Below are 72089 nucleotides of genomic sequence, written 5' to 3'. Positions count from 1 at the left end.
TGAATCGGTAAATAATGGGTTTCCTTGTGATAAAGTGTTGAACACACTTCGAGTGACGTGAAGCACTTTCAGTGAATACTTGCTTAAATTGAATTGAAGTTGGGTCTGGTTAATAGTTTGGGCTCAACAACACATTTTCAGTTCAGTTCAGTTGGGTCTGGTTTAATAGAGTGGCCCAGGTTCAGTTCGAATATAGTAACCACCATGTGTACGGCATGGCGTCCGATCACAACCCGATCGGCTAGGCCGCCTCATACGAGACATCAACCACAATCACAATAACAATATTTCCTTGGCTCATTTGGCCATTCACAAGGTTCTTTATTCATGGCACGGTGGCCGTATTTCTTGTTCCACACTTTTACCTCTTTTATTTTCAAGGTTCACCATCAAACATCAACATATAGAATATTTCGGAAATCATAAACCTCAAATTTAGTAGTAATAAAAACATTAAACACAAACAGGTTTCTTCCCAAAGAACGGGGCACACTGGCCAGCAATAGAAACACACATCAAAATCATAAAGAAGCAATACATCATTTATTCTTGAAATACTCTTTCCCAAATACGGCAATATGCAATTTCAACACATGAGTATGCAATAACTCGAATCACGTTGGATATATTTATAAAGCAAAACATTAGTTGAAAAAACCACTTATGGGCATGAATTGAGGACAAAAGCTTTTAGGCGATTCTAATTTCGAAGTCATTTTAAAACAGTTGAGTCGAGGTTCATTTCATAATCTTTCTCGCATCCTCTCTATTCATTGGCACTACTAGCCACAATTTTAACTTACATCTTGGCACATTGGCCACACTCTATATCCCCAATTCACATATTTAATTTTCGAGCATCTTTGTAGATTATCAATAACAAGATATTTTCAATCAAAACTTTAGGTACACATATGAACAATTAAGAATCTTAGCATATTGATTATTTGTCACACAATTTGGCATCATAGCCTTCATTTCAAACATGACTCGAAGTCATAACACATTTAATACATATATCATTCTTGAACACATTCCATAAGGACAATATAATGTAATAGGACTAATTGGAACGCATTTCGAATATATACATCTTTCGACACTTTGCTTACTCGGGATAATAGAATTTATTGCGAACAACTCAGAAAATGGGAATAAGGAACTTGAACCAACCATACTTGAAACTTCCGGGATCATCATGGGATTCAATTCTAAGAGAGAAGATTTAGCCAACATACCTTGTTCGAGCTTTCCTTAAGTTACTACAACTCCCCAACACTTCTAGCAATAACAATCTATAGGAAGATAGCGAAAATCAGTTAATAATTAGAAGGATTCCCATGGTGTAACTCTCTTAGGAATTTTGTCAAACACATAGCATGCAAAATAGACCACAAGGCTCTACAATGGTAGTCCCTTCCTCACTCAACCAATTTCAACATGAAACTACCCAAAATGGTTCATTATTCCCACATACTACAACCTAGTGTCACATGCACGGCCTATTTTCAATCCCATAATATACTTGAACCCCTAACCTCTTGCATGAAATCTTAGGAGTAGGACCTACCAGGGTAGATGATAATCTAATGATTGGCTTCCTTGATTCTTGAACATTGGTGCAAGATTGGATGATTAGAATGTTAGGTTTCTTCCTTCTTTCTCTAAAATGTTCTTACCTCTTTCTAAAAAAAATCAGATTTTACCTTCTAAAATGACCCCCAAAGGCCTTATTTCAAAATAGGATCGGATATGAAAATTTCTAAAAATGACCCCCGAAGTCAATTATGTGGTGCAATAATGTGGTAGGAGAATCATTTTGTGGGCAGCATAATTGATTATGTGGTAGCAGAATTTTTCTTCGACCATTTTTCTATAGCAGAATCATTCTACGACCAATTTTGCGATAGCAGAATCACTTTTGCGACAGCTGAATCATTCCGCGGCCCGCAGAATGGTGTTTCAAAATTGCCAATTCTCTGATTCACTCCATGACAGATATGCGATCCGCTGAGTGATTCCGCGGTCGCACAATGGACCGCAGAAAGGCCATTTTCTACAATTTTTTACCTATAACTCTCCAATCCATTATACAACCCAAAAATTCCATACCGTGGCTCGTTTTCTACAATTTTCAAATACATTAGCCTACCTCGGCACCACTAAACCTTAAATTCCTTAGCGAAATTTTCTGGGGCCTTACACACACACCCAAAAATTCTCTTTGTTCTTTTTTTTTCATTCTTCAAAGTGCGGGTGCTAGGGTATTGAAACACCCACCATTTTGTAGAAATGACATTAGATAGCCATGTTTTTGAAGTGTAAGTTCAGGTTGAGTTCAGTTGCATTCCTGGGTCACGTTATTTCAGCAGAGGGTATTCAGGTGGATCCGAAGAAGATAGAAGCAGTCAAGAACTGGCTTCGACCCACATCAGCTACTGAAATCCGGAGTTTCTTGGGTATGGCAGGCAATTACCATCGGTTTGTGGAGGGGTTTTCTTCTATTGCAGCTCCGATGACCAGGTTGACCCAGAAGGGTGCCCTGTTCAGGTGGTCAGACGAGTGTGAGGCGAGCTTTCAGAAGCTCAAGACAGCTTTGACTACGGCGCCAGTGTTGGTTTTGCCCACAGGTTCAGGGCCATATACAGTTTATTGTTATGCATTTCGTATTGGACTTGGTGCGGTGTTGATGCAGGATGGCAAGGTCATTGCTTATGCTTCACGTCAGTTGAAGATTCATGAGAAGAACTATCCAGTCCATGATTTGGAGTTAGCAGCCATTGTTCACGCGCTGAAGACTTGGAGGCACTATTTATATAGTGTGTCATGTGAGGTGTTCACGGATCACAAGAGTTTGCAATACTTGTTCAAGCAGAAGGAGCTAAACATGAGGCAAAGAAGGTGGTTGGAGCTACTGAAAGACTATGATATCACCATCTTGTATCATCCGGGGAAGGCCAATGTGGTGGCCGATGCTTTGAGTAGAAAGTCAGCCAGTATGGGTAGTCTTGCATATATTTTGGTTAGTGAGAGGCCGCTTGCTTTGGATGTTCAGGCTTTGGCCAATCAGTTCGTGAGGTTGGATGTCTCTGAGCCCAGCTGCGTGTTAGCTTGCACAGTCGCTCGTTCTTCATTATTGGAGCGTATTCGAGATCGGCAGTATGATGATCCCCATTTGTGTGTTCTTAGGGACACAGTGCGGCACGGAGGTGCCAAGCAGGTTACTGTTGGAGATGATGGAGTTTTGAGGCTGTAGGGTCGAGTTTGTGTGCCTAATGTGGATGGACTTCGAGAGTTGATTTTAGAGGAGGCCCATAGTTCCCGGTACTCTATTCATCCGGGCGCCGCCAAGATGTATTAGGATTTGCGGCAGCATTATAGGTGGAGGAGGATGAAGAAGGATATCGTTGCATATGTGGCTCGGTGTTTGAATTGTCAGAAGGTAAAGTACGAGCATCAGAGACCTGGTGGTTTGTTCCAGAAGATTGAGATTCCTGAGCGGAAGTGGGAGCGTATCACTATGGACTTTGTTGTTGGACTCCCACGGACTCAGAGGAAGTTTGACGCAGTATGGGTTATTGTTGATAGGCTGACCAAGTCAGCGCATTTCATTCCTGTGGCAGTCTCCTATTCTTCTAAGAGGTTAGCTGAGATCTATATTCGGGAGATTGTTCGTCTTTATGGTGAGCCCGTGTCTATCATTTCTGATCGAGGTACGCAGTTTACCTCGCATTTCGAGCGGGCGGTTCAGCGTGAGTTGGGCATATAGGTCGAGTTGAGCACAACATTTCATCCTCAGACGGACGGGCAGTCCGAGCGTACTATTTAGATTTTGGAGGATATGCTCCGAGCTTGTGTTATTGACTTTGGAGGCTCGTGGGACCAGTTTTTGCCTTTAGCGGAGTTTGCCTACAACAACAGCTACCAGTCGAGCATTCAGATGGCTCCTTATGAGGCTTTATATGGTAGGCAGTGTCGGTCGCTGGTTGGGTGGTTTGAGCCAGGAGAGGCTCGGTTGTTGGGTACAGATCTAGTGTAGGATGCCTTGGACAAGGTCAGGATCATTAAGGATAGGCTTCGTACAGCTCAGTCCAGGCAAAAGTGTTATGCCGACCGTAAGGTTTGTGATGTGGCATTCATGGTCGGCGAGCGAGTGTTGCTTCGGGTGTCGCTTATGAAGTACGTGATGAGATTCGGAAAGAAGGGCAAGCATAGCCCCAGGTTCATGGGCCCGTTTGAGATTCTTGATCGAGTGGGAGAGGTGGCTTACAGACTTGCGTTGCCGCCGAGTTTATCAGCCGTGCATCCAGTGTTTCATGTGTCCATGCTTCGGAAGTATCACGGCGATCCATCCCACGTGTTAGATTTCAGTACTGTCCAGTTGGACAAGGATTTGTCTTATGAGGAGGAGCCGGTAGCTATTCTAGACCGGCATGTTCGTAAGTTGAGATCGAAGAGTTTCCCTTCTGTTCGTGTTCAGTGGAGAGGTCAGCCTGCTAAGGCATCGACCTGGGAGTCCAAGTCCGATATGCGGAGCCGATATCCCCATCTTTTCCCCGACTCAGGTACTTCTTTTCTACATCCGTTCGAGGACGAACGGTTGTTTTAGAGGTGGAGGTTGTGATGACCCAAAAGGTCATCACTAGTTTTGAAAGTAAATTCTGCGTTCCGAGGCCTTAAAACCTCCTTTTTGTCTCAGTTCGATTTGCGTGCGCAGTGCGGACGTGTATCCGAAAAGTCATTATGTGAAAATCTATGAAAATGATGAATTTTACTTTTAAAATGAATTTAGGTTGACTTCGGTCAACATTTTGGGTAAACGGACCCGGACCCATGATTTGACGGTCCCGGAGGGTCCGTAGGAAAATATGGGACTTGGGCGTATGCCCGGAATCGAATTCTGAGGTCCCAAGCCCGAGAAATGAATTTTTAAAGAAAATTATTTTGTGCAATATATATGAGTTTTTGAAAATGAAATATGTTTGAATTTGATGGTATCGGGCCTGTATTTTTGGTTTCGGAGCCCGGTACAAGTTTGAAATAATAATTTGGTTGAATCTCTAAAATTTGGTAAAGATCGGAATTGGTTTGGTATAAAATGGACTTAAAGTTGAGAAATTGGAAATTTTGGTGTTCTTGGAAGATTTCATGGAATTGGGGTTTAATTCATAGTTGTTGATGTTATTTTGATGATGTGATAGCACGAGCAAGTCTGTATGATATTTTTGGACTTGCGCGCATGTTTGGTTTGGAGCCCCGAGGGCTCAGGTGAGTTTTGGATAGGCCACGGAGTGAAATTTGGACTTGGGAAATTGCTGGTGTGTTGCAGGTCTGCAGGCTTCGCAATTTCGAAGCCTGGCTCGCAAATGCGAAAAAAGCAGATTTCTGAAGGACCGTTTTTTGGTTCCGGAGCCCGGTACAAGTTTAAAATAACAATTTGGTTGAATCTGTAAAATTTGGTAAAGATCGGAATTGGCTTGGTATAAAACGGACTTAAAGTTGAGAAATTAGAAATTTTGGTGTTCTTGGATGATTTCATGGAATTGGGGTTTAATTCATAGTTGTTGATGTTATTTTGATGATTGATAGCACGAGTAAGTCCGTATGATGTTTTTGGACTTGCGTGCATGTTTGGTTTGGAGCCCCGAGGGCTCGGGTGAGTTTCGGATAGGCCACAGAGTGAAATTTGGACTTAGGAAATTGCTGGTGTGTTGCAGGTCTGCAGGCTTCGCAATTTCGAAGCCTGGCTCGCAAGTGCGAGCTCGGAAATGCGAAATTGTATCGCAAATGCGAAAAAGCAGACTTCTGAAGGGTTCGCAATTGCAACATCAGAGACCTGCTAAAATGAATTTCAGACGGGATTTCAACCATTTTTACAACCTTTTCAAAACCTAAACACCTTTGGGCGATTTTTCAATGACAACTACTCTTCCAAATCGATTGTAAGTCATTTCTAGCTCATTTTTTTTTAATCTTTAACATCTCTTTACATTATTTCAACTCAAAATCAAAGGTTTTCATGGGGGAAATTGGGTGTTTTGGGTAGAATTTAGGTTTTTCAAATTTTGGGGATTTGGACTTCGATTTGAGGTCCGATTTCAAAACAAATTATATATTTGGGTTCGTGGGTGAATGGGTAATCGGATTTTGGTTCGAACCTCGGATTTTGACCATGTGGGCCCGGGGTTGATTTTTGACTTTTTGGGAAAAACTTTAGAAAATCTATTTTCATGCATTAGAATTGATTCATTTAGCATTTATTGATATAGTTAAGTAACTTGTGGCATAGATACAAGCGAATTGGTGGTGGAATCAAGAGGTAAAGCGGTAGTTGAGGCTTGAATTATGTTCGTGGCATCGAGGTAAGTGTTTGGTCTAACCTTAGCTTAAGGGATTATGAGTTGTGTCTTATTTGCTATGTGTTAATTGTGGAGTACGACGTATAGGCATGGTGACGAGTATCTATACGCCGGTGTCAAGCATGCCCGTGAGTCTAGTATTGTAATTGTTGTGACTCCGTTGTGGTTTATTCATGCCTAATATGATGATTATCATTGTTGGTTCCCTTGCCGGGATGTTATTGTTTATGATATTGTCTCCTTTGCCGTGATATTGTTGTTGTACTCTTGTTCCCTTGCCGGGATGTTGTTGTTTATGATATTGTCTCCCTTGTCGGGGTATTGTTGTTGTACTCTTGTTCCCTTCCCGGGATGTTATTGTTTATGATATTGTCTCCCTTGCCGGGATATTGTTGTTGTACGTTTGTTCCCTTGCCGGGATGTTATTGTTTACGATATTGTCTCCCTTGCCAAGGTATTGTTGTTGTACTCTTGTGCCCTTGCCGGGATTCCTTGTGATTGATGTTGATATATGAAATGGGAGCGGGTTGCATGCCTGCAACGAGATATATGAAATGGGAGCAGTTTGCACGCCTGCAACGAGATATATGAAATGGGAGCGGGTTGTACGCCTGCAACGAGATATATGGAATGGGAGCAGGTTGCACGCCTGCAATGAGATATATGAAATGGGATCGGGTTGCACGCCTGCAACAAGATATTTGAAATGGATCGGGTTGCACGCGTGCAACAAGAAAGAGATGAAAGTGAATACTGTGTTTGTTTCTCTTATCCTTGTTAGAAAACTGTGTTTGTTTCTCTTATTCTTGTTAGCAATTGAATTTTGGTTTCTCTACATTCCTCTTTGGTATTCTGTTGTTATCTGGTACTCCCTGCAGCATGTTTTTCCCCCACCCACCTTTACTGTGAACACCTGCTTTTATGTACCGATGTATATGATTTAACTGCACAGATTTATTTGGTAGTCTGGTCCTAACCTCGTCACTACTTCGCCGGGGTTAAGCCAGGCACTTACCAGTACATGGGGTCAGTTGTGCTGATACTAGACTCTGCACTCTTTTGTGCAGAACCCGATACTGTAGTTTTCGGACCGTAGTAAGGTTGCTGCTTCTAGTTCACCAGGCGACCCGAGGTAGTCCTGCAGGCGTCCGCAGGCCTTGGCGTCTCCTTCTAGCCTTTCATTCTGTTTCTTTCATGTATTCCAGAGACAACGTTGTATTAATCTTTCAGACCTTTATTTGTAGTATTCTTAGACAGTCTGTGAAATTGTAACACCAGTTCTGGGTAGTTTTGTTATGGATTGGTATTAGTAGCATTATTAAAACATTGCATTTCAGTCTTCCGCTTATTAAATTATGTTGTTTATCAAATATTGGTTCTTAATAGTTAACGGATTAAAATGGAAACAAGGTAAATAATTCAATTAGTTGGCTTGCCTAGCTTTAACTAGTAGGCTCCATCACGACTCCCGAGGGTGGAAAATCCGGGTCGTGAAAAGTTGGTGTCAAATCTCTAGGTTTCTTAGGTCTCACAATTCACGGACAAACTTAGTAGAGTCTGAGGGATCGGTACGGAGACATCTGTATTTATCCCAGAGGCTACAGAGTTAGGAAAAAGTTCACATCTATTCTTTCCTATCGTGCAATTTTGTTCTCTCACTGCTAAATTGAAACCTCTACTCTTGTTCTTTCTCGAATGGCGAGGTCACGTATCGCTTCTTCAGCCGAGCAGCCGCACAGACCGGTAATGGATCAGCTACGTCATCGGAGGCTATGTGGAGGTTGGAAAGGTTCTACCAAGTTCTTCACTACTACTTATGGAGGTACATCTTCTGAGGATCCCCAGGATTATTTGGACAGCTGTCATGATGTTCTCAGGAACATGGGGATAGTGGAGACCAATGGGGTCGACTTCGCTACTTTTCGACTGTCGCCAAGACTTGGTAGAGAGATTATTGCCTAGCTAGGCCAGCTGGGTCACCAGCTCTGACTTGGGATCAGTTTTCTCAGCTATTCTTGGAGAAGTTTATTCCTATCACTCAGAGGGAGAACTATCGGAGGCAATTTGAGCGTCTTGTCACGACTCAAAATCCACTAAGGGTCGTGATAGCACCGGACACCATTATCAGGCAAGACAACAACAAATAACTAGTAACTTCTCGTTTTAAATATTTCTGAAATCACTTCTTTTATACATTTAAACAATACATAATAAATTCCACTGAATAAATAATGAAACATTTAACAATTTTAAATTTCTGAATAAACCCATAGACATCCCAGAACCCGGTGTCATAAGTGCATGAGCATTTACTAGGGAATGAAATAAAATACAGTAACTGTCCGGTATACAAAGTGGATAGAAATAAAAATACAGTATAATACTCTGAAGGAGACTCTGCTGGTTGCGGGTCGTCTCGATAAGTGCAGCTCACCTAAGTCTCCGTATCAACCATGCCGCTATGCCACTAGTCGCACATAAACCTGTGCAACAAAAATGCACAACAAGTGTAGTATGAGTACGAAACAACGTGTACTCAGTAAGTATCCCACCTAATCTCGAAGAAGTAGAGACGAGATGACAACTTTGACACTTACTAATGGTCCAATAATAATATTATTAATGCGATAAATCACGAATTTATTAAGAATGACAGCATATTTGAATGAGTCATAAACAGGTGAAGGTTCCTTTTTTTATTGAAAGTCTCCGGATTCATAATCCACTAATTAACAATTTTCTCAAGTCGGGGAGAGCAGATATCAGTATCAATAAATATCAAGGCAAGCAATACAAACATGCGCAACTCATGCCGAGGTCGTACGACCCGATCCAACATAAATGTAAAATGTGCACTGCCGAGGGTCGAACGACGCGAACCATAGATGCATCTACTACCCCGCTCGGAATCATACATGCGACGCGGTCAAATTTAACTAAACAATTACCCTGCTCGCGAATCATACATGCAACGCAGGTACACATAGAAATATATGCTCAAACAGCAAATTAAGAATTTATCAGGGAACATTTATCCAAATAAAAGCCAATTCTCTTTTAATGATTTACGAAAATGAAGTTTAATCCTCTTAGAAATTCATTTACCAATTCGATAGGATTTAAGAAATTCAATTGTCAATAAGATCACAGATATTCCAAGTATAGCATGTTTTTTGGGTCCTATACTACCCGGACTTACACATATTAGTAGCTACGCACGGACTCTCGTCACCTCGTGCGTACGTAGCCCCCACAAATAGGAGCACATAACCAATAATTTCACCTATGGGGACAATTACCTCTTACAAGGTTAGAAAGGAGACTCACCTCGCTCCGAAGGTCCATAACCGGCATTCCACGCCCTTCCGAAGACTCGAATCTATGCTAAATGCTCCAAAGCTAGCCAATTATTATGCAAATCCATTAATATATGCTCAATTATTCAATACAATCCAATTTATAACAATTCCTAACCCCGATCGAAAAGTTGACAAAAATGCCCTCGGGCCCACGTGCCCCGGATTCCGAAATTTTTTGAAGAACAAGTTTACCCATAACCCCACGAATTCAAATATATAATTTACTCTCAATTTCATACCCAAAATCGTGGTCAAATTCCAAGAATAGAAATTTCTAGGTCTTCCCACCAAAACCCCAAATTTCTACCAATTTCATGCTAAAATCCGTACATAATCAATGTATTTAACTCAAGATAGGTGGGGATAGCTTACCTTATCATTGATGATGAAAACCCCCTCTTGAACCCCTCCAAGAATCGCCCAAGCCAAGAGAAAAATGAGAGAAAATGGCCAAATCCCGATTTTTAAAACACTCGCTGCCTCCAGTCCTTTCTCACCTGCGGTCCATTGACCGCTTCTGCGGTTCCGCAGGTGCGGACCAATCGCCGCTTCTGCGGTCTCCCCCCAGGCCTTCAACTTTCGCATCTGCGCTTGTCCTTCCGCAGGTGCGATCCCGCATCTGCGGCAAAATGACCGCATCTTCGGTCCCAGCCTAGCCGTCCATTTCCGCTTCTGCGGCACGAAGGCCGCTTCTGCGGCTCCGCACCTGCGGCCCTAGTTTCGCAGGTGTGGTTACACCAGCAACTTCAGCCTTCTCCAAAATTCCATTTTCGATCCGTTAGCAACCCAGAATCCACCCGAGGCCCCCGGGACCCCAACCAATCATACCAACCAGTCCTAAAACACATTACGGACTTGCTCGAGGCCTCAAATCATATCAAACAACGCTAAAACCACAAGTCGACCTCCAATCCAAGCTTTATGAACTTTAGAATTTCAAACTTCTACTTTCGATGTTTAAACCTATCAAATCACGTCCGATTGACTTCAAATTTTGCACACAAGTCATATTCGACATTACGGACCTACTCCAACTTTCGGAATCGGATTCCGACCCCGATATCAAAAAGTCCACTTCCGGCCAAACTTCTCAAAAACCTTCAATTTTCTATCTTTAGCCAAATGACTCCAAAATGACCCACGGACATCCGAATTCACTTCCGATCGTGCTCCCAACTCCAGAATCACCATACGGAGCTACTCCCAGGCTCGGAATCCCAAACGGACGTCAATAACCCTGAAATGCACTTCAACCCAAACTTAAGAAATTTCTTTCAAAATGCTAACTTCCACAATAGGCGACAAAATGCTCCCGGGTCCTCCAAAACCCGATCCGGGCATACGCCCAAGTCCAAAACTATCATACGAACCTACTGGAACCTACAGATCCCGATTCCGAGGTCATTTACTCAAAAATCCAATCCTAGTTAATTCTTTTAACTTAAGTTTCCGAAATAAAAATTCTCTTTCCGAATCAACCCCGAACTTCCCGAAATTCAATTCCGACCATGCGTACAAGTCGTAATACCTGAAATGGAGCTGCTCATGGCCTCAAACTGCTGAATGGCGCGCTAGAGCTCAAAACGACCGGTCGGGTCGTTACATCCTTTCCCACTTAAACATATGTTCGTCCTCGAACGTGCTAAGACCGTGCTGGAGTTGTTTGAATTCACTGTTTAACACCTCGAGCACCTACCCGTGCTACCACAGCTCAGTTGAGCACAATAATTCGATAAAATCTGGAGATATTCTCTTTTATTCAAAAATTAAGCTTAGAATTCAATTCCAACATCCGGAAATTCTCCGTCAGGCCTGCTTCCAATATATGAACACTGTATCAATCACTACACGAGGTATCAGAACATGACTGCATACCTTCGCTGAATTCTCACCATGGCCTACATCATTTACAGGACCACTATAACATTCTCCGATCATAATAACCAACATTCCCCGAATCGAATGCTCGCAACGTACCTCAAGATATATATAAGTCTTGTTCCAACTCTTACAATACTGCCATGACAGAAGAGGTGTGTAGAAATTCATACCCAACTGCCGAATCAACAAATCATTGGTCTATACTCCTGACAAGAACCATCACCTCATTCTGAACCAAATAATGGTCTTAGCTCCTTAATATACTTCATATAATTAGATTGCACCGATCCTAAATCCAATGACCTCGTCTCACCCAGTACGAATTGCCCAGGAAATAAGCCACTTCGGACATGATCAAAAGTCTCATATGATGATACAACGTGCTAATGGGCTACCAATTCAAACGCGATACAAAAGGAAAACGAACTCTGAAAAGGAAATCCAATTACCCCGCTCACGAATCATACATGCGAAGCGGTCATCATATTTAAACAGACACCCCGCTCGCGAATCATACATGCGACGCGGGCACACAACTTATATAAGTTTTCCTCAGGAAAAGAAGAAACAAAACACATAGGAACAGATACGGGAAACTCTACTCAACATCACACTGTTGCGGTGCGTAACCCGGTCCAAACAACATACCCATGGCGGCGTGCCACCCGAGCCACATATAAAATTCACATCAGGAGATATACATCTAGCTAAGTTGCTCATTACAACAAAATACCGAATATCGGTCACAAGCACGCTAAGTGTATAATACTATCCCTAGGGAGACATATAGTGCCATAGGCTACAAAACTCAAGCACAACTGAGGTGTGATATTCGATCTGAATCTCGAGAGCCATCCTGCTCATATAACATCATCGCTACGGGAACTTCAACACATAAGAAATTTACCAAGCCGTTTCGCAACTCACACGGCACAATATAGCATTACATGAAGTAGCCGACAACGAATTAAAATCCAACGCCCAAATACTCCTCCATAAGGAGAGCTATGCTGAAACGAACACATTCGGCCCGATATAGAGCCCAAATTCATATTTAAATCCATCCACAGACCTCAAGCCAATTCTGATCATACCGAACTAGGCCAATAATCTTTTTTAGGTCCATAATAACCCCTTTTCCCCATAACACACAAGAACAACCATCATAACCGAAGTAATCCTCCACGGTCCACAACCTAATAAACTGAGTTCCCTCCACGCATAAATCCTCAAATTAACCATATCGCCACAATCTTTATACTTGGTTTCATTCTCCAATCAATCAAGTGACTACCTGCCACCCTTATACAATCTTCCCGTGGGACACGCTCCCACGATCTTCCGCAACAGATAACAAGCCTGCAAATCCAGGCTACTGGCTGCACTAACGCTGAAAAGCGATCAAGAAACCATAACCAGGATGCAAAGCCTCTCTCACAAAACACCGATCCCAGGTGACGCTGAAGACAATACCAACTTACTTTAAACATCGAAACTACTTCCCTGCTCATCCGAGCTCGCAACATCCTTGTTAACACCGAGTTGCAACTTTGATCCTTACTTCAAATTCCATACCGCTCACTGCACCCAATCATGCCAATATCCGATAGAACACGATTTCCATCATAACTCCGGAACCATTAATAGATTAACACTTCATCATATAAAAACCTTCCACTTAACTCATTTCAGGGGAACCATCGCCACACGCAGGTAAATTCTCATAACCGTAGAATATGAAAATCTCCAAGTAGTGGTCTAAGCAACCATAACCATTCCGGGATCCGCCTACACGTAACAGGCCATAACAGTAGAATACTCCTGAATAACCTTAACTACGGCGGCCGACAGGCCTCGCACTTACCGCCACAAATCACTTGCATAATTTGCTGAAGGAACTGATTACTACCACCAGTACGCCAATTCAACCATGGCTAGCCAGTCTATCTTCTTCCAATTTATCCTTGATTGCCTTAGAAATAATAACTCCATTCAACACAAAACACACTCCATCCACACTCATCCCGAGTGACCTTGACTCACGAGACCATGTTGTCTCAAATCCCACGAACCATTGCACCTCCTCATAAGCTGCTACAAAGCTTGATTCTTAATTGCACCTATAGGCATCGAAAACATTAGGCACCATGCTTTAGCCCTTCAAATTCAGTAGGACCGTTGTTGAGAGCCACCCGCTCTGACTTGGTTCTGAATATAATCAACCCCATGATTCTTCTAGCACATGCATACCCTCTCGACGAAGCGCCTGGCAGAATCACTTCCCTTGAACCCGCGCTTATACAAGGCATAGATCCTGAATCCTTCCCCAAGTCTGAACATGAGCCAATAAGGCCAACCATAGCACACCTTTAACGATTCCTTTGCTCAAATTATCACTTATGCTCTTTTCCCGAAGCTGAAATCACTTACCAATACGCCGATAGCCCGAAACCTCACAAGAAGATAACCATACAACCCATTCCTAGGCAGTGGGGCTCTCCCACTTAGCTTGAAGCCACTATTACACAACTCTGAAATTCGCCAGGATTCCTTATCTCTTATTGACATAATCATGCGTAATCGGCCGCAAACATTCTCGGAATCTTTCTGTAAAAACCCCTTCTTATACTCTGAATCATCAACCACATCCACACGACCGATCTCTTTGCGGTATAACCATTAGAATTCTTCGCAGAAGCTTTGCCAACCACGCGACCGCTAACCTGCTCACAGGGAATAACCCACCTGAGCCCGAGCTCACTCTCTAGCTGCGCTAGTCCATTCACCCCCCGTGGACATCCATTAAATGCGCGGCAACATCCTTCAAATTCAAAGTTAGGTTGTATCCTTCTTCATTTCCAGCAGCTCCTTTCCGTTATATCAAATCTCCTGCCGCCTAATAGCCCATACTCCAAATTAATCTGTAGGCCCAAATCACCTATCATTAAAATTCCCAAATCACTCTGAACTCTCCCACTTTGGCGAAACTCACCCCTTTAGTCGACTACTCGACCTTTGCTTCTTATACCTGGCCCTCTAGAAATTTTAACCACCGCCTGACACTCCACACATGTCCTTCCTCATCCCTTGCTGCTCAGTTGTTGCCTTAAATAAAATCTATCTTCGTGGCACTTGAACCCACAATTGCTGCTAACTTTAAACCTTTCCGAAGATCATCTTCCTCGAACCATCGACATTAGAACACTGATTCAATCCTGAACTACCGCACTCCGTGATATCTGACAGCCGCATCTTCAATGCTATTTCACAATATCTTACCCCAAAGGTGAACTGTAGAAGATCATAACACCGGCGAACTTAGTACGTTCAATTAGGACAACGACACCTAATCATAGAAGAAAACTCCACCACGCTCGCAAATACCAAGTCTCATTACTCCATCAGCCCACATCTGACCATTCTTAGTCCGATTGCCCTTCCCCTGCCGGGAATAAAATATCGAATCTCTAGATCATGCACTGAGTAAACCTCCCTTCTAGTCATTCACTGCCCCGACACATAGGCAAACATTCTATCATCATATCAATACTGCGGAACAATCGTTCATAGCATCATGGCAATGTGTGCCTAGCCTCAGAGCTCTCAGAAGTACCGCTACTGAGCTGAAACGACAGAATATCCTTCCACAAGGCAATGATAATAGCTCAAACAACTATGTAGGGAGAAACACCCTGCACTGCATCGGTGGCACCATTACAATTCTTCAATTCTCGATTTATAACAAGCGGTTCGTATCGCATAAGATTGAATAGGAAGGAATTAATCGCATAAGCCTCCAAGGATCAAATCGCACGATGAGGAATCAAGAAGGGAACTACTCCTAACAGTCCTGCAACCTCCCGAGGATAAGTACATACGTCTCCGTACCGATCCGCGAGACTCTACTAGACTTGCTCATGACTCGTGAGACCTACGAGAACTTAGTGCTCTGATACCATGTTGTCACGACCCAAAATCCACTAAGGGTCGTGATGGCGCCGGACACCATTGTCAGGAAAGCCAACAACAAATAACAAGTAACTTCTCGTTTTAAATATTTCTGAAATTACTTCTTTTATACGTTAAAACAATACATAATAGATTCCAGTGAATAAATAATGAAACATTTAACAATTTTAAATTTCTGAATAAACCCATAGACATCCCAGAACCCGGTGTCACAAGTGCATGAGCATTTACTAGGGAATGAAATAAAATATAGTAACCGTCCGGTATACAAAGTGGACAGAAATGAAAATACAGTACAATACTCTGAAGGAGACTCTGCTGGCTGCTGGTCGTCTCGATAAGTGCAGCTCACCTAAGTCTCTGTATCAACCATGCCGCTATGCCACTAAGCCACTAGTCACACATAAACCTGTGCAACAAAAATGCACAACAAGTGTAGTATGAGTACGAAACAACGTGTACTCAGTAAGTATCCCGCCTAATCTCGAAGAAGTAGAGACGAGATGGCAACTTCGACACTTACTAATGTTCCAATAATAATATTATTAATGCGATAAATCACAGATTTATTAAGAACGACAGCATATTCGAATGAGTCACAAATAGGTAAAGTTCCTTTTTTTATTGAAAGTCTCCGGATTCATAATCCACTAATTAACAATTTTCTCAAGTTAGGGAGAGCAGATATCAGTATCAATAAATATCAATGCAAGCAATACAAACATGCGCAACTCATGCCGAGGTCGTACGGCCCGATCCAACATAAATGTAAAATGTGCACTGCCGAGTGTCGAACGACGCGAACCATAGATGCATCTATTACCCCGCTCGCGAATCATAGATGCGACGCGGTCAAATTTAACTAAACAATCACCCTGCTCGCGAATCAGACATGCAACGCAGGTACACATAGAAATATATGCTCAAACAGCAAATTAAGAATTTATCGGGGAACATTTATCCAAATAAAAGCCAATTCTCTTTAATGATTTAAGAAAATCAAGTTTAATCCTCTTAGAAATTCATTTACCAATTCGATAGGGTTTAAGAAATTCAACTGTCAATAAGATCACAGATATTCCAAGTATAGCATGCTTTTTGGGTCCTATACTACCCAGACTTACACATATTAGTAGCTACGCACGGACTCTCGTCACCTCGTGCATACGTAGCCCCCACAAATAGGAGCACATAACCAATAATTTCACCTATGGGGACAATTCCCTCTTACAAGGTTAGAAAGGAGACTCACCTCGCTCCGAAGGTCCATAACCGGCATTCCACGCCCTTCCGAAGACTCGAATCTATGCTAAATGCTCCAAAGCTAGACAATTATTATGCAAATCCATTAATATATGCTCAATTATTCAATACAATCCAATTTATAACAATTCCTAACCTCGATCGAAAAGTTGACAAAAACGCCCTCGGGCCCACGTGCCCCGGATTCCGAAATTTTTTGAACAACAAGTTTACCCATAACCCCACGAATTCAAATATATAATTTACTCTCAATTTCATACCCAAAATCGTGGTCAAATTCCAAGAATAGAAATTTCTAGGTCTTCCCACCAAAACCCCAAATTTCTACCAATTTCATGCTAAAATCTGTACATAATCAATGTATTTAACTCAAGATAGGTGGGGATAGCTTACCTTATCGTTGATGATGAAAACCCCCTCTTGAACCCCTCCAAGAATCGCCCAAGCCAAGAGAAAAATGAGAGAAAATGGCCAAATTCCGATTTTTAAAACACTCGCTGCCTCCAGTCCTTTCGCACCTGCGGTCCATTGACCGCTTCTGCGGTTCCGCAGGTGCGGACCAATCCCCGCTTCTGGGTCTCCCCCCAGGCCTTCAACTTTCGCATCTGCGCTTGTCCTTCCGCAGGTGCGATCCCGCATCTGCGGCAAAATGACCGCATCTTCGGTCCCAGCCTAGCCGTCCATTTCTGCTTCTGCGGCACGAAGGCCGTTTTTGCGGCTCCACACCTGCGGCCCTAGTTTCGCTGGTGGGGTTACACCAGCAACCAGCAACTTCATCCTTCTCCAAAATTTTATTTTCGATCCGTTAACCACTCGGAATCCACCCGAGGCCCCCGGGACCCCAACCAATCATACCAACCAGTCCCAAAACACATTACGGACTTGCTCGAGGCCTCAAATCATATCAAACAACGCTAAAACCACAAATAGACCTCCAATCTAAGCTTTATGAACTTTAGAATTTCAAACTTCTACTTTCGATGTTTAAACCTATCAAATCACGTCCGATTGACTTCTAATTTTGCACACAAGTCATATTCGACAATACGGACCTATTCCAACTTTTAGAATCGGATTCCGACCCTGATATCAGAAAGTCCACTTCCGGTCAAACTTCTCAAAAACCTTCAAATTTCTATCTTTAGCCAAATGACTCCAAAATGACCCATGGACATCCGAATTCACTTCTGATCGCGCTCCCAACTCCAGAATCACCATAAGGAGCTACTCCCAGGATCGGAATCCCAAACGGATGTCAATAACACTGAAATGCACTTCAACCCAAACTTAAGAAAATTCTTCCAAAATGCTAACTTCCACAATAGGCGCCAAAACGCTCCCGGGTCATCTAAAACCCTATCCGAGAATACGCCCAAGTCCAAAACCATCATACGAACCTACTGGAACCTACATATCCCGATTTCGAGGTCGTTTACTCTAAAATCCAATCCTAGTTAATTCTTTCAACTTAAAGCTTCCGAAATAAAAATTCTATTTCCGAATCAACCCCGAACTTCCCGAAATTCAATTCCGATCACGCGTACAAGTCGTAATACCTGAAATGGAGCTGCTCATGGCCTCAAACTGCTGAACGGCAAGCTAGAGCTCAAAACGACCGGTCGGGTCGTTACACGTCTCCAACAGGGTTCTATGATGGTCACTCAGTACGAGACCAGATTTATTGATTTGGCCCGTCATGCTCTTCTTATACTTCCCACTGAGAGAGAGAGAGTGAGGAGGTTCATTGAGGGACTCATTCAGCTTATTCGACTTCAGATGGCCAAGGAGACGGGGAGCGAGATTTCCTTTCAGGATGCGGCCATTGTGGCCAGGAGAGTTGAGATGGTTCTGTCACAGGGGAGTGGTCAGGGGTCTGACAAGAGGCCTCGTCATTCAGGCAGATTCAGTGGTGCCTCGTCTGGAGGCAGAGATTCTTTTGGTAGAGGCCATCCTCCTAGGCCTTTTCAGTCAGCACTTCAGGTTTCTAACGGTGCTTCAGCTGGCCGTGGTTCTCATCAGTATTCTAATCAGCAGTCCTATAGTGCACCACCAGCTCCTATCAGTGCACCGCCGCTCCAAAGTTTTTGGGGTGGTCATTCAGGTCATCAGGGTTAGCAGTCTCAGCAGCCGAGGGCTTGTTACACTTGTGGCGACACGAGGCATATTGCTAGATTTTTCCCTCGAGCACCGAGAAGTTCTCAGCACCAAGGTTCCCGTGCCATGATTCAGGCACCGAGTGTTCCACCGCCCGCTCAGCCAGCTAGGGGCAGAGGTAGGGGTGCTAGAGGTGGAGGTAGAGGTATTAGAGGTGGAGGTCAGGCCGCTAGAGATGGAGGCCAGCCAACAGCAGGCCGTCCCATAGATGTAGTTTAGAGTGGTGGGGTCCATCCCCGATATTATGCTCTTCCAGCCAGGCCTGAGGCTGAGGCTTCCGATGCAGTTATCACAGGTACTGTTCTGGTTTGTAGTAAGGATGCTTCAGTGCTAATTGATCTAGGGTCTACATACTCCTATGTGTCATCTTATTTTGCACCGTATTTGATCTTGCCTAGTGATTCCCTGAGTGCTCCTGTTTATGTGTCTACACCGGTGGGTGATTCTATTGTGGTAGATCGTGTTCATCGTTCTTGTGTAGTTCTGATTGGGGGTCTTGAGACCCGAGTAGATTTGTTACTGTTGGATATGGTTGATAAGGGATGTTTGGCCTATTTGGCATATGTTCGTAATTCTAGTGCGGAGGTTCCTTCTATGGATTCTGTGCCTGTTGTTCATGAGTTTCCTGAGGTTTTCCCTTCAGACCTGTCGGGTATGCCCCCCGACAGGGATATTGACTTCTGCATTGATTTGGCTTCGGGCACTCAGCCTATTTCTATTCCGCTGTATCGTATGGCCCCGCCTGAGTTGAAAGGATTGAAGGGGCAGTTGCAAGACTTGCTTAGACCTAGTGTCTCACCTTGGGGTACGCCTGTGTTGTTTGTTAAGAAGAAGGACGGATCGATGAGGATGTGTATAGATTACCGGCAGTTGAACAAGGTTACAATCAAGAATAAGTACCCATTGCCGAGGATTGATGATTTGTTTGACCAGCATCAGTGTACACATGTGTTTTCTAAGATCGACTTGAGATCTGGCTACAATCAGTTGAGGATTAGGGCATCTGATGTCCCTAAGATAGCTTTCTGCACTCGGTATGGGCATTATGAGTTCTTGGTGATGTCATTCGGATTGACAAATGCCCCAGTAGCTTTCATGGATTTGACGAACCGAGTGTTTAGACATTATTTGGATTCCTTCGTGATCATCTTCATTGATGATATTTTGATTTATTTCCGCAGCCGGGAGGAGCATGAGCAGCATTTGAGAGTGGTTCTTCAGACTTGAAAGATAGTCAGTTGTATGAGTTCTGGTTAAGTTCAGTTGCATTCTTGGGTCACGTTGATGCATTTCGTATTGGACTTGGTGCGGTGTTGATGCAGGATGGCAAGGTCATTATTTATGCTTCGCGTCAGTTGAAGATTCATGAGAAGAACTATCCAGTCCATGATTTGGAGTTAGCAACCATTGTTCACGCGCCGAAGACTTAGAGGCACTATTTATATAGCATGTCATGTGAGGCTTTAACGGATCACAAGAGTTTGCAATATTGTTCAAGCAGAAGGAGCTAAACTTGAGGCAGAGAAGGTGGTTAGAGCTACTAAAAGACTATGATATTAGCATCTTGTATCATCCGGGGAAGGCCAATATGGTGGCCGATGCTTTGAGTAGAAAGTCAGCCAGTATGGGTAGTCCTGCATATATTCCGGTCGGTGAGAGGCCGCTTACTTTGGATTTTCAGGCTTTGGCCAATCAGTTCGTGAGGTTGGATGTCTTTGAGCCCATCCGCGTGTTAGCTTGCACAGTCGCTCGTTCTTCATTATTGGAGCATATTCGAGATCGGCAGTATGATGATCCCCATTTGTGTTTTCTTAGGGACACAGTGCGGCACGGAGGTGCCAAGCAGGTTACAGTTGGAGATGATGGAGTTTTGAGGTTGCATGGTCGAGTTTTTGTGCCTAATGTGGATGGACTTCGAGAGTTGATTTTAGAGGACGCCCATAGTTCCCGGTACTCTATTCATCCAGGCACCGCCAAGATGTATCAGGATTTGCGGCAGCATTATTGGTGGAGGAGGATGAAGAAGGATATCGTTGCATATGTGGCTCGGTGTTTGAATTATCAGTAGGTAAAGTACGAGCATCAGAGACTTGGTGGTTTGTTCCAGAAGATTGAGATTCCTGAGTGGAAGTGGGAGCGTATCACTATGGACTTTGTTGTTGGACTCCTACGGACTCAGAGGAAGTTCGACGCAGTATGGGTTATTGTTGATAGGCAGACCAAGTCAACGTATTTCATTCCTGTGGCAGTCTCCTATTCTTCTGAGAGGTTTGCTGAGATCTATATCCGGGAGATTGTTCATCTTCATGGTGTGCCCATGTCTATCATTTCTGATCGAGGTACGCAGTTTACCTCACATAGCTGGCGGGCGGTTCAGCGTGAGTTGGGCAGACGGGTCGAGTTGAGCACAACATTTCATCCTCAAACGGACGGGCAGTCCGAGCGTACTATTCAGATTTTGGAGGATATGCTCCGAGCTTGTGTTATTGACTTTGGAGGCTCGTAGGACCAGTTTTTGCCTTTACCGGAGTTTTCCTACAACAACAGCTACCAATCGAGCATTCAGATGGCTCCATATGAGGCTTTATATGGTAGGCGGTGTTGGTCACCGGTTGGGTGGTTTGAGCCGGGAGAGGCTCGATTGTTGGGTACGGATCTAGTACAGGATGCCTTGGACAAGGTCAGGATCATTCAGGATAGGCTTCGTACAGCTAAGTCCAGGCAAAAGAGTTATGCCGACCGTAAGGTTCGTGATGTGGCATTCATGATCGGCGAGCGAGTGTTGCTTCGGGTGTCGCCTATGAAGGGCGTGATGAGATTTGGAAAGAAGGGCAAGCTTAGCCCTAGGTTCATGGGCCCGTTTGAGATTCTTGATCGAGTGGGAGAGGTGGCTTACAGACTTGCGTTGCCGCCGAGTTTATCAGTCGTGCATCCAGTGTTTCATGTGTCCATGCTTCAGAAGTATCACGGCGATCCATCCCACGTGTTAGATTTCAGCACTGTTTAGTTGGACAAGGACTTGTCCTATGAGGAGGAGCCGGTAGCTATTCTAGACCAGCAGGCTCGTAAGTTGAGATCGAAGAGTTTCTCTTCTGTTCGTGTTCAGTGGAGAGGTCAGCCTGCTGAGGCATCGACATGGGAGTCTGAGTCCGATATGTGGAGCCGATATCCCCATCTTTTCCCCGACTCAGGTACTTCTTTTCTATGTCCGTTCGAGGACGAACGGTTGTTTTAGAGGTGGAGGATGTGATGACCCAAAAGTTCATCACTCATTTTGAAAGTGAATTCTGTGTTCCGAGGCCTTAAAGCCTCCTTTTTGTCTCACCTCGATTTGCATGCGCAGTCCGGAAAGTCATTATGTGAAAATCTGTGAAAATGATGAATTTTTCTTTTAAAATGAATTTAGGTTGACTTCGGTCAACATTTTGGGTAAACGGACTCGGACCCATGATTTGACGGTCCCGGAGGGTCCGTAGGAAAATATGGGACTTGGGCGTATGCCCGGAATCGAATTCTGAGGTCCCAAGCCCGAGAAATGAATTTTTAAAGAAAATTATTTTGTGCAATATATATGAGTTTTTGAAAATGAAATATGTTTGAATTTGATGGTATCGGGCCTGTATTTTTGGTTTCGGAGCCCGGTACAAGTTTGAAATAATAATTTGGTTGAATCTCTAAAATTTGGTAAAGATCGGAATTGGTTTGGTATAAAATGGACTTAAAGTTGAGAAATTGGAAATTTTGGTGTTCTTGGAAGATTTCATGGAATTGGGGTTTAATTCATCGTTGTTGATGTTATTTTGATGATTTGATAGCACGAGCAAGTCCGTATGATATTTTTGGACTTGCGCGCATGTTTGGTTTGGAGCCCCGAGGGCTCAGGTGAGTTTTGGATAGGCCACGGAGTGAAATCTGGACTTGGGAAATTGCTGGTGTGTTGCAGGTCTGCAGGCTTCGCAATTTCGAAGCCTGGCTCGCAAATGCGAAAAAAGCAGATTTCTGAAGGGTTCGCAATTGCGAATCCTGGTCGTAATTGCGACATCAGAGACCTGCTAAAATGAATTTTAGACGGGGTTTCAACTATTTTTACAACCTTTTCAAAACCTTAACACCTTTGGTTGATTTTCAAAGACAACTACTCTTCCAAATCGATTGTAAGTCATTTCTAACTCGTTTTCTTTAATCTTTAACATCTTTTTTTATGATCTCAACTCAAAATCAAAGGTTTTCATGGGAAAAATTGGGTGTTTTGGGTAGAATTTAGATTTTTCAAATTTTGTTGATTTGGACCTCGATTTGAGGTCCGATTTCAAAACAAGTTATATATTTGAGTCCGTGGGTGAATGGGTAATCTGGTTTTGGTTCGAACTTCGGGTTTTGACCATATGGGCCCGGAGTCGATTTTTGACTATTTGGGAAAAACTTTAGCAAATCTATTTTCATGCACTAGAATTGATTCATTTAGCATTTATTGATATAGTTAAGTAACTTGTGGCCTAGATACAAGCGAATTAGTGGTGGAATCAAGAGGTAAAGCGGTAGTTGAGGCATGAATTGTGTTCGTGGCATCGAGGTAAGTGTTTGGTCTAACCTTAGCTTGAGGGATTAGGAGTTGTGTCTTATTTGCTATGTGTTAATTGTGGAGTACGACGTATAGGCATGGTGACGAGTATCTATACGTCGGTGTCAAGCATGCCCGTGAGTCTAGTATTGTAATCGTTGTGACTCCGTTGTGGTTTATTCATGCCTAATGTGATGATTATCATTGTTGGTTCCCTTGCCGGGATGTTATTGTTTATGATATTGTCTCCCTTGCCGGGATATTGTTGTTGTACTCTTCTTCCCTTCCCGGGATGTTATTTTTTATGATATTGTCTCCCTTGCCGGGATATTATTGTTGTACTCTTGTTACCTTGCCGGGATGTTATTGTTTATGATATTGTCTCCCTTGCCGGGATATTGTTGTTGTACTCTTGTTCCCTTGCCGGGATGTTGTTGTTGTACTCTTGTTCCCTTGCCGGGATGTTATTGTTTACGATATTGTCTCCCTTGCCGGGGTATTGTTGTTGTACTCTTGTGCCCTTGCCGGGATTCCTTGTGATTGATATTGATATATGAAATGGGAGCGGGTTGTACGCCTGCAACAAGATATATGAAATGGGAGCAGGTTGCACGCCTGCAACGAGATATATGAAATGGGAGCGGGTTGAACGCCTGCAACAAGATATATGAAATGGGAGCGGGTTGCATGCCTGCAACGAGAAATATGAAATGGGATCGGGTTGCATGCCTGCAACGAGATATATGAAATGGGATCGAGTTGCACGCATGCAACAAGATATTTGAAATGGGATCGGGTTGCACGTCTGCAACAAGAAAGAGATGAAAGTGAATACTGTGTTTGTTTCTCTTATCCTTGTTAGAATACTGTGTTTGTTTCTCTTATTCTTGTTAGCAATTGAATTTTGGTTTCTCTACATTCCTCTTCGATATTCTGTTGTTATCTGATACTCCCCGCAACATGTTTTTCCCCCTCCCACCTTTACTGTGGACACCTGCTTTTATTTTCCGCTGTATATGATTTAACTTCACAGGTTTATTTGGTAGTCTGGTCCTAGCTTCATCACTACTTCGCCGGGGTTAAGCCAGGCACTTACCAGCACATGGAGTCGGTTGTGCTGATACTACACTCTGCACTCTTTTGTGCAGATCTCGATACTGTAGTTTTCGGATCGCAGTGAGGTTGCTGCTTCCAGTTCACCAGGCAACCCGAGGTAGTCCTGTAGGCGTCCGCAGGCCTTGGCGTCTCCTTCTATCCTTTCATTCTATTTCTTTCATGTATTCCAGAGACAGCATTGTATTAATCTTTCAGACCTTTATTTGTAGTATTCTTAGACAGTCTGTGAAATTGTGACACCAGTTTTGGGTAGTTTTGTTATGGATTGGTATTGGTAGCATTATTAAAACATTGCATTTCAATCTTCCGCTTATTAAATACTGTTGTTTCTTAAATGTTGGTTCTTAATTGTTAATGGATTAAAATAGAAACAAGGTAAATAATTCAATTGGTTGGCTTACCTAGCTTTCACTAATAGGCGCCATCACGACTCCCGAGGGTGAAAAATGCGGGTCGTGACAACTGCTATTTAGGAATTAGCAATACGTCCTGAATTTCCGTTTTTTAGCTTAATTTTTCAAGACATAAGTGCCTGAGTTCTCCTCAAGTTAAAATTTTTAGTTTAAAATTTCAGGACAAATAAATACTAGCCAATCTCTAAGTAACATCCTTGAGAATGACTATCCGTGCACTTGCCCCCACCATTTCGTTATGTACAAGCCCAATATGATGTGTTGAAGGGCCTCACTGTTCACCTTGATCTAACTAAAGATCGTGGGTAGAAGTGGCAAACGGGCGGATCGGGTCGGATGCGGTTCGGGTAAAAAACGGGTAAAATATTTGACCCGAATCATATTTAATACGGATAAAAAACGGGTTAACCGGCGGATAAAACGGTTAACCGTATTATCCGTTCATGGCTTCACATTAGCCTCAACTGTTCAGTGACCCAGTTGAACATCAAGCAGAACGGAGGAAGGTACAATTGACAGCCATCAACTACATGTATAAAATTCATTCCTATACCACTCTACTATTGAACCCCCGCATTAACGGAAAATACTATCTAAAAAGTACAATACATAATTAAGAGTACAATTAATTACTCTTTTTTCTTCTTAAATATTGCACTAATAATTTGGTACAATAACAACATACCCTGTATAATCTCACGAGTGAGGTCTGGGAAGGATAGTGTATGCGCATACTTTACCCTTACCCCGTGAAGATAGAAAGACTGTTTTCGAAGACCCTCGGCTCAAGGACACACTAATAATTTCGTGTAAAATAAAAATAAAAGTCGAGCAAGTTTGAAAGAGATAAAACAACACGACCTTAGACAAACCTTAGGATTATTGATAGGGGTGGAGCCATGATTCTGAACCTGCTTAATCGTAGCTTGTTTTAGTTACTGAGTTCGCAATTAAATAATTATATGTTTTAATGGATTTTCTAATACAAATACTAATTCATTCGAAATCGTAGCTAATATTGCATCTCCACCAACTACTAATGGTTGGTGATATTAATAAAAATTCATAAATTCAGTTAAAAAGATAATTATATCTTCGCGCTAAACACTCTTAACAAAAGTTATTCACTACGAGATTTTAATTACGTTGGTCAATAACATTATCCATTATCTTTTGACATGATTCACACATTTTATTATAATCAATTTCAACAGAACAATATTCCTAATGAATTATACATTTGCTCCTGTTGTGTGCTTTTGGGGTAAAAGGGGGCGAAAATGCTTTTGGGGGAGGTTTTGACTTTATTACCCATGGATAACTGGTGGTTACCCATTTAAAATATGGATAATATGGGTAATATTCGTATATGATCCGTTTTTAAAATGTTTATTATCCAACCCATACTTTAGCAGATCATATGGGTGGTTACTTATTTTGTTTTACCCATTTTGCCACCTCTAATCGTGGGTAGTCCAACTCCATGTGTTATCATTGGGCTCATTTTTCCAATGAAATTCCATTTGTATCACTGGACTCCGTTTTAAAATGAGACTGTCTAATCTGAAGAATTAAAGGCAGCTCAAAACGATATATGTTTTAGGAGTGATTTTATTTTGGGAAACTTACAAAAATGTCCCAAATAAATCTCAACTTACCAATCTCTAGCCATTAATCATAAACTTACCAAAACTAGCCAACAAAAATTAAAACACCAAATAATAAGGTTCTTTCTTTCAAAGAATCACATGCAAAAATCACCTTCCATATTTTTAAGCGTGATTAGCAACATTAGATACAAGACGGAAAGGAAATTTCATAGACGGGGTAGCAAATAAGGTGATGAAATACAAAAATATATACAATATTCCAAAAATCTAAGCAAAAAAGGAATTTTTTCAACGGGTATAGTTGAAATTCATTGAAAATATATAGATAAGTCAATATACAAAATTTGAGGAAGATTGAAGGTGATTTGGACTGGTTTTGTATTAAAATTCATAATTAAATCGAGTTCAAAAAAGTCTTCTGCGACACATGTATCAACCATGTATCACGCATGTATCACACACACATAGGCATACATGGATATACATGTGATACACAATTGATACAAATATGATACATATGTGATACACAAATGATATCCTTTTTTTTCATTTTCAGTTTTTACGTCGAATTTTCAATTTAAACCACCTCAAAACTTCACCAAATCATCCCAAAATTGAGATTCAAGCTCCTTAAGTTGTGCCCAATCTATTCTAATAACACCCACTCAAAACAAAGTAAAAATTTAATATTTTTTTGCTTCAAATAGCTAATTGGCTAATATTAGTAATATTTTATCAATTGGCCAATTTTTGTAATGAGCTACTTATAAATGGACATAGCTGGTAATTTTCCTTTTATTTTGTGCCTCACACAACTTGCGCTAGTTGTGTGAGGCCTCTTTTTATCTCACATATTTATGGACCCATATCTTACACATCTGGGTCCATAAAATTCTAGGACCATATTGTGATATAACTAATGTCAGTTGTGTAAGGCACAAAATAAAATTTTTCATGCTTTAGGGTCTCATTGTTTTTTTTGGCCCTTTCGTGAATAAAGATGGAAGAGAGGTCATCAACCACAGTAGGCTACCAAGTCAGAATTTGTAATCATGATGCCATGTCTACAAAATTCGTAAATTATACTAGTCAAATCAAACATGTCTACAAAATTCGTAAATTATACTAGTCAAATCAAACAACCGTATAATTATCTCGTTTGTTTCAATATTTTTAGTTATTATAATATTATAGAGTATATATTATAACATAACATGAAATATTAATTTTAAAGGAAATTTGATTTGTTATAATGAACTGTTGTTGTTATAAAGGATGCCTGTTATATAAATGTCTCACACTCGCTCTCACTATACTCAGTTTCCACAAAGCCGCAAATATATTATTCAAAAGTTAATATACAGAACGTCTCTATCTTAATTCCCTTTTGTCTTTTAGTTAAAAGGAATAAGGTTAATATACTAAGGTGATGATATATATCTAATAAACAAACTAGGTTCTTTGCACAGGAATTAGAGGGGACCTGCTCCTGCTTATAGTAGAATTTGCCTTTCTATTAAAACAAGATGATAAAAATGATCTCCTTGAAGCTTTCTTCAATATGGTTGCCTTAGGAAGAGTGTATGACTTGTAATAAGGATCCAGGCCAGCTCCATAGCTCTTGCACCCCTTCATTTTCCTACTATAGGGAGTTTCTTTCTTTGGAAGATCTTCTACAATTGTCACTCTTGTAAAACTCTCTGATTTACCCTCGTAGTACTTGGAAAGCCCTCTCCTGCATTCATATATTTAAACATGCTAGCCCTCAAATTCACAAAGCTTCTCATGATACAAGCTAAGAGATAGATAATTTTAATTCATAACAGGATTTTCTTTTTTCAATTTGAGTGTAACTTTTATACACTGACAATAATAGTATATTAGCAACAAAAAAAAAAAGAAGAAGAAGAAGAAGATAATAACAGTATAGTTTACTTAAAAAGGCTAAAGTTAACCATCCATAAAAAGTAAATTAGAAACATGAAAAATAAGGTAACTTATTTAACATATCATGTGGTAAAACATACGGACCGTATAAATATTCTATACGGTTAGTGTATATAAGTTAAAATCGTTCAACTAATTAGATCACTTACTTGATAGGTAATTGCGCCATAAGGTTTGATAAATCGTACAAAGACGAAGTACATGAAGTGGATGAGGATGCATCATCCATTGTTTCAAGCGAAGAAGAACAAGATGCATTTGAGATCGTTGATTCTACAACGGACGAAGATGAAGGGCTATTATTGTTGTATGTTTCACAACGATCTTGATTGCCTTCAGTGATCGTACATAAAGAATGATCTTTATCCTCCATATTACTACCACATCTAAACCATTGATCTTGAAACATGCCATCCCCCATTTTGAGTAATTCTTGAAATCGGAGAAGAAGATATAATGCAAAAGGAACATGGGGTTTTTCTGAATTCTGAGGAAGCAAGTAATAGGCATGCATAAAAAGATAATGTGTGGATTTAGTTAACTTTCACTTTGGGACTTATGATAGGGGAATACAAAGAATTTGTACAGGTGATGAAGATAGAACAAGATTAGCATAGAAAGTTGTACAGGTGTCGGAAATTGAAGTATATAGCACGACAAGCATATGGAATGGACTGTCCAAATAGTGGGACTTTGATAATGAAAATAAAATTTTCAATTGAATTTGTCCTGCCAGCGTGCCTTATCCTCAGATTCGAGATTATCTTGTTCTCTATATATGGTTGGTTTCAAATGAATGTCTTGAATAGAGTGGCACTAACTTGAAGAAGATAAGCACGACGAACCAATCGTGCATATAAGTTTAATTTTTATACAGCGAAAATTAAATTTTACATAATTTAAGCTATTTACATAATAATTAAATGTAATTATTTAAAAAATTACAAACTTGTAAATAGGATGAGTTACTTATTATATTAAAATTCATTAATTTTGTAAGTTCAAATCGAGTATACATATTAAATTCATATATTATACGCTTGGAACTTGGGAAGGGGAAACCATTCATATCCGTGTCACTGTTTGTTTTGCCCTCTTAGGCCCTCACTTGACCAAGAATTTTGCCGTGGCTTTTCTACCAGTTTCTTTTTAAACTTACACAAATGTTCCAAATAAATCTCAACTTACCAACCTCTAGCCATTAGTGATAGACTTATCAAAACTAGCCAACAAAAATTGAAAAACCAAATAATATGGTTCTTTCTCTCAAAGAATCACATGAAAAAATAACCTTCCATATTTTTAAGTGTGATTAGCAACATTAGATACAAGATGGAAAAGAAATTTCATGGACGGGGTAGCAAATAAGGTGATGAAATACAAAAATCTATACAAATATTTCAAAAATCTAACAAAAAAGGAACTTTTTCAATGGGTATAGTTGAAATTCATTGAAAATATATAGATAAGTCAATATACAAAATGAGGAAGATTGGAGGTGATTTGGACTGGTTTTGTATCAAAATTGATAATTAAATCGAGTTCAAAAAAGTCTTCAGTGACACATGTATCACGCATGTATCTCACACACAGGTATACATGGATATACATGTGATACACAATTGATACAAATATGATACATATGTGATGCACAAATGATACACAGTGTGATACACATATCATTTTTTTTTATGTTCAGCTTTTACTTCGAATTTTCAATTCAAACCACCTCAAAACTTCACCAAATCATCCCAAAACTGAGATTCAAGCCCCTTAAGTTGTGCCCAATCTATTCTAATAACACCCACTCAAAATAAAGCAAAAATTTGATATTTTTTTTGTTGCTACAAATAGCTAATTGGCTAATATTAGTAATATTTTATCAATTGGCCAATTTTTGTAATGAGCTACCTATAAATGGACATAGCTGGTAATTTCTCGTTTTTTTATGTGTGTTTATCTATCAAATGTTTGAGTATTTTTTTCCCACTAAAAAATAAAATAAAAAGTATAATTATAAAAGAACGAGGATATATGAAATGGGAGAAATTCTTTTTTTTTTTCCTTCTTTCTTCTCGTATAAGGGGTAATGATTTAGACTTTTAAGCACGGGGTAAATTTCATAAATGGTCATATAACTATGACTTTTTTTCACCAAAGTCATATAACTTTGTTTTATCACACAAAAATCATATAACAATGTCATATAACTTTGGTTTCTCACACAAAAAACATAAAACTTTCACTAACTCACATAAAAATCATAGAGGCCGGAAAACAAATTTTCTTTCTTATTATACGTGTTTTTATTTTTTATTTTCAGTCTAATAAATAATTACCCGATTAAAATAGGAGAATATGAGTATATTTTTAGCCCTCCCAAAAATAATAGCCGATAAAATATTTTTATATGTGTGTGTATTATATACATATAACACACACACACACACACACACACACACACACAATTATACCTTTTATTTCTTCATTTATTTGTCAAATTCTCGTGTATTCCGAACTAAGTATTTTATGCGGGAAAAATTCACTTTTTGTATTATTTTAACTTGTGTATATGGTTATTAGGCCAGGCTCTAGCAAATGCAACTAATTTCGACCGGTCGGTTAATTTTATATTTTTTCCTTAAAATAGGAATGACCCAATCGAGCCTGACCCAATAACCATATACACAAGTTAAAATAATACAAAAAGTGAATTCTTCCCCCATAAAAGACTTAGTTCGGAATACATGAGATTCAGACAAAAAAATAAAGAAATAAAATGTGACGACCCAAAGGGTCATCACCTGTATTCCTACTCCCTTTGTACTTCTGAGGCCGCGAAAAACCTCATTTGGGGTTGCCTCGAGTTTGTGTGCGCAGTCCGGGCGCGAAGCCGGAATGTTTAAATATGAATTTGTGAGAAAAAAAATAATAAATTTGATGTTTAAATTGATTGGGTTTGACTTTGGTCAACGTTTTGGGCAAACGGGCCAGGACTCGCGATTCGACAGTCTCGGAGGGTCCGTAGGAAATTTTGGGACTTGGGTGTGTGCCCGGAATCAAATTCCGAGGTCCCAAGTCCGGGAAATAAATTTTTGAGTGAAATTGTTTTCTGAAAATAATTAAAGAATTTGAAAGTGTTACTTGTTTTGAAGACTATACTGTCGGGCTCGTATTTTGGTTCCGACGCCCGACACAAGTCTTAAATATGATTTAAGCAATTTCTGTAAAGTTTGGTAAGATTTGGACGTCATTTGACGTGTTTTGAGCTTGAAGCAGTAAACTTGATGTTTTATGAAAATTGGAAGGAAATCCTGGGTCTTGAGACCTAATTTGATGATTATGATGTTGTTTGGGCGATTGGATCGCATGGATGAGTCTGTAGGATGTTTTTGAGTTTTTTTATGTATGTTCGGTTTGGAACCCCGAGGGCTCGGGTGAGTTTTGAGTAGGTCCCGGGAGGTCTTAGGCTAGAAATATCAGTTGATTGCAGGTTCAGGTGTTGCAGGCCCCCAGCGCGGCCGCGGTCATTTCCGCGCGGTCGCGGTGCGTTCTTGCGCTGTCCGTGTGGCTAGGTTCAGAGGGCCAGTAAAGTCTAGGACAGCCAGCGCGGCCGCGCACCAAATCAGTACGGTCCGCGCTGGGAGATTCAGAGAGTGGGTCTTGGGTCCATTCAACCAGCGTGGCCGAGCACCAAATCAGTGCGGTCCGTGCTGGGTAGGTTCAGAGAGTCATTTTCTTCCCTTCCTCGGCGCGGCCGTGGTGCATTTTTGTGCGGTCCGTGCCAGTCTTCAGCATAGTATATAAAGTCGGGATTTTCAATCATTTTTCACTTTTTCAAAACCCAAAACATTAGGAGGCGATTTTCCAAACGATTCCACTTCTTCAAAATGATTGGTAAGTGTTTTCTAACTGATTTTCTTTACTCCTTAACATCCTTAAACATAATTTTAACTTCAAAACAAAGGTTTTTAATAGGGAAATTGAGAATTTAGGGTAGAACCTAGGTTTTCTAAAATTGGGGGTTTTGGACCTCAATTTAGGGTCCGATTCCAAAATAACTCACATATTAGAGTTCATGGGGGAATGGGTAAACGGGTTTTGGTTCGAACCTCGGGTTTTGACCATGTGGGCCCGGGGGCATTTTTTTGACCTTTTGGGGTAAATTGATGAAAAAGCTATAATTAGTCATTGGGTCTGGTTTAGCACATATTGATATCATGAAGTCCTCATTGCATAGATTTGGTCGAGTTGGAGCTGAATTCGAGAGGGAAAGCGGTCGTGGAGGATTGTATTGGCCGTGGAAGTTGAGGTAAGTGTTTGGTTAAACCCTAGCTTGAGGGAATAGGAGTCGAGTCTTGTTTGCTAATTGCTAAATGATCGAGTACGGTGTATAGGCATGGTGACGAGTTCCTATACATTGGGGTCTAGTATGACCGTGAGTCCTTATATGTGAGTTGTTTGGATATTGTTGTGCCTTCCATGTCATTGATGGCTTTTATACGTGGTAAATATATTGGGAATGATATTGTGATTGTAGAACTTCGTGGAGCATTGGCTCGGTCTGAAATACAAATGGTGAGAGCGTGTGAAATGAGGAATGCCTTAGAGCTTGACACGAGTGCTAAGGAGAGTTAGGATATAAAAATGAGAGAAAAAGAGAAATAACGATTTACTCTTGCATGGTTGTCATTAGTTGTTTGTGTACCCTTGTTGGGATTTCTTTCCAAATACTTGTTTACTCCCTTGCCCTTTATTTGTGACTGTTGCTTGGGCAAGGTTGAGAGGTATACATTATGGTTCGGGTTGCACGACGCAACAATGTTATATGTGGATCGGGTTGCACGCCGCAACAGTTATAATTGTGGATCGGGTTGCACGCCGCAACAATGTTATATGTGGATCGGGTTGCACGCCGCAACAGTTATAATTGTGGATCGGGTTGCACGCCGCGACAGTGATAATTGTGGATCGGGTTGCACGCCGCAACAGTTATTGATGCAAATGTGTTTAGTGTCAGTATTAGTTTCTTGTTCGCTTTAAATTGTAAGTTGCACCTAGATTGATTACTTCGGATTTACTGTTACTGTTGTTATCTCCCCACAACATGTTTCCCCCTCCCATATTTATAGTTGTTTGGTATCTTGTTTCCGTTGTATATTTATAACTGCACAGGTTTATGTGGTGTCCAGTCTAGCCTCGTCACTACTTCGCCGGGGTTAGGCTAGACACTTACCAGCACATGGGGTCGGTTGTGCTGATGCTACACTCTGTGCATTTTTGCACAAGTCCAGGTATTGAGCAGCAGCTGCAGCATTAGCACGGGGGCGCTCCTTCAGTCCAGAGAGACCCGAGGTAGCTTGCAAGCGTCCGCAGGCCCGACGTCTCCTCTTTATGCTCTCTTTTAGACTGTTGCCTCCTTGTCTCGAGGCAAACAACTCCTATGTTTCTTTCAGACCTTTGTATTTAATATATTCTTAGTGGTTCGTGAGTGATGTGACACCAAATCTTGGGTAGAGGCTTTTATTAACTGTTCCGCGTTTGATTCTGAGTTGTAAATCAGACTTCCGCTATTATTCTTAGTAAATTTCATGTTCTATATTGATGCTATAAATTGTTAAATTAATTGTTTAGTGATAAAAAGGTAAATAAGTTGGCTTGCCTAGTTACCACGAGTAGGCGCCATCACGATCCCGATGGTGAGAAATCCGGGTCGTGACAAGTTGGTATCAGATCTCTAGGTTACATAGGTCTCACAACTCACGGACAAGCTTAGTAGAGTCTGAGGGATCGGTACGGAGACGTCTGTACTTATCCCCCAGAGGCTGCCAAGTTAGGAAAAATCTCTCCCTTTGTTCTTTCTTGTCGTGCGGTTTGGTTTCTCAATGCTAATTGGACTTCTACTCTGTTTCCTCGCAGAATGGCGAGAACCCGCGCTTCCTCATCTTCAGACCAGCAGTCCGAGCCCCAAGCAGCTCCCGCTAGGGGCAGAGGACGAGGCCGTGCTAGAGGCCGAGGTAGGGGCAGAGCTCAGCCTCGAGCAGCAGCAGCAGCGGCGGAGCCCCAGGTCGGTTTTGACGAGGAGGTTCCGGCCCTAGCCCCAGCAGCGCCAGTGGGCCCAGCTCAGGTCCTAGAGGGGTTTATAGCCACCCCAGTTCTTCAGGACGCTTTGGTCAGATTGGTAGGCTTTGTGGAGAGCGTCACTAGAGCGGGTTTGCTTCCAGTAGCACCAGCCACTTCTCAGGCTGGAGGAGGAGTTCAGACTCCTGCTACACGTACTCCGGAGCAGGTAGCTCCCCAGGCTCAGGTTCCAGTGGTTCAGCCAACTGTGGCAGCTCAGCCGGGTATTGTGGCTCAGACCGGCGATGGAGCGGCTATGTCCGCAGATGCTTTGTGGAGACTGGATAGGTTCACCAAGCTCTTCACCACCACACTCACCGGTGCTTCTTCGGAGGACCCCCAGGATTTTTTGTATAGCTGCCATGAGGTTCTTCGGATTATGGGTATTGTGGAGACCAATGGGGTCGACTTCGCCACTTTTTATCTAGCAGGATCCGCCAAGACTTGGTGGAGGGATTTGTGTTTAGCCAGACCAGCGGGGTCGCCAGCATTGACATGGGATCAGTTTGCAGAGTTGTTTTTGGAGAAGTTTCTCCCAGTTACTTAGCGAGAGGCTTTTCGCAGGCAGTTCGAGCGCCTCCAGCAGGGCTCTATGTCAGTCACTCAGTATGAGACCCGATTTATCGATCTAGCTCGCCATGCTATTGTTATACTCCCCACTGAGGGAGAGGGTGAGGAGATTTATTGATGGTTTGATTCAGCCGATTCGTCTCCAGATGGCTAGGGAGACTGGTAGTGAGATCAGCTTTCAGGAGGAGGCCAATGTGGCCCGCCGAGTTGAGATGGTTCTGGCACAAGGGGGTGGCCATAGAGTGGACAAGAGGCCCCGTCACTCAGGTCGTTTCAGTGGTGCCTCATCTGGAGGCAGGGATTCTTATGATAGGGGTCAGCCCTCTAGGCCTTTCCAGTTAGCCCTCCAGGTTTCTCAGGGTGCCCCAAGTGATCGTGGTTACCGTGGGCATTATTCTGATCAGCAGACCCTCAGTGTACCGTCAGCTCCCATCAGCGCACCGCCACTTCAGAGTTTCCGTGGAGGTCATTCAGGTCGCTAGGGCCAGCCATAGCATTCAGAGGGGTGTTATGAGTGTGGTGAGTATGGTCACATCACGAAAGCTTGCCCGAGATTGAGGGGCACTCAATCGCAGCAGCAGGGTCCCCGTCCTATGATTCAGGCACCGGATGGTCCACAGCCAGCTAGAGGTGGAGGTAGAGGCCATAGAGGTGGAGGTAGAGGCCATAGAGGTGGAGCTCAGACCGCCAGGGGCGAAGGTCAGCTAGCAGCAGATCGACCTAGGGATACAGTTCAGGGTGGTGGGGCTCAGCCCCGTTGCTATGCACTCCAGGCTAGGCCCGAGGCAAAGGCCTCAGATGCAATGATTATAGGTACGGTTCTGGTTTGTGATCGAGATGCTTCAGTACTATTTGATCCAGGATCTACGTATTCATATGTATCATCTTATTTCGCACTATGCTTGGTCATGCGTAGTGATGCTTTGGGTATTCCTGTATATGTGTCTACACCGGTGGGTGACTCTATCGTGGTCGACCGAGTCCATCGTTCGTGTGTTGTAGTGATTGGGGGTCTTGAGACCCGTGTAGACTTGTTGCTCTTAGATATGGTTGACTTTGATATCATTCTAGGTATGGATTGGTTATCACCCTATCACGCTATCTTGGACTGTCATGCCAAGACCGTGACTTTAGCCTTACCGGGTATGCCTCGCTTAGAGTGGAGGGGGATTCCAGGTCATTCTACCCGTAGTGTCATATCGTACGTGAAGGCTCGACGTATGGTCGAGAAGGGATGTCTGGCCTATTTGGCCTATGTTCGTGATTCCAGTGCTGCGGTCCCTCCCATAGATTCTGTGCCTATTGTCCGGGAGTTTCCCGATGTTTTCCCTTCGGACCTGCCGGGTATGCCGCCCGATAGAGATATCGATTTCTGTATTGATTTGGCTCCAGGCACCCAGCCCATTTCTATTCCGCCATATCGTATGGCCCCGCCGGAGCTGAAGGAGTTGAAGGACCAATTTCAGGATTTTTTAGTTAAGGGTTTCATTAGACCCAGTGTTTCGCCTTGGGGCGCGCCAGTGTTATTCGTCAAGAAGAAGGATGGTTCGATGCGGATGTGTATAGATTACCGGCAATTGAACAAGGTAACAATTAAGAATAAGTATTCGCTGTCGAGGATTGATGATTTGTTCGACCAGCTTCAGGGTGCCAGGGTATTTTCCAAGATTGACTTGAGATCTGGCTACCACCAGTTGAGGATTAGGGCATCCGATGTCCCTAAGACAGCTTTCCGTACTCGGTACGGGCATTACTAGTTCTTGGTCATGTCGTTTGGGTTGACCAATGCCCCAGCAGCATTCATGGAGTTGATGAACCGAGTGTTCAGGNCTGCTCGGAGTATCTTCTTTGCTAAGTAAAAACAATTCATGTGCGGCCCACAGGTCCCTGCTCAGTATATTTTTATATCCAAATTGTATATTAAGTGTATCCTGGGTTTGTCTGTATATTCAATTTATATAATATATAAAAATGGTATATATATCACTTTTACTTGGAAAAATATCACGTATCAACTTATACATGCATGATAATTGTATTATATTTTTGTATGTATATATATATATATATATATATATATATATATATATATATATATATATTGTAATGTAACGTATAAAAATATATATACATCGTTTCCTAAGTTTTGAAAATGTATTCTAAATATATATTTGTGACGACCCAAAGGGTCATCACCTGTATTCCTACTCGCTCTGTATTTCTGAGGTCGTGAAAACCTCACTTGGGGGTTGCCTCGAGTTTGTGTGCGCAGTCCGGGCGCGTAGCCGGAACGTTTAAATATGAATTTGTGAGAAAAATAATAAATTCTGATGTTTTAATTGATTAAGTTTGACTTCGGTCAACGTTTTGGGCAAACGGACCCGGACTCGTGATTCGACAGTCCCGGAGGGTCCGTAGGAAAATACGAGACTTGGGGGTGTGCCCGGAATCAAATTCCGAGGTCCCGAGTCCGAGGAATGAATTTTTGTGTGAAATTATTTTTTGATAATAATTAAAGAATTGGAAAGTGTTATTTGTTTAGAAGACTGTGCTGTTGGGCTCGTATTTTGGTTCCGACGCCCGGCACAAGTCTTAAATATGAGTTAAGNCTGTGAAGTTTGGTTAGATTTGGACGTCATTTGACGTGTTTTGGACTAAAAACTCTAAACTTGATGTTTTATAAAAATTGGAAGGAAATCCTGGGTCTTGAGGCCTAATTTGATGATTATGATGTTGTTTGGGCGATTTGATCGCACGGATGAGTCCGTAGGATATTTCTGAGTTTATATGTATGTTCGGTTTGGAGCCCCGAGGGCTCGGGTGAGTTATGAGTAGGTCCCGGGAGGTCTTAGGCTAGAAAGATAGCAGATGGTTGCAGGTTCAGGGGTTGCAGGCCCCCAGCGCGGCCGCGGTCATTTCCGCGCGGTCCGCGCTGGAAGCCGCGCGGCCGCGGTGCTTTTCTGCGTGGTCCGCGTGCCTAGGTTCAGAGGGCCAGTGAATTCTAGGTCGACCAGCGCGGCCGTGCACCAAATCAGTGCGGTCCGCGCTGGGTAGGTTCAGAGAGTCATTTTTCTTCCCTTCCTCGGCGCGGCCGCGGTGCATTTTTGTGCGGTCCGCGCCAGTCTTCAGCACAGTATATAAAGTCGGGATTTTCAGTCATTTTTCACTTTTTTTCAAAACCCAAAACATAAGAGGCAATTTTCCAAACGATTCCACTTCTTCAAAACGATTGGTAAGTGTTTTCTAACTGATTTTCTTTACTCCTTAACATCCTTAAACATAATTTCAACTTCAAAACAAAGATTTTAATGGGGAACTTGGGAATTTAGGGTAGAACCTAGGTTTTCTAAAATTGGGGGTTTTGGACCTCAATTCGGGGTCCGATTCCAAAATAACTTACATATTTGAGTTCATGGGGGAATGGGTAAACGGGTTTTGGTTCGAACCTCGGGTTTTGACCATGTGGGCCCGGGGGCATTTTTGACCTTTTGGGGTATATTGATGAAAAAGCTATAATTAGTCATTGGGTTTGATTTGTTTAGCACATATTGATATCATGAAGTCCTTATTGCATAGATTTGGTCGAGTTGGAGCCGAATTCGAGAGGGAAAGCGGTTGTGGAGGATTGTATTGGCCGCGGAAGTTGAGGTAAGTGTTTGGTTTAACCCTAGCTTGAGGGAATAGGAGTCGAGTCTTGTTTGCTAATTGCTAAATGATCGAGTACGATGTATAGGCATGGTGACGAGTTCCTATACATTCGGGTCTAGCATGACCGTGAGTCATTATATGTGAGTTGTTTGGATATTGTTATGCCTTCCATGTCATTGATGGCTTCTATACGTGGTAAACACATTGTGAAAGATATTGTGATTGTAGAACTTCGTGGAGCATTGGCTCGGTCTGAAATACAAATGGCGAGAGCATGTGAAATGAGAAATGCCTTAGAGCTTGACACGAGTGCTAACGAGAGTTAGGATATGAAAATGAAAGAAAAAGAGAAATGACGATTTACTCTTGCATGGTTGTTATTGGTTGCTTGTGTACCCTTGTTGGGATTTCTTTCCAAATACCATTTTACTCCCTTGCCCTTTATTTGTGACTGTTGCTTGGGCAAGGTTGAGAGGTATACATTACGGATCGGGTTGCGCGCCGCAACAATGTTAATTGTGGATCGGGTTGCATGCCGCAACAATGTTAATTGTGGATCGGGTTGCACGCCGCAACAGTGATAATTGTGGATCGGGTTGCACGGCGCAACATTGATAATTGTGGATCGGGTTGCACGCCGCAACAGTGATAATTGTGGATCGGGTTGCACGTCGCAACAGTGATAATTGTGGATCGGGTTGTACGCCGCAACAATTATTGATGCAAATGTGTTCAGTGTTGGTATTAGTTTCTCGTTCGCTTTAAATTGTAAATTGCACCTAGATTGATTACTTCGGACTTACTGTTAATCTTGTTATCTCCCCACAGCATGTTTCCCCTCCCATACTGTTAATTGCCTTGTACTTCGATTTCCGTTGTATATTTATAATTGCCCAGGTTTATGTGGGGTCCAGTCTAGCCTCGTCACTACTTCGCCGGGGTTAGGCTAGGCACTTACCAGCACATGGGGTCGGTTGTACTGATGCTACACTCTGTGCATTTTTGCACAGGTCCAGGTATTGAGCAGCAGCAGCAGCATTAGCAGGGGCGAACCTTCAGTCCAGAGAGACCCGAGGTAGCTTGCAGGCGTCCGCTGGCCCGGCGTCTCCCTTCTATCTTTACGCTTTGGCTGTCATCTCATTGTACCCGAGATAAAAATATTATGTTTCTTTCAGACTTTGTATGTAGTACTCTTTAGATGTTCGTGAGGATGTGACTCCAGTCCCGGGGTAGAGATATATGTGTTGGAACTTCTGTATTATTGATCATCTATCTACATTTAAGTCTTCCGCTTATGATTTTAATTCCGTCGCATTTATTTAATGCCGTTAATGGTTAAAAAGGAACATGTGTTTAATGAAATTGCTAATTAAGTTGGCTTGCCTAGCTCCTATTAGTAGGCGCCATCACGACTCCCGAGGGTGGGAATTCCGGGTCGTGACAAGTTGGTATCAGAGCTCTAGGTTACATAGGTCTCATAACTCACGGACAAGCTTAGTAGAGTCTGAGGGATCGGTACGGAGACGTCTATACTTATCCCCAGAGGCTGCCAAGTTAGGAAAAATCTCTCCTTTGTTCTTTCTTGTCGTGCGGTTTGGTTTCTCAATGCTAATTGGACTTCTACTCTGTTTCCTCGCAGAATGGCGAGGACACGCGCTTCCTCATCTTCAGACCAGCAGTCCGAGCCCCAGGCAGCTCCCGCTAGGGGTAGAGGACGAGGCCGTGCTAGAGGCCGAGGTAGGGGCAGAGCTCAGCCCCGAGCAGCAGCACCAGCGACGGAGCCCCAGGTCGGTTTTGACGAGGAGGTTCCGGCCCCAGTCCCAGCAGCGCCATCGGGCTCAGCTCAGGTCCCAGAGGGGTTTATAGCCACTCCAGTTCTTCAGGACACTTTGGTCAGATTGGTAGGCTTTGTGGAGAGCGTCACTAGAGCGGGTTTGCTTCCAGTAGCACCAGCCACTTCTCGGGCTGGAGGAGGAGTTCAGACTCCTGCTACACGTACTCCGGAGCAGGTAGCTCCCCAGGCTCAGGTTCCGGTGGTTCAGCCAGCTGTGGCAGCTCAGCCGGGTATTGTGACTCAGACCGGCGATGGAGCGGCTATGTCTGCAGATGCTTTGTGGAGACTGGATAGGTTCACCAAGCTCTTCACCACCACATTCAGCGGTGCTTCTTCAGAGGACCCCCAGGATTTCTTGTATAGCTGCCATGAGGTTCTTCGGACTATGGGTATTGTGGAGACCAATAGGGTCGACTTTGCCACTTTTCGTCTAGCAGGATCCGCCAAGACTTGGTGGAGGGATTTCTGTTTAGCCAGACCAGCGGGGTCGCCAGCATTGACATGGGGTCAGTTTGCAGAGTTGTTTTTGGAGAATTTTCTCCCAGTTACTCAGCGAGAGGCCTTCGCAGGCAGTTCGAGCGTCTCCAGCGGGGCTCTATGATAGTCACACAGTATGAGACCTGGTTTATCGATCTAGCTCACCATGCTCTTGTCATACTCCCCACTGAGAGGGAGAGGGTGAGGAGATTTATTGATGGTTTGATTCAGCCGATTCGTCTCCAGATGGCTAGGGAGACTGGTAGTGAGATCAGCTTTCAGGAGGCGGCCAATGTGGCCCGCCGAGTTGAGATGGTTCTGGCGAAGGGGGGTAGCCATAGAGTGGACAAGAGACCCAGGTCGTTTCAGTGGGGCCTCATCTGGAGGCAGGGATTCTTATGATAGGGGTTAGCCCTCCAGGCCTTTCTAGTCAGCCCTCCAGGTTTCTCAGGGTGCCCCTAGTGATCGTGGTTACCGTGGGCATTATTCTGATCAGCAGTCCCTCAGTGTACCGTCAGCTCCCATCAGCGCACTGCCACTTCAGAGTTTCCGTGGAGGTCTTTCAGGTCGCCAGGGCCAGCTACAGCGTCCAGAGGGGTGTTATGAGTGCGGTGAGTATGGTCACATCAGGAGAGCTTGCCCGAGATTGAGGGGTACTCAGTCGCAGCAGCAGGGTCCCCGTCCTATGATTCAGGCACCGGATGCTCCACAGCCAGCTAGAGGTGGAGGTAGAGGCCATAGAGGTGGGGGTAGAGGCCATAGAGGTGGAGCTCAGACCGCCAGGGGCGGAGGTCAGCTAGCAGCAGATCAACCTAGGGATACAGTTCAGGGTGATGGGGCCCAGCCCCGTTGCTATGCACTCCAGGCTAGGCTCGAGGCAGAGGCCTCAGATGCGGTGATCACAGGTACGGTTCTTGTTTGTGATCGAGATGCTTCAGTACTATTTGATCCAGGATCTATGTATTCATATGTTTCATCTTATTTCGCACCATGCTTGGTCATGCCTAGTGATGCTTTGGGCATTCCGGTATATGTGTCTACACCGGTGGGTGACTCTATCGTGGTCGACCGAGTCCATCGTTCGTGTGTTGTAGTGATTGGGGGTCTTAAGACCCGTGTAGACTTGCTGCTCTTAGATTTGGTTGACTTTGATATCATTCTGGGTATGGATTAGTTATCACCCTATCACGCTATCTTGGACTGCCATGCCAAGACCGTGACTTTAGCCCTACCGGGTATGTCTCATTTAGAGTGGAGAGGGACTCCAGGTCATTCTACCCGTAGTGTCATATCGTACGTGAAGGCTCGACGTATGGTCGAGAAGGGGTGTCTGGCCTATTTGGCCTATGTTCATGATTCTAGTGCTGAGGTCCCTCCCATAGATTCTGTGCCTATTGTCCGGAAGTTTCTCGATGTTTTTCCTTCGGACCTGTCGGGTATGCCACCCGATAGAGATATCGATTTCTGTATTGATTTGGCTCCAGGCACCCAGCCCATTTCTATTCCGCCATATCGTATGGCCCCGCCGGAGCTGAAGGAGTTGAAGGACCAATTGCAGGATCTGTTAGATAAGGGTTTCATTAGACCCAGTGTTTAGCCTTGGGGCGCGCCAGTGTTATTCGTCAAGAAGAAGGATGGGTCGATGCGGATGTGTATAGATTACCGGCAATTGAACAAGGTAACAATTAAGAATAAGTATCCACTGCCGAGGATTGATGTTTTGTTCGACCAGCTTCAGGGTGCCAGGGTATTTTCCAAGATTGACTTGAGATCTGGCTACCACCAGTTGAGGATTAGGGCATCCGATGTCCCTAAGATAGCTTTTCGTACTCGGTACGGGCATTACGAGTTCTTGGTCATGTCGTTTGGGTTGACCAACGCCCCAGCAGCATTTATGGAGTTGATGAACCGAGTGTTCAGGCCATATTTGGACATGTTCGTGATAGTCTTTATTGATGATATTTTGGTGTACTCCCGCAGCCGGGAGGAGCACGAGCAGCACCTTAGAGTGGTTCTTCAGACTCTAAGGGATAGCCAGTTATATGCCAAGTTCTCCAAGTGTGAGTTCCGGCTGAGTTCAGTAGCATTTTTGGGTCACGTTGTATCAGCTGAGGGTATTCAGGTGGATCCGAAGAAGATAGAGGCAGTCAAGAACTGGCCTAGACCAGCATCAGCTATGGAGATTCGAAGTTTCTTGGGGTTAGCAGGCTACTACCGTCGGTTTGTGGAGGGGTTTTCATCTATTGCAGCCCCGATGACTAGGTTGACCCAGAAGGGTGCCCAGTTCAGATGGTCGGAGGAGTGTGAGGCGAGCTTTCAGAAGCTCAAGACAGCCCTGACTACGGCACCGGTGTTGGTCTTGCCCACAGGATCTGGGCCTTATACCGTCTATTGTGATGCTTCCCGTATTGGACTTGGTGCAGTATTGATGCAGGATGGCAAGGTTATAGCCTATGCTTCGAGGCAGTTGAAGGTTCATGAGAAAAACTATCCAGTGCATGATTTAGAGTTGGCGGCTATTGTCCACGCCTTGAAGATTTGGAGGCACTATTTGTATGGCGTGACATGTGAGGTGTTCACAGACCACAAGAGTCTTCAATACTTGTTCAAGCAGAAGGAGTTGAATTTGAGAAAGAGGAGATAGTTGGAGTTGTTGAAGGATTATGATGTCACTACTTTATATCATCCTGGGAAGGCCAATGTGGTGGCCGACGCTTTGAGTAGGAAGTCAGCCAGCATGGGCAGTCTTGCTTATATTCCAGTCAGTCAGAGGCCGCTTGCCTTGGATGTTCAGGCTTTAGCCAATCAGTTCGTGAGACTGGATGTTTCTGAGCCCAATCGTGTGTTAGCTTGCACAGTTGCTCGTTCTTCGTTATTGGAGCGTATTTGTGATCGGCAGTTTGATGATCCCCATTTATGTGTCCTTAGAGACACGGTGCAGCGAGGAGGTGCCAAGCAGGTTACCTTAGGTGATGATGGTGTTTTAAGATTGCAGGGGCGAGTTTGTGTGCCCAATGTCGATGGGATTCGAGAGTTGATCTTAGCGGAGGCCCACAGCTCCAGGTACTCTATTCACCCGGGCGCCGCGAAGACGTATCAGGACTTGCGGCAGCATTATTGGTGGCGTAGGATGAAGAAGGATATCGTAGCATATGTGGCTCATTGTTTGAATTATCAGCAGGTTAAGTACGAGCATCCGAGGCCTGGTGGTTTACGTCAGAGGATTGAGCTTCCCGAGTGGAAATGGGAGCGGATTACTATGGACTTTGTTACTGGACTTCCTTTGTCCCGGAAGAAGTTTGATGCGATATGGGTTATTGTTGATAGGCTGACCAAGTCAGCGCACTTCATTCCCGTGGCAGTCTCCTATTCTTCTGAGAGGTTCGCTGAGATCTATATTCGGGAGGTTGTTCGCCTTCATGGTGTGCCCGTGTCTATCATTTCGGATCGAGGTACGCAGTTTACCTCACGCTTCTGGAGAGCGGTTCAGCGAGAGTTGGGCACAAGGGTAGACTTGAGCACAGCATTTCATCCCCAGACGGACGGTCAGTCCGAGCGGAGTATTCAGATTTTGGAGGATATGCTCCGAGCTTGTGTTATTGATTTTGGAGGTTCGTGGGATCAGTTCTTGCCTTTGGCGGAGTTTTCTTACAACACTAGCTACCAGTCGAGCATCCAGATGGCTCCTTATGAGGCTTTATATGGTAGGCGATGTCGGTCTCCGGTTGGATGGTTTGAGCCGGGAGAGGCTCGGTTGATAGGTACGGATTTGGTTCAGGAGGCCTTGGACAAGGTCAAGATCATTCAGGAGAGGCTTCGTTCAGCACAGTCTAGGCAGAAGAGTTATGCAGACCGTAAGGTTCGAGATGTAGCTTTCATGGTTGGTGAGCGGGTATTGCTCCGAGTGTCGCCTATAAAGGGCGTGATGAGATTTGGGAAGAAGGGCAAGCTTAGCCCTAGGTACATTGGCCCGTTTGAGATTCTTGACCGAATGGGAGAGGTGGCTTATAGACTTGCGTTGCCACCCAGCTTATCAGCCGTGCATCCAGTTTTCCATGTATCCATGCTTCGGAGGTATCATGGCGATCCTGCCCACGTGTTAGATTTCAGTTCTGTCCAGTTGGACAAGGACTTATCCTACTGGACAAGGACTTATCCTATGAGGAGGAGCCGGTAGCTATTCTGGACCGGCAGATTCGTCAGTTGAGATCCAAGAGTTTTCCTTCTGTTCGTGTTCAGTGGAGAGGTCAGCCTCCTGAGGCATCGACCTGGGAGTCCGAGTTCGACATGCGGAGCCGTTATCCCCACCTTTTCCCCAACTCAGGTACTCTTTTCTTTTGTCCGTTCGAGGACGAACGGTTATTTTAGAGGTGGAGAATGTGACGACCCAAAGGGTCATCACCTGTATTCCTACTCCCTTTGTACTTCTGAGGCCGCGAAAAACCTCATTTGGGGTTGCCTCGAGTTTGTGTGGGCAGTCCGGGCGCGAAGCTGGAACGTTTAAATATGAATTTGTGAGAAAAAAATAATAAATTTGATGTTTAAATTGATTGGGTTTGACTTTGGTTAACATTTTGGGCAAACGGACCCGGACTCACGATTCGACAGTCCCGGAGGGTCCGTAGGAAATTTTTGGACTTGGGTGTGTGCCCGGAATCAAATTCCGAGGTCCCAAGTCCGAGAAATGAATTTTTGAGTGAAATTGTTTTCTGAAAATGAATTTTTGAGTGAAATTATTTTCAGAAAATAATTTCACGTAAAAATTCATTCCTCGGACTCGGGACCTCGGAATTTGATTCCGGGCACACCCCCAAGTCTCGTATTTTCCTACGGACCCTCCGGGACTGTCAAATCACGAGGCCGGGTCCGTCTGCCCAAAACGTTGACCGAAGTCAAACTTAATCAATTAAAACATCAAAATTTTATTATTTTTCTCACAAATTCATATTTAAACGTTCCGGCTACGCGCCCGGACTGCACACACAAACTCGAGGCAACCCCCAAGTGAGGTTTCCACATCCTCAGAAATACAGAGTGAGTAGGAATACAGGTGATGACCCCTTTGGGTCGTCACAATACTCAGAGTGGTATATATATATATATATATATATATATATATATATATATATATATATATATATATATATATATATATATATATATATATATATATATTATATATATATATATATATATATATATATACCTTCAATAATTGAGGAATAATAAACATAAACTATACATAATAACATGGAAAACTATAAAACGATGGGTAATATCCAGAAACATAATTTAGATTAAAATAAGTAACTTACATGTTTACAGGAGAGAAGATTTCCCTTTCGGGAAACCCAAAAAGTTTACTGGACTTGGGAATTAATATCTGGCACACACAAGCATAATGATTTATTTATTTTACAAACTCGAGGTAGAAACTACTAAGGCATACATAAGGAATATTTTACAAGGTATATTACAAGATGTTTGAGGATGGTGGGGATGAAGAGAGTATTTTGGTGCTTCGCTTTTCTTTGAGAGTGTTCTTTCTCTTGTAGTTGTGTCTTCTCTTCTTCTCTCTTTTATTAAATATTAAATATTATATTATATATATATATATATATATATATATATTATATATATATAATATTATATATATATATAAAACTAAAACAGAATACAATTTACATACAATTAAACTACAATTTTACTACAATTTCGTAAGCATATTGTATATACTTACGAAATTCAATCTGAAATTCAGCCAAAACCAAGTCTAATCTGCACCATACACCCTCAAAATTGAGAAATAAACTCCAAACAATATTCCCAATTACTTGCAACAACACCCAATCCAAACAAATAATGGTTTTTGAAAATTCAAATTCGAATTCAAAATTTTATGATAGATTAGTGTTCGAATCTTTAATTCCTACGACCTGGAGGTTACTTCAATAGGTTGATTGGCAGAAGACAACTTTTAAGACTTATCTTATTGAGAGAGAAAGATGCTGAGAGAGAGTGATGAAGAAAGAAAGAAAAATTGATGAGAGAGCCGGTAGTGAGGAAAGAGGAAAAGAGAGAAAAAGGAAAAGTATGTAACTAAATTCCTAATTCAAGGCACTAATAATGGATTGTATATAATTTGTAAGTAATCCTTGTTTAGGGTGAGTAATGTACAAAACAAAGACAATTTTGATAAATAAGTTTCAAATATTGTATAGGAAGGAAAAAATCGATGTTAAATATATCTCCATATCTGATTTACTCTTTTTCTAATTTTTATTTCAAGGTCCATTTACTACTAGTAATTTGCTTTGTGTTAGGAGTTAGGACAGCGAAGAGCACAAAGTTGAATCAATCATTTAACTATGTCTCAACCTCAAATTAGTTAGGTCAATCATAAAGTTCGGTTTATATATATCCATCTTATTTTATTCAAGTCTTACTCAAACGATACTACATAGTCAAACTACTGCACTATTGACCATCAACCTGTTTCAGCTTTTCTATCAAAATTTGATAGGGGTTTTTCTTGGAGAAACTCATATAGAGAGGTAGCTGAAGAGCTCGAGGTGGAATACTTCAAAACAGAGGAAAGCAAGTTACCCCAAACAAGAAATCCAATTAAAACATCAAATTTATTACAAACGCGGTAAACAACTGATCAATACACAAAACTGTTTCAGTAAAATATATCCATAAATTTATAGCAAAGAGGAAATAGCAACCGTTAGACGGCCGCATTAGGCTTAGTTATTTTTGTCAAAAAAAACCCCAGTGACACTTTGGCCCTATAAGATGGAGATGCAATCACCAAATACAAAATTTTAATTATGGGATGTCAAATATCAATAACCCTGGTCAACGAGGTAGTCTCCAATTTTCTCAACTACCATGTTACACTGTCCTGGAGTCACTGGCTCTTCATATATACCAAATATCAGAGCTTGGTTTGTTTTCTTGATGGTTATCCCACCAGATCCCTACACAAAAAAAGACTTTACAGTTAACTCAAAGGAAACAGATTGACAATATCGTCAGTAGTAGTAGTACAGTTAAACCTCTCTATAACAATCTCATTTTTTCGGATATTTTTTGGTTGTTATAGTGATAAAAACAGGTTCGAGAAATTTTTTACTTTTATAGTGAATGACTATTATATAAGTATGCTATTATATAGAGGTCTGACTGTACTCAAATTTAAACAGATCCAAAAGAGTGTTATGGGATATCTCATGGGGTCCAAGATAAGCAGATTGACAAAGAAACCTTGAAAGCATATTATAGATGCAACATTAATAAGAAAGCATATCAGCATTTCCACTTTAATGGAGGGTCCCTTAGGTAGGTTCATATGATCTTTATGCAGCTTATTAGTATTGTATGGTCATCCTTAGAAATAGTTGATGTTAGAATGATAAAAAGCTTAACACGTCTCATCGTTGTTACAGTTTTCATAACCTATGTTCTTTCCGAAAATGTCGCCGGGTGCGTGTTGAATCTTTCAAATATAGTATATTTTTGGAGGATCCGACACGGATGCAGCTGCATTTTAAAGAGTCCGCGCAACATAATTCATAACCGAGGAATAGAGAGCAGGAAAGTTCATTAAATATGCTCAGTTGCTTGATGTAAATTTTCAAGTCAATGTCACCAAATAAATGTACATGATTTAAACCTAAATACAATGTAACAGTAAAATTATGCTAGTATTTTGCAATATATAAAAGGATTTACAAATTACAACCCCTCGGAAAGATCATTAAAAGAAAGAATGTTGATACGAATTAAATGCAAGGATTAATGCACAACAACACAGTAATTATCCAGTGAGTTCCCATACGTGGGGTACGAGGAGGGTAGTGTGCAGTGGCGTAGTCACTCTATAAGTTAAATATTACTTTATATAGCTATAAATTATATTTTGAACACCCTTAACACAATGGAGTGATGCAGTCCAGCTATTTAGGGTATTCAAAGTGACGTGTTGTTCACACGTTCGAAGTTCTACCCATTTTATTTGCCAAAACTAAACGGAGACCACCATGTATGGTCTAATTGATTCTTTTTCAATCTAAAAAATTTCCTAATAAAATGACTCTCAAAACTAAAATTTCTGTTGAAATAAACAACTAATCTTAAAAGTAAATTTTAACTATATTTCTTAAATGAATTTTATAATTTAAAAGTCAAGTTCTACAAAAATGTCTTCAGCAAAAGCTCTATACAAATTACAAATTCTCTCGACTCTTTTTCCTTTGGTCTTATACTTACTTTTATTAGTAAAATTTCTAATGTTGTCTTTTTGTTATTTTAATTTTTATTTACAAAATTATAGTTCTATTAAAAGATTTTTTTTGTTGTTTAGTTAAATATTTCGTAGTTTGATCCAAAATTTTTGGTACACCTTTCACCGGCAAAAAACATTTATTGACTTGTTTAAAATATGAACACCCTTAACGAAATTCCTGACTATGCCACTAGTAGTGTGTACGCATACCTTACTCCTACACGAAGGCGGATCAAGGATTTTTATAACATGGGTGCACCACTAAAAAGAGGAGAGAAAAAGAAGTATTATGTTAGATTTGATCCCTGCTCCTCTAGGTAAATAACTCAACATCAACCAAGTGCACTATTTAGCATCTTTGGAGCATGTGTGCCAGCAGATAATATTAGACTAATTCTAAAAAATATGTACATAAAATACATAGTTTGGCGGGAAGATCATGGGTTCACGTGCCCCATGTATTTGTATATAAATCCGCCTCTGCCCCTACACTGGGAGCGCAGAGAGTGGGTGAAACAAGGATTAATACACAATTCTTCTGAAATGTGGCAAACATCTATTTCTAGAGGGTAAGAAATTTGATAATATCTAAAAGGTCAGGAGTTCTACAGCATAAGATTTAGCAGATTTGAAAATTAAAAAAAGAGTGAGTTACAGGAAAAAGAAAAAGAAAACCTTTTTCCCACGGATGACAGCGCCAGGTTCTCCTTGGATTACCATGTACTTTGCTCCACCAAGGAATAGCCCAGTGGGAGCTAGAAATCCAGGTTCATCAAAATCCTTCATGATATTCGTAATCTCCTCTGGTTTAAACTGAAAACACAAAACGCAGCACATAATACTCGTCAACAAGTTCATATGATGACAGAATGAACGTAATTTGGCATCGAGATTATGATATTAACTACAACAGTAATTTTCTATGGTTTGAACAGTTTCTCGTCATACATTATGCATTGCACTTGAGTAATTTGGATTGAAATTAAACATAACATACATTAGATTGCTTCTTAGGACACTATATAGTGTCAATATGGGGGACACACACGATAATATCATACGTAACAAACAAACTTTTCTTATATACATACTACATTAATTTTCGTGAATGTCGATTGATACCAAATAATCATAGATCAAAACTCATGAAATTTTACACAAATAACAAATTATGTACACCATAAAAAACAGATCTAATTGAACGAATGAAAGAAAAGCACAAAAAGTATACTTTCCGATAAATCATTTGCTTCAGACATCTAGGGACAACAGAGATAAAATTAGAACGATACAGAGAGAAATGTGAAACGAACAGATCCTTAAGACAAGGTTTTATTAGAAAGAACCTTAGGGAAGGCGGGGCTTTGAGCCCAAACGCTACCATCATGTCCGAGAATAGCCGCGGCGGCAAGGTGCTGGCCTTGGCCGTCAAAGTCGACCATCAAGTGATCGTCCACGTAGGTTTGCCACGACATATTTTCAAGAATGTTGTTGTGTTTTTCTAGTCCCTTTGTTCTTGATCTTCAGAACAATATTTAATTCAGGCTTTGGTTGTTTCAAAGTTCAATGGTGCAATCGTGGAACGAAGAGTATAAATAGGACTGACTTGTTCGGAAAGTTGGGAACGCCAAAGTGTTGGTTTGAGGAAGAGAGAATGATGCGGGGAGTAACAAACACACAGGCGGATCTTAATTTTTTAGATGATATGAATACACATAAAAAAAAATTATATACTTATTTAGGGTTTACATTTGAGGTAGTAGATATATCGTGTATTCGCTAATTAATATTTTCGATCCATCTAAGATTCGAAGTATAATATAAATGGACCTGCTTTTCAACTGTCCATGGATGGAGTAAGGTAACAAAATCTTTTCTACTTTTGGTTCCAAATAATTGTCTAATTTAATATTTATATATGAATGTAGAAAATATAAAATGAGGATATCATATTTTTTATGCTAGGAAAGTAAATATTATAAACAACTAAAGCATAGTGCCAGGGACAAGCCTACAGGCATGCTTTACATATTCTCAACAAGTATTGTACAAAATATACATCAACAACAAAAGGTTAAAATGGCATGGCATAGTCGTTTTTACGGATGATTATTGAAGAAAGCGGCTTAGTTGAAACTAGTGGAAAGCACAAACGAGGAGGAAAAGAGGACGAATTTGGAATGTTATAAGAAGGCAAAGAAAGAAGCGAAGTTAGCAGTTACGGCGGCCAAGACTGCTGCCTTTGGACGCATGTATGCGGAACTTGGGAGCAAAGGCGGGGACAATAAGTTGTACAGGTTAGCCAAAGTGAGAGAGAGGAAGGCTCGTGACTTGGACTACGTGAAGTGCATCAAAGACGAGGACGACATACTATTGATGGAAGACACCCATATTAGACGAAGATTACAGACATACTTCCACAGACTGTTGAACGAGGAGGGGGACAGAAGCATTGTGCTGGGTGATTTGGAGCACTCTGAGAGTTTGTGCGATTTTGGCTATTGTAGGCGTATTAAGGTCGAAGAGGTTATGGGAGTGATGCATAAGATGAGCAGCGGAAGAGTGACTGGGCCAGACGAGATCCCCGTAGATTTCTGGAAGAGTGCGGACTGTGCAGGCGTGGAGTGGCTTACTGGGTTGTTTAATGTTATCTTTAAGATAAAGAAGATGTGGAGTACGATGATTCCCTTATACAACAATGGCGATATCCAAAACTGCAATAACTATAAGGGTATCTCAAGCTGATGAGTCATACTATGAAAATTTGGGAGAGGGTGGTGGAAGTCAGGGTGAGGAAGAGTGTGTCTATTTCCAAGAATCAGTTTGGATTCATGCTAGGGTGATCGACTATGGAAGCCATTCATCTGGTGAGGAGACTGGTATAGTAGTATATGGAGAGAAAGAAGGACCTACACATGGTATTTATAGACCTAGAAAAGGCATATGATAAAGTCCCGAGGGAGGTTCTATGGATATGTTTGGAGGTTAGCAGCGTTCCGGTAGCATACACAAGGGTAATCAAGGACATGTATGATGGTGCTAAGACTTGGGTGAGGACAAGGGGAGGTGACTCAGATCACTTTTCAGTAGTGATGGGGTTGCACCAGGGATCGACTCTTACCCGTTCTTATTTGCTCTGGCGATGGATGCGCTGAAGCGGTATATTCAAGGGAAGGTGCCATGGTGCATGTTATTTGCCGATGACATAGTGCTGAATGATGAGACGAGGAGCGGGGTCAATGCGAGGTTAGAGGTCTTGAGAAAGACCCTAGAGTCCAAAGGTTTCAAGTTGAGCCGGACCAAAACGAAATAGTTGGAGTGTAAGTTCAGTGACGAGACTTGATGTGAAGTTTGATACCCAAGTCATCCCGATGAGGGGTAGTTTCAAGTATCTCGGGTCTAAAATCCAGGGTAACAGGGAGATTGATTATGAGGTCTCCCACCGTATCGGTGCGGGGTGGATGAAATAGAGGCTCGCATCCGGTGTTTTGTGTGATAAGAATGTGCCACCAAGACTTAAGGGTAAGTTCTACAGAGTGGTGGTTAGACCTACTATGTTGTATGGGGCTGAGTGTTGGCCAGTCAAGACTCCCATGTTCAGAGGATGAAGTAGCAGAAATGAGGATGCTGAGATGTATGTGTGGGCATACCAGCAGAGATAAGATTAGGAACAAAGTTATTCAGGAAAAAGTGAGAGTGGCCCCCGTGGAGGACAAGATGCGAGAGTTGAGGCTGAGATGGTTCGGGCACGTGCAAAGGAGGAGTACAGATGCTCCTGTTAGGAGGTGTGAGAGGCTGAGAAGGGATAGAGGAAGGACGAAGAAGTATTGGGGAGAGGTAATTAGGCAGGATATGACGCTACTTCAGCTCATTGAGGACATAACCTAGGACAGAAGGGTGTGGAGGTCGAAGATTAGTGTAACGACCCAACTGGTCGTTTTGAGAAATTGCGTCCGATTCGGCAGTTTGAGGTCACCAGTAGCTTTACACAGTGTTATATGACTTGTGTTCATCAGTGGTTCGGGTTTTTGAGAAGTTCGGGAAGGATTTTTAGAAGTGACTTTCATTTGGGAAGCTTGAAGTTGAAAGAATTGACCAAGGAGTTGAATATTGAGTATTTAACCTCGGATTGGAGTTTTGATGATTCCGATAGGGTTGGGTGGTGATTTTGGACTTAGGCGTACGTCCGGATTTGATTTGGAGGTCCGTAGGGTAATTTGAAGCATTTTGGCGAAAATTGGAAAGTTGAAGTTTTGGAAAATGGAGAAGTGTGACCCATAGTTGACTTTTGTGATATCGGAGTCAAAATGCGATTCCAAGAGTTGGAACAACTCCGTTATGTCATTTGGACTTGTCTGCAAAATTTGGCGTCATTCCGGGTTGGTTTGATAGGTTTCGGCACGAGTTTTAGAAGTTGGAAGATTGGAAAGTTCATAAGTTCGACTCATGGTGTGATTCGTCGTTTCGGCGTTGTTTGATGTGATTTGAGACCTCGAGCGAGTCCGTGTTAGGTTATAGGACTTGTTTGGGTGTTTAGGCGGGGTCCCAGGGGCCTCGGGTGTGTTCCAGGTGGGCTACGGGTCATTTTACCTTATTTTTGAATTGCTGTTTGTTGTCTTCTGGTATCCTTCTTCGCGATCGCGAAGAGTCCCTCGTGTTCGCCAAGTGTTTCTGTTGACTACCTCGAAACCCTTCATCGCGTTCACGATTATCCTCCCGCGTTCGCGCAGGCCTCGTTTCTTGTTCTTCGCGTTCACACTCTTTCCCTCGCGTTTGCGAAGGGTTCTTTCTGGACAGCCTCACTTTCCTCTTCGCGTTCGTGAGCCTTCTGCCGCGTTTGCAAAGCACAACTTGGCAGCTTCCACTCTTCTTCTTCGTGAACGCGATCCTTTCTCCGCGTCCGCGATGCACAAAGGCCTGGGCAGAATATATATCTTCTAAATCGAGGGTTAGGCCATTTTTATCATATTTTGACTTGTAGAGCTCGGTTTTGAGTGATTCTTTGTGGGGTTTTCAAGAAATTCGATTGGGTAAGTGTTCTCCACCTAGTATTTAATGTATTTCATGATTTTATCTTCATTTTTATCATTTAGTTTGTGCTTTGGGTTGAGGAAAATGTTGGTTTTTGAAGAAAATTTCTAAAATGAAAAATCATGATTTGAGGGACCAAATGGTATTGGAATTTGATAAATTTTGTATGGTTGAACTTGTACCGGAACGGGTATTCGGTTTTTGTAAAATTTGTCGGGTTTCAAGGTGCGGGATCGGGGGTCGACTTTTGGACCGATATTTAGAATTTGATAAAGATTGAGGCTTTATGATCCGAAATAGTTTCTTATGTGTTCTATTTGTGCTTTGAAGTTATTTTGGTTAGATTTGAGCCGTCCGGAGGTCATTCCACCCGAGAAGTTCATTTTAGAGTATCAGTTTGCATTTTTTGATGTAAATCTCATGCCTAAACTTTTGTGTGGGATTTCCCCTTAGGATTTGAGTCTCCTATGCTAAATGTAGTCCGTGTACGCGAAGTGACGAGTGCGCGCTCAGACTTATTTGTGGAAAATTTGCCTTTTAGGGTTCTTAGGTCCTTGAATTCACTAAGTAGGAAGTTATTCTGATATGATTGAGTTTCCTATTTGCTAGTTTCACCTCTACATGCTATATGATGTTATTAGCACTTCTTACCTCTTATTTGTTATTTGGCCCTTATTTGCCTTAATTGAAGTGATTGCCTTCCTTATTGTTTTTGTCACTCCTTAATTGTAAGTTCCTCTATGACTTTGTGCATATATGCTACATGTCCAAATTATTGTGGTTGCCTGTGTAGTTATCACGTGCCTTACATGTCTTGTTGTTTTTGTAAAGGTTGTTGTATTCCTTTAATTTTTACATGATTCTCTTCTTGCCGTGTACTCATACTTTTGGTGGTAGAAATTCTTGTAATTGAGTTGTTGATTTGTTGTTGTTGATTTAAATTATGTACGGTGGGATCGGGTTGCACGCCGCAACAGGAGGAATAAGGGTGATATATTAAGGAGGAATAAGGGTGAATTGATGTATGGTGGGATCGGGTTGCATGCCGCAACAGGAGGAATAAGGGTGATATATTGAGGAGGAATAAGGGTGAATTAATATTATATGGTGGGATCAGGTTTTGCCGCAACATATTATGTTAATTATTATGATATTGATATTGTACGGTAGGATCGGGTTGCACGCCGCAACAGGAGGAATAAGGGTGATATATTGAGGAGGAATAAGGGTGAATTGATATTGTATGGTAGGATCGGATTTTGCGCCGCAACATACTTTGTATTTTGGTATCCCCTGTTTTACTGCATTTACTTTAGTTCCTTTGTGCAAGACTTTGATAATTTGTATTTCTTGTTTTCACTGAGCTTTGAGGATCGAGTTATGGTCATTGATTTATTGACCTGCCGTTATTTCCTGAGTGCTTTTTCTAATACTATTATTCTGGTGAATTAATTTAGAAAGTAAAATTTACTATGTTGAGTCATTTCCTCCTGCCTTGCTGAGTGGTTAGTAATATAGTGATTTAAAATAAATGAATTAATATCATGTTACCTTGTATGACTTTTAAATTAGAACTCGCCGTACATATTCAATATTGCAAATTCTAATAATTTATATTTTATTTCAATTGGTTTCTCAACTAAACTTTCTTAACCATCTGAGGTTGTATTTTACTTAAAAAGGAATTGCTAATAAGTTTTAATTTAATAAATCCTATATTAAAGGCAATAGCTTATTCTACATTGTATTTTTTTATTATTATTTAAAAAAGGTATTTTCTTTACTCAAATGATTTCCAAAAGTAGCTTCATCTTTTTTCGCTGATTTCCTATTGGGTCTAGAAACTGTAAAACTACCTTATGTATATAAATGGAACCTCTTGAATATTTTAAATGTGCGTTTGTTACGGATATTATGTACTGAGTAGCACGTGGATTCTGTCGTGCAAAGTGAGGTGAAAATATGTGGGCACCAGGTGCCATGTGTGTTAAAGGTTTGGAAGTTGTGCATTTTGATATGAGGATATAAGTATTAGGATGGTTGGAATTTGTGTATTAGAAACGATGTGATTGGTTGAGTTAATATCGCTTTCCCTTATTTGAACACATTTTACTTGTCTGTATCCCAACTGTGTTGGTGTAGAATTACTGGCTATTTTCGTTACCATCCGTGTTTTCCCCTTTATCGTCTCTATTGTTGTAATTTGATTTCTCCCTGATATTGGCATTACGTTATCTTTATCCTGTTAGTTTATTATCATATCCTGTTCAATTTATTAGACCAGCAGGTGTCTTGACTGTTCCTCGTTACTACTCCACCGATGTTAGTCTTGATACTTACTGGGCACCGCTGTGGTGTACTCATACTACACTTCTGTATATTTTTGTACAGATCCAGGTATTTCATCATTAGTAGCTGTGCGGATCATCGCTGTGGAGACTCAAGTAAACCTGCTACTACGTTCGCAGGCCTCAGAGTCACCTTCTGTTGTATTTATTTTCATTGTTTCCTTTTGTTCTGGAATAGTGATGTATTCAATATGTACAACTACTCCTAGAAAGATTTATGACTTGTACTACCGGTTTTGGGATTATAAATTGTTTAGAGATTTCTATTTCAGAATTGTTCGAAGTTAGTAAATATTATCGTTATTTCTGTTAATGTTAGGCTTACCTAGCCTTAGAGACTAGGTGCCATCATGACTCCTTCGGAGGGATTTTGCGTCGTGACAATTAGGGTTGTTGACTAATAGGTAGTCGAGAGTTCCCCGTTCGTTTTTAATAGTATTAGTAGCTCCCTTGTTTTTTTCGTATTCTTTGACTCCTAGTATTTGCTTATTGTTTCGTTCGCTCTGGGTATCGTATTTTCCAGTTTGTTACTATTTGATGCTATTGTTCATTTACTTGTTGTTCCGTTGTTGTTGTTATTGTTGTTACTGTATGTTTAACCAAAAATTAGATTTTAGGTCAAAGTTCGAATTTAGAAGAACTCGGGTTACTGATAATCGAAAAAGTGTGTAAGAAAGAAATTTTGAATGATATAATCAGAAAGCAAATAAAACAAAGTATATTCCAATAGTGTTTTTCGTGTGTCCTACAGATGTTGTGACTTCCTCTTTTTATAGTTAATTTTTAAGAGAAAGTGTAATGCCTTTGCTTTAATGAGGCAATTACGAGCAATAAATGATATTGAAGGAAACGTTACTCAATCATTCATATTAAATACAAATTCTCTAACGTATTTGGCATTTAATGCTAAATTTGGACTCTTTTTCGCTATCAGATTCATGTCTTCAATTCCTTCTGATCTTCGAACTTTAAATGACTCGAACAAGTACGAGTCTAGTTTAATTTGAATAATAGTTCGTGCCTTTAAGTATCTTCTCTCCCGCGTCTGTTGTTGCTCGTGTCTTCTAACTGATTACCACGTTTTGACTATTTGACCGGTCCACGTGTCATGACACGTCACCTTCAATATTTAAATTCAGTTTTTTCCCAATACAGATAGTCCCCCCACTTTCCATTTATTTATCAATTAAATATTTGGGAAGTGGATCTTTCATTAAAAAGGGAATTTTGGCCATAATCAATGCTATGAAGTACTAACGCTTCAGTTGTCTTTTCTATTTAATGCATTGCATACGTGTCATCCTCTCATTAGCTTTGCAATTTTTGCAGCCTTTTTCCAAGGCTTCTTCAACTCCTCCATTCACGAAGTGATAGTTGCCTTTATTATAGGCTTTCCATCATTACACTTTTTAGTCTTTGACGGTCAGTTTTATATAAACTTAACCCTTCTTCCACAAATTTTTACCACAGTCGCCCATCAGTATAAATTCAATTTTTCCTTTCACCTTTTACCACATAAAACTTTTTCCTTGAACGCTCGAATTGTGCGAATCTCTGTTTACTTCTTTCTCTTCTTCATCATGTCTTCTTCGAACCCTAACCCTAAGAGAGTTCCTATCTTAGACAATTTTCCCAATGCTCCTGTCAGACATAGAAGAGGTGGGAGACTTCGTAGTTTAGGATCCTCTCGTGGTGGTGGTTCTGCCATGCCTTCTCCTAGCCCTGGTTCTTCCTCTAGAACTAGAGGTTCTTTTTCTCAAAAATCATCTTCTAAGAGCAAGGAGGCCTCTGAACCAATGAAGGAACCCTTGGTAGAAGAAATAGTTCCTAACGATTTATCTTTTCAGCATGATAGACAATCACTTCAGACCCAAATTTCTGGTTTAGATCGAGTTGATGTTTATCCCACTATGATTACAGAGATTTTAGCTCCCATAGTTCGCAAAGATTGTTACTGGAGTAATGATTTTCCCATTGTAATCCCCAATCCAAATCAGAGGATTACTTCATATATGACTGGATTCTCTTTCGTTTACACATACCCTTTTACTCTTGGGTTTAAACCAGCTATTGACCCAGTAATTCTCGATTTCTGTCGTTTTTTCAAAGTTTGTCTAGCACAGGTTGGCCCGCTTGTATGGAGGGCTGTTGCTTGTTTAAGGCATTTGGCCAATTTAGCAAACGTTGATTTCTCCTTCTCTCACCTAATTCATCTATACTCCTTTAGACTTTTCCGTAATGGAGTTTTTACCTTAGTGGCTAGGAGTAAGAGAGTTTTGGTAAGCCCAGAAGATGATAAGGATCATGGCTGGTATGCCCATTTTGTTGCTGCTCCCACATTTGGTTTAGTGGGTGAACAAAACTTTCCCTTCCCTGAGAAGTGGAATTTTGCACGTAAGTCTTTCATCTTTCCCATACCTCTTTCTTTTGAGTTTACAAATTTCTTTAACTTTGTTTCTCTTCTTTTTTTTTCTTTAGCAACCATGGGAGTTGTGGAGAACATTCCCAATTTTCGTGGTTGGGTAGATAAATTGTTGAAGATTGCTCCTATGGAGGCTAGGTCTTGGAAATTTATTTCCAATCGTCATGGTTGGAAAGTAAAGACTCACGGTATGAGTTTTTGTCTTTCTCGTATGTAAGATTTTTCTCTTTATTGCCTTAACTTTCAATTTTCTCTTTGTCAGGTTTTGCTATTCGAGGTGTTACTGCTGAAGCAGTTGCAGCTTCTCGTTTAGGAACCCAACTTTCTTTAGAAAGTGCTCAGGATATTCTTCTGAAAAGAAAAACCACAGACGATGATAGCTCCGACGAAGAAGAGGAGGATGGTTCCTTGGTGAAAAGGCCAAGAGTTCGGAGACGTATCGTCTCTGATGAAGCTGAAGTTTCTCATCATTTTTCTCCAACCGGGCCTGTTAATCTCGTCTCTGACGATGATGTTGCTACCCCTCATGATACTCATGAGTCGATTAACCAGCTTTTCATTAGTGGTTTTGAGAGTGGCGAGTTAGGACCCGTTTTGGATGAACCTCCCCTATCTTCTTCTTCAACTCCCATACCTTTAGTTCCTTCCCTTCCTTCTTCTGCCGTGCCTTTGGTTCCTTCCTTATCTGCTCCAACTTCTTCCGTGCCTTTGGTTCCTTCCGTATCTGCTCCAACTTCTTCCGCACCTCCCGTTGCTGTTTTCACTTCTTCTACCGCTCCTCCTTCTACTGTCCACAATGTAGAAGCGGGTTCTACAAGCAAAAGGATTGCTATGAGGAGCGTGACTATCGAAGTGCCTGCTAACAACAGCCTTTTGAGGAAATCCGGTCAGGCGGATGTTTGGCTTGAACCTTTAATAGGCCCAATTGAGAAAGAAAAAATGAATAGCCATAGCTGCCTGACTCTGATGAACGACATAGTTCATTCCACCTTGAAGGTATGCCCCTTCTTTCCTTAATTTTGCCAGAATTTTTCTAGAATTCTAATTTTTCTTTCCTTATCATTTTCAGGCCAACCTTATTGGTACAGAGCTGATGAGCAGAATTTCTTTATTAGAGAAGGTGGCACGTGACTCTGAAAAGGCTGTTCTTGATTCAGAGAGGGAAGCTCGTGACTTTCAGTTGGAAGCAGCTAATTGGAAGGACCAATTTGATAGTGCTCAAATAACAATAGAAGATTTACAAGAGAGCAGGAATAACCTGGAACAGCAGGTGAGAGCATTAACTTCAGAGCTTGCGGTTGTTAAGGCTTCTTCAAGTCAGGCTGAGAAAGAAAGAGAGCGTCTCGAGTCTTCTTTCTCAGAACAATTATCTAAATCAAGTGAAGAGATTAGAGAGTTGAGAGCTCTTTTAAGTCAAAAAGAAGTTTATGCTGGAGATTTGATGCAGAATTTGACTCAAACCCAAGAAAATCTGCGAACTTCTGAAGACCAGGTGAAGGCCTTAGAAAAATCTCATGCCTCTCTCCAAGCCTCTTATAACTCAGCTCTGAATGAAAATGAGAGTCTCAAAAATGAAATTGTTGCTTGGGAAAGAGATTATGAGCTTCTTGAAGATAAGGCTGCGGTTGATGTAAGCTGGGCTTTTCTGAACTCCCGTCGTGATGCCTTAGTTGAAGCCAGCCAAGAAAACTTTAATCTGGAGTCAGAGTTAGCTAAGGTGATGGAAACTATTGAAAAAGCTCAACAACCATTGGACTTCCCTTCTCCCGCGATTGAAGTTTCCGAAGCTGAAGCTACCGGAGTCGATGTTCCCGTGACCGCTGGAATTGCCTCGGGTGATGCACCCTCTTCAAGCTCAATCGTGCCCCTTACTGCAAGTCAAGTTGAAACTTCATCTATTGATACTCCAATGGTTGGAAATCAACCCACTTCCATTGGTGATGCTATTCCAGTTGAGCACGCTGATGGTCCTCCTTCAATCCTTTCCTCTCAGTAAAAATTTATATCTATTTTTGAATTCCTTTTTGCAGGTACCTATTTGGAAAATAGTATTTAAAGCTTTTGGGTTCATTTGAGAGTTTTTGTAATCAAACCCTTGGCTACTATTTGAGGGTTGATTTTTGGAAATACAAGTCCCCAAGTCTTGTTATGGGGCATTTAGTATAAACAATTTGATGACTAAGTTTATACTTAGTCTTTAGTTTTAAATATTAGGAAGCTTTTATTTATCATTGCACTTCCGTATGTTCTATCCTTGCCTTTTTATTTTTAAGGACTTAAAGAATAGTCTGCATTTTTGTTCTTTGAAAAATGCTTCTGTTAATCCCATGACTAAATAACATGAGTTTTATAAAAGAGGGCCCTTTTATATTCTGACACTTAATGAAGAAGACGTCTCAACTTCATAATGGTGTGATCATACGATAAAAGAAATAGGAACACACATGTTTTTTGCAATAACTTTGACAAGTTTTTATTTCTGAACTTTGACAAGTTTTGAGTAATACTTTACATGTATTTGAATTACATCTATAACTTTCTCGCAACTGTTTTCCTTGTAACAGATTTATACAAAAGAAGAACAATAGATACGGGGTTTTTCCTTATAACCCGTTTTAGTACATAGTCCTTTTAGCTCCAGAACATTAGGAAGAGTTTGAGAGATGACTCCATTGTTCTTATGGGAAAGAATACTATGATGAGTGCCATTGTTCTCATGGGAAAGAATACTATGATGAATGCCATGACTTCGTAACTTTCACTCCGTACTTGATTCTTCTAGGCTTGATTTTCTAAATCTTCTATGCCTTTTTGATACACGTGAATGTATATACTATGTAGTCCCCCAAGTGTTTGAGTGTTGAAGTATGAAGCCTCGAGCACTTGGTAGTCTCCTTCACCTGGTCCTTTTCCTGAAAAGGAAATACATACGGGACTCGGGGGTGCGATTATAGATGAAGACTGCTTAACCCGTGTATACTTCTATCAGAATAATTGTAACCCTGGGCTAGGAATTTTAGTTTATTCCATTTTGCCTTACAGGTCGTGACTCATCATTTAGTACGGGTTAGCGTTTTGCCTATCATCTAAAATCGTTAGTAAAATTTTAACAATTCAAAAACAAATATAATTTAACATGGTGATACCTGACCGTGGGTTTTTCCTTAGAAGTAGTATCTCTTCAAATGAACTGCATTCCAATGCGAAGGAAGCACCTTCCCGTCCATTGTTTCCAACTCGTATGCTCCTTTTCCTGCAATATCTCGAACTCTGTAGGGTCCTTCCCAGGTTGGACTTAGTTTACCCGCGTTGGCCGCCTTTGTAGATTGAAAAACTTTTTTAAGCACGAAGTCCCCAGTTTTGAAGTATCGCAGTCGTGCTTTCCTGTTGTAATATCGTTCGATCACTTGCTTTTGTGCTGCCATTCTTATTAATGCGGCTTCTCTCTTGCCTTCCAGTAGATCCAAATTGACCCGCATCTCTTCATCATTAGACTCTTGTGTTGCTTGTGAGAATCTTGTACTCGGTTCTCCTATTTCAACTGGGATTAATGCTTCAGCTCCATAAACTAAAGAGAAAGGAGTTTCACCTGTGCTCGTCTTTGTTGTCGTGCGATATGCCCATAAAACTCCGGGTAACACTTCAGGCCAATTACCCTTTGATTCCTCTAAACGTTTCTTCAAATTGTTGATTATGACTTTGTTCGTTGATTCTGCTTGCCCATTGCCTACTGGGTGATAAGGTGTAGATGTGATTCTCTTAATTTGCCAGCTCTCAAAAAACTCAGTGACTTGAGCTCCGATAAATTGAGGGCCATTGTCGCATACAATCTCCTTTGGTACACCAAATCGGCAGATGATATTACGCCAAATGAAGTCTTTGACCTCCTTTTCTCGTACCTGTTTAAATGCTCCTGCCTCTACCCATTTAGTGAAGTAATCAGTAAGTACGAGCAAAAATTTTACCTGTCCTTTTGCTTGTGGTAATGGACCCACGATATCCATTCCCCACTTCATGAATGGCCATGGTGATATGACCGGATGTAACAACTCCGCAGGTCTATGCATGTTGTTACCGTACCTTTGACATTTATCACATTTAGCTACAAAACTTTCCGCTTCTTCCTCCATTTTAGGCCAGTAATATCCTGCTCTAATCAAGGTTCTTACCAGTGATCTTCCTCCTGCGTGATTCCCGCAATGCCCCTCATGTATTTCCCTCATTACATACTCCGTTTGAGAAGGTCCGAGGCATCTTGCTAATGGACCACCGAACATCTTACGATAAAGATTCCCTTGTTTTAAACAGTAACGAGCAGCCTTTTTTCGAAGTGCATGCGCTTGCTTCTTGTCATTAGGGACGGTACCATACTGTAAAAAAGCAACAATTTCGTTTCTCCAATCCCAAGTTAAATTATTAAAATTTACCTCATTCTTATCTGGATCGAGAACTGAGTGAAATAAATGTATAATTGCAGCATTTGCATCTTTTGCTACATCAGCTGCGGATGCGAGATTAGCTAAGGCATCTGCTTCAACATTTTCATCCCTCGATATCTGTATGACCTTCCAAGTTTGGAATTGCTTTATCAGTTCCCGTACCTTTTCCAAGTACTGTTGCATCCTTGCTTCCCTAGCTGTGTAAGTCCCCAGCATTTGATTAACCACGAGCTGCGAGTCACTTTTGATCACTACTTGATTTATACCAAGTTCTCGTGCCAATTCTAAACCTGCAATCACAGCTTCATACTCCGCTTCATTGTTAGTTACGGAATGACATTTAATGGCTTGCCTAATAGTTTCACCTGAAGGTGGTACTAAAACAATTCCTAATCCTGCACCCTTTACATTAGATGAGCCATCAGTAAATAAGATCCATGTTCCTGGATTAGCACCATTAAGTACTTGTACTTCTTTTTCTGCTTCTAATTGCATCCCTTGGCTAAAGTCAGCGACGAAATCAGCTAATATCTGTGATTTTATTGCTGTTCTAGGTAAGTACGTGATTTCATATTCACTTAGCTCTATGGCCCATTTAGCTAACCTCCCTGACAATTCATGTTTATGCAATATATTACGTAGGGGGTATGCAGTCACTACAACAATGGGATGACATTGAAAGTAAGGCCTTAACTTCCTAGATGCCATGATTAGAGCAAGTGCTAATTTTTCCAATTGTGGATACTGTGTCTCTGCATCTAACAAAGATTTACTAACATAATAGATAGGAGATTGTTTACCCTGCTCTTCTCGTACCAAAACCGCGCTTACCGCAACTTCTGAAACAGCAAGGTAGATGAAAAGTTTCTCCCCAGCCTTGGGTTTTGCTAGCAAAGGTGGATTTGACAAGTATGTTTTCAAATCCCTAAGTGCTTGTTGACACTCCTCATCCCATTCAAAATGATCCTGCTTCTTAAGAGCCGAGAAGAATTCAAAACATTTTTTCGATGATTTAGAAATGAACCTTTCCAAAGCTGCGATTCTTCCTGTTAGTCTTTGAACCTCTTTCTTGTTGGAAAGTATATCTGGAATTTCTTCAATGGACTTAATCTGTGCAGGATTCACTTCAATACCACGGTTAGAAACAAGAAAACCTAAAAATTTTCCTGATGCCACACCAAATGCACATTTTTCTGGATTCAACTTCATATTATATTTTCGTAAAATTTTAAACGTTTCAGATAAATGCGATATATGATCTTCTGAATGCTGAGTTTTAACTAGCATATCATCTATATATACTTCCATGGTTTTACCTAAATGTTCTTGAAACATTTAGGTGACCAACCTTTGATACGTTGCACCTGCATTCTTAAGACCGAAGGGCATTACCTTGTAACAATAAGTCCCCCTGTCTGTTATAAAAGAAGTTTTTTCCTCATCACCTGGATCCATCTTGATTTGATTATAGCCTGAATATGCATCTAAAAAACTTAATAGTTCATGCCCTGCAGTAGCATCAATTAACTGATCTATGTGGGATAAAGGAAAGGAATCTTTTGGACAGGCTTTATTAAGGTCTGTGTAATCTACACAGACTCGCCACTTACCGTTCTTCTTAGGAACTACAACAGTATTAGCTAACCAGTTGGGATATTTTACCTCACGAATTGAACCGATTTTTAGCAACTTTTGAACTTCCTCTTGAATCACCTTATTTTTGAAAGTTCCTTGTTTTCTTTTCTTTTGCTTGACGGGAGGATATGATGGATCTTCATTTAGTTTATGAGTCATCACCTCCGGTGGTATACCTGTCATGTCTGTATGGGACCAAGCAAAACAGTCTGCATTAGCTTTTAAAAATTCAATTAACTTACGTTTTACCTCCGGGCTAAGATTAGCTCCTATGTACACTTTTCTCTCGGGCCAATGTATAAATAACACCACGGCCTCTAGCTCTTCTATCGTTGTTTTGATGTTCTCATTCTCCTCCGGTTCTTTAATGGTATCAGGTCTTGAATCCAGATGTGTTTGCTTTTTCTCAGGTGAGGTTGTTTCCATGTTACCCTCACCTAAATTCTGTAATTGCTATTTGTCTTCACCTTTAACGGTTGAATCTGCAACGGAATTGATGCTTCTAGATGTTTGTTGATCGCCTCTGATTTGGCATATTCCCCATGGAGATGGGAATTTAATAACTTGATGTAAAGTTGAAGGAACAGCTTCCATGTCATGAATCCATGGCCTCCCAAGAATCATATTATAAGCCATTTCCATATCTACCACTTGAAATTTGGTATCCTTAACGACGCCTTCTGCGAATGTGGTAAGTATTGCCTCCCCTTTTGTTACAACACTAGAGTTATCAAATCCCGACAAAGTATGCGCCTTTGGGATTAATTTATCCTCCGCTTGCATCTCGCGCAATACCCGTATTAAAACAATGTTTACAGAACTACCTGGATCAACCAAAACTCGTTTCACGTTAGTATCATGTACAAGTAAAGATATTACCAGTGCGTCGTTATGCGGAGTTATGAGTCCCTCGGCGTCTGCGTTGTTGAATATAACATTCTCCTCTTCCAGTATATGTCGAGGCCGCTTCCCGTGAGTAATTGTCACTTTTGAAACCTTTTTATATGATACATCATTGATCTCTTCACCTCCACTTATAACGTTAACAGTTCTCTTGGGCGAAGGTGGTTTTGGAGGCTCCTGTCTGTTCTTCATGTATGCTTGTTTACCTTTCTCACTGAACAACTCAGTAAGATACCCTTGTTTTAACAAATGATCAACTTCACCTTGTAGAAACCTGCAGTCTGCTGTTTTATGCCCATGATCGTTATGAAATTCGCACCAATGATCAGGGTTTCGTCTGTTTGGGTTTGATCGCATTTCCTTTGGCCATCGTACCTTATCTCCCATGCTTCTTAAAACAGCCACGAGTTCAGAGGTACTTACGTTGAAGTTGTAACCACCGAACCTTGCCTTTAGACTTCCATCATCGTCTCGTGACCCGCGTGTGTTTCGATCATTCCCAAACCTTGATGAGGAGCCTGATTCCCTGTTCCTAGGTTTGTGATCGTACCTTTGATTATCTTGCCTTGATCGTGAATCCTTTCCCGCAAGTCCCATGTATGGTTCGTACCTATTTTTACCGGATCTCTTTTCATTTTCCACACGCCTTGAGCTTACCTTTTCTTCAGTTTTATGTCGTAAAATAATGTCTTCTTCAATCCTCATCTTTGTGCTGTATCTGTTGTAGACATCATTCCACGTTGTTGCTGGGAATTCTCGAAGGCTTTCTTTGAGCCGCCTCGTGGCTTCTGAACTCTTCTCATTCAAATTACTAGCAAAGGCTATGGCTGCCCAATTGTCAGGTACTCGTGGCAGCGTCATTCTTTCCCGTTGAAATCTATCTACAAACTCTCTAAGTAACTCTGAGTCTCCTTGCTTGATTTTGAAGATATCTTCCATTCGTTTTTCAACTTTTTGAGCTCCCGAGTGTGCTTTGATAAATAAATCTGCAAGCTCAGCAAACGAATTTATAGAATTTTCAGGTAAAAGAGAATACCATGTTAAGGCTCCTTTACTGAGTGTTTCACCGAATTTTTTGACCAAGACCGACTCAATTTCTTGCTTAGTCAAATCATTGCCCTTGACACCTGTTGTGAATGCAGCAACATGATCTCGTGGGTCTGATGTACCATCATACTTTGGAATATGAGGCATCTTAAACTTCTTTGGAATTGGGAGGGGAGCAGCACTTGGCTTCCATGGTTGTTGGAAATATTTATCTATATCCACTCCCTTGATCACGGGCGGTACTCCAGGTATTTGCTCTATGCGTTCATTTTGCTCCTTAAGCTGTTTCTGCTAGGTTAGTACTAGATTTTGTAAATAAGAGTTAACTAGATTACCTGGGTCTCTCTCTTGTGTTTCACTAGGGGTTCCACCGCTGCCTGAATTAACCAATCCTGAACGAGGATTCTCCAAAGTGTTGTTGTTTGGAGCAGATGTGGGTGGGACAGCAGGTAATTGGCGAACAAAAGCTTGAAGAGCGTTATTGACTTGAGAGGCAATAAGTTTTTGCAGAGCCTCATTCATGGATTCAACATTTTCGAATTGAGCCTGACCATCTGTGTAAGATCCATCAGGAGTGCCTTCACGGGACCGTCGTGGGGAGCCTCGTGGAGAACCTTGTGGAGAACCTTGTGGGGAATCTCCCTGAAGTTGTTGGATTGTCTGAATTTCTGGGTTTCCTTGAGTGTTGTCATTGTCGTTTGACATGATTGATGCAATCAAGAAAATTAGATTGAGATATGCTTGATTATCAGATTCCCGGTAACGGAACCAATTTGTTTAACCAAAAATTAGATTTTAGGTCAAAGTTCGAATTTAGAAGAACTCGGGTTACTGATAATCGAAAAAGTGTATAAGAAAGAAATTTTGAATGATATAATCAGAAAGCAAATAAAACAAAGTATATTCCAGTAGTGTTTTTCGTGTGTCCTACAGATGTTGTGACTTCCTCTTTTTATAGTTAATTTTTAAGAGAAAGTGTAATGCCTTTGCTTTAATGAGGCAATTACGAGCAATAAATGATATTGAAGGAAACGTTACTCAATCATTCATATTAAATACAAATTCTCTAACGTATTTGGCATTTAATGCTGAATTTGGACTCTTTTTCGCTATCAGATTCATGTCTTCAATTCCTTCTGATCTTCGAAGTTTAAATGACTCGAACAGGTACGAGTCTCGTTTCATTTGAATAATAGTTCGTGCCTTTAAGTATCTTCTCTCCCGCGTCTGTTGTTGCTCGTGTCTTCTAACTGATTACCACGTTTTGACTATTTGACCGGTCCACGTGTCATGACACGTCACCTTCAATATTTAAATTCAGTTTTTTCCCAATACACTGTAGTTGTCTTTTTCTCCTCTTCCTTATTGTCCTTTGTCCCCCTATTCTTTTTTTTCGTCTTCCTCATTCTTCTTCGTATTTTTCCTTTCTCTCTTTTCGCCTTTTCTTGAGCCGAGGGTCTATCAGAAACAACCTCTCTACCTCGTCAGGTAGAGGTAAGGTTTACGGACACACTACCCTCCCCAGACCCCACTTGTGAGATTATACTGGATATGTTATTGTTGTTGTTATTGAAATATAGCTAGTGTTTGCAAAGTTATTGAAAAGTAGCAACTATTTAATGTAGAGATAAAATTTGCACAAAAGTACCCTAGCTGAAACATAGAAAGTTTCAGCATAATATGCTGGAATATAGAAAAAAATTTCCTAACATGTTATGTTGAAACTCCAACACATTATGAATTCCAACACATTATGTAGGAATGTCATATGTAAATATTTGGACTCCAGCATATTTTTCGAAATTTTAAGGGTATTTGTTCGGATTTTATTTTTACTTGAAAAAATGGCTAAATTTTGATTAATTTTAAACGATGGCTAATTTGCAATTATCAGCTGTAAATCTAGCTATTTCTGATTTTTTTTTCCGTCATCACCCCCCCCCCCCNGACCATGATATCAAAAAGTCCACTTGTCGGTCAAACTTCTCAAAAACCTTCAAATTTATCCCCCAAAAAAAAGGGGGATGGACTTTCAAAAACAATGGTGTTCCATTTTTTTTTCTTTTTCAGTTGGCTTGCTAATTGGTTAACCTCTTTGCCTACCTAAACACGTATCAATTATTCAATTTGGGGTATTATCACTTATATTCTGCGCCAAAAACTATTTATATTTGGTAGCCAAAAAAGTCTATAAAATATGTATAATTTTTATATATAACATACAGAATGTATATATATATATATATATATATATACAAAAAATATATAAATTTTATACATTTTTTCGATTATTATTTTTATAGCGGCTATACATTGTCATTTTCCCTATCAATTTCAGGAATCAGGATCACTCATGCTGGCTACTAGCAATCTGCAATTCAAAGACGATCTCGCAGTTAATCCATGGAGTAACTAATAAGATCAAATTAGGCAATTTGATATCTAACTTTATCTTTCCTATATTTTCACTAACAATGTACTCTCGTAATACACTTTCATGTTATCGATAAACCAAAGGAACCACAATGAAATTAAGTGCTCACTTTTTATGTCTCGGTTTTACAAATTAAGCAGTCTCCCAATTTACAAACCTCCTGTGGACTTTTTTACGAAGGACTAACTTGATAGGTCCGGACGGTCAATTCATAAGTGTTTGAGCATTAGTTGGCTGCCCTACTAGGTAAGGCAAGCGCTCACCGATTTCTTTAGTGATATGTGTTTGTAGTGCTGCACCTACTGAATGAATTTACTTCCTGCACACCTTAAAGCTATTTAATACCTAACTAAAGAAATTTCATTGTTTGATTACTTTCATACTCAGGCATGGTGGCACTGCCCTTGGACTATGCATTGCACATACCCTTGTGAGTTCAACTTTTTCCTATTTCAAATAAATAAGTTTCCAGAATTTGAGACTTCGAATTCGCAAGAAAAAATATTTCAAGATTTGGTTTGAAAAATAGTTCAAGTTCTATCTTTATGATTTCTTGGACTTCATGACGTCTTAAGCCCCTTACAAGCCAAAGGATGGCATAAACATCAACTCTCAAACCAAAATTACACACTGTTCATCATTACTAAGAAAGTTCCCCTTGGAATAGGCTTTAAGCATACAAGTGAAGAATATTTGATTGTCTTGCCAGTTTCTAATGATGAAGGATGATATGCAGGTTAACGAAATGGGTGGAAAGATTAAAGTTGTAAAGAAAAATGGACCAGGGACAGTGATGCAACTATACCTTCAACTAAACTGTCCTGCAGAGTCACTGGACACTACTGCCAGTTCAATTTTGAAGAACATAAACTGAGGGTAAGTAGAACTATGAAATGATGTGTCTGTAGTGCCGCACCAACAAAATGATGTATTTGTAGGAATACGTGGAGCATAACCAAATCATCTTAGGCTAAGTTTTTCATTTTATCATATACACATGTATGTGAGTTAGTTGCATTCTTTCTGAATGCAATCATCTCTAATCCTATATAATCTGGTATTACCCATCATAGCATTCAAATTTCTAAGACACCTAGGTCCAGAATTTACACACAAGTGACATTGTTGGTCTTCCAATTATTCTAACAAGTCGCACTCACTTTGAGCCCGCAAGGCTCCTCCATTTTAGTCATCCTGTTTGAATTCTATGTATTACATCTTTATCTACCATACCGTTCTTCTAATGACTGGGCCTGGATATTTAAATTGCCTTCATTTTAAGGACGCAATTCGGTGTACCTTTACAAGTGAAGTTGGCGGTTCAAATCTCACTCTGGATTATTTATTTATAATTCTATTAAACCAATTCATTTGCTTCATATTTTTAGTATTCCAATTAGACGAAGGTGATGTAAATCTTACGTTATAGATTGAATTGCAAATTGCAGTCTTATATTATTTTTCATTTAATCACGTTTTTTGCTTTCCACAAATTGCAGAGTATTTCTTGCAGACAAGTGCTATTATTTCAGCATTAGTTGATATCGTTGATGAAGAAAGGATTAAAAAGACAATTGCAAAATGTTGGATGATTTACAAGAGATTCGTCTCCTCCAGTAAATCACATCTATTCTTTAATATCGAATACGCTCCATATGCCACTAGCAGCTTTTGTGTTTACAAGATTCTGAGCAGACTATAGCCTTCAATAGAGCAGACTATAATGAAGTAGTTCTTATCCAATTTAACCCCTTATATTTGATGTACTTAAAAATTCTATTGATGGTGATTCAAGTAAGTTGGTCGATTTATTTGATGAATTAATGTAAAAGCATACTTTAAGTCCTTATGGATTAGTCGGAGTATTTATTTTGTCTCTCTTTAATTTTCTTTTTGTTTTCAGGTAGCTTATTAAAAGGAAGTGGCAAGCCGCTGGATATATTAGAAAAGCTAAATGAGTTAGCTGGTTTTTAGCCTTATGAAGAAATTAAACTTTTTGAGGTTACTTTTTTTCTTCTTCTTATTTTTCTTCTTCTCTTGCTGCTAAGTTTTTAACTCAGGCCCTTTATTAACAAGTTACTTGGGATTGGTAGTCCTTGGCAATAATAATATAGAGACAACCTGATGAAATTCATCTATTTGTTTTTTGTCTTAATTGTTTTGATTGCGATCACTAAATTTAATCTACAATATACATATGTTTTTACTATTTCTCTTCGGTCTTTTTCTCTTTGAATCGATCCGCGCAACACGCGGGTA

The 72089-nt window shown here is 41.2% G+C and overlaps 3 protein-coding genes across 3 annotated transcripts; 1 reads left to right on the top strand and 2 right to left on the bottom strand.

The window, feature by feature from the left end:
* Positions 1–28005: 28005 nt before the first annotated feature.
* Positions 28006–29373, bottom strand: LOC109217090. Its single transcript, XM_019381322.1, has 2 exons — positions 28782–29373; positions 28006–28420 (listed from the first exon to the last, which is right to left on the bottom strand). Exons 1-2 carry the CDS (start codon positions 29144–29146, stop codon positions 28138–28140), a joined length of 648 nt encoding a protein of 215 aa, XP_019236867.1. The 5' UTR covers positions 29147–29373; the 3' UTR covers positions 28006–28137.
* An 18523-nt stretch (positions 29374–47896) lies between these two features.
* LOC109217088 (profilin-3) lies at positions 47897–51275 on the bottom strand. Its single transcript, XM_019381317.1, has 3 exons — positions 50918–51275; positions 50247–50384; positions 47897–48264 (listed from the first exon to the last, which is right to left on the bottom strand). The coding sequence occupies exons 1-3, from the start codon at positions 51044–51046 to the stop codon at positions 48130–48132; spliced, it is 402 nt and encodes a 133-aa protein (XP_019236862.1). The 5' UTR covers positions 51047–51275; the 3' UTR covers positions 47897–48129.
* Positions 51276–51821: 546 nt separating this feature from the next.
* LOC109217087 lies at positions 51822–54512 on the top strand. Its single transcript, XM_019381316.1, has 4 exons — positions 51822–52207; positions 52302–52489; positions 52679–52817; positions 54218–54512. The coding sequence occupies exons 1-4, from the start codon at positions 51822–51824 to the stop codon at positions 54510–54512; spliced, it is 1008 nt and encodes a 335-aa protein (XP_019236861.1).
* The last annotated feature ends 17577 nt before the right edge of the window (positions 54513–72089 follow it).

The sequence above is a fragment of the Nicotiana attenuata genome, unplaced genomic scaffold (assembly GCF_001879085.1).
Source record: "Nicotiana attenuata strain UT unplaced genomic scaffold, NIATTr2, whole genome shotgun sequence".
Taxonomy (NCBI): domain Eukaryota; kingdom Viridiplantae; phylum Streptophyta; class Magnoliopsida; order Solanales; family Solanaceae; genus Nicotiana; species Nicotiana attenuata.
Note: the sequence above shows the minus strand (reverse complement) of the source record. Positions and strands in the feature narration are given on the sequence as shown.

What these genes read in the sequence shown, in the direction of transcription:
- LOC109217090 (XM_019381322.1), bottom strand. Translation starts at nt 29,146, where the DNA reads ATGCATGCCTATTACTTGCTTCCTCAGAATTCAGAAAAACCCCATGTT. An exon ending in ATGGCGCAATTACCTATCAA is followed by an intron (nt 28,421 to 28,781) that starts GTAAGTGATCTA and finishes ATATGAATGCAG; the next exon opens with GAGAGGGCTTTCCAAGTACT.
- LOC109217087 (XM_019381316.1), top strand. Translation starts at nt 51,822, where the DNA reads ATGTATGCGGAACTTGGGAGCAAAGGCGGGGACAATAAGTTGTACAGG. An exon ending in GGCGTGGAGTGGCTTACTGG is followed by an intron (nt 52,208 to 52,301) that starts GTTGTTTAATGT and finishes AATAACTATAAG; the next exon opens with GGTATCTCAAGCTGATGAGT. An exon ending in AGGAGCGGGGTCAATGCGAG is followed by an intron (nt 52,818 to 54,217) that starts GTTAGAGGTCTT and finishes GCGATCGCGAAG; the next exon opens with AGTCCCTCGTGTTCGCCAAG.
- LOC109217088 (XM_019381317.1), bottom strand. Translation starts at nt 51,046, where the DNA reads ATGTCGTGGCAAACCTACGTGGACGATCACTTGATGGTCGACTTTGAC. An exon ending in AAAGCCCCGCCTTCCCTAAG is followed by an intron (nt 50,385 to 50,917) that starts GTTCTTTCTAAT and finishes TTGTGTTTTCAG; the next exon opens with TTTAAACCAGAGGAGATTAC. An exon ending in CTGTCATCCGTGGGAAAAAG is followed by an intron (nt 48,265 to 50,246) that starts GTTTTCTTTTTC and finishes TTTTTTGTGTAG; the next exon opens with GGATCTGGTGGGATAACCAT.